This window comes from Phlebotomus papatasi, unplaced genomic scaffold, assembly GCF_024763615.1.
Source record: "Phlebotomus papatasi isolate M1 unplaced genomic scaffold, Ppap_2.1 HiC_scaffold_47, whole genome shotgun sequence".
Classification (NCBI taxonomy): domain Eukaryota; kingdom Metazoa; phylum Arthropoda; class Insecta; order Diptera; family Psychodidae; genus Phlebotomus; species Phlebotomus papatasi.
The window spans coordinates 83,771-155,859 of NW_026604669.1; positions in this window are offsets into that span (position 1 = coordinate 83,771).

Consider the following 72,089-nt stretch of genomic DNA (forward strand, 5'->3'; position numbering starts at 1 on the left):
ATGCCTTTTGCCTTTAAGAAATTTTGCAGAAAATGTAATTTAATTAGAAGTTGGTGGATCTGCTAGATCACAATTTCAAATTCCTTCAGAGAAAAAATATTTAAAATAAATTAAAGTGGTAATATTAAGCAAAAAGGATCAAAGATCGTTGGCGAGAGACTTCAAAGTTCATATTGAATCCATGGCAAAGCCCTTCATGCCTTTTGCCTTTAAGAAATTCTGCAGAAAATGTAATTTAATTAGAAGTTGGTGGATCTGCTAGATCACAATTTCAAATTCCTTCAGAGAAAAAATATTTAAAATAAATTAAAGTGGTAATATTAAGCAAAAAGGATCAAAGATCGTTGGCGAGAGACTTCAAAGTTCATATTGAATCCATGGCAAAGCCCTTCATGCCTTTTGCCTTTAAGAAATTCTGCAGAAAATGTAATTTAATTAGAAGTTGGTGGATCTGCTAGATCACAATTTCAAATTCCTTCAGAGAAAAAATATTTAAAATAAATTAAAGTGGTAATATTAAGCAAAAAGGATCAAAGATCGTTGGCGAGAGACTTCAAAGTTCATATTGAATCCATGGCAAAGCCCTTCATGCCTTTTGCCTTTAAGAAATTTTGCAGAAAATGTAATTTAATTAGAAGTTGGTGGATCTGCTAGATCACAATTTCAATTTCCTGCAGAGAGATCATTTAAAATAAATTAAAGTGGTAATATTAAGCAAAAAGGATCGAAGATCGTTGGCGAGAGACTTCGAAGTCCATATTGAATCCATGGCGAAGCCCTTCATGCCATTTGCCTTTAAGAAATTTTGCAGAAAATGTAATTTAATTAGAAGTTGGTGGATCTGCTAGATCACAATTTCAAATTCCTTCAGAGAAAAAATATTTAAAATAAATTAAAGTGGTAATATTAAGCAAAAAGGATCAAAGATCGTTGGCGAGAGAATTCAAAGTTCATATTGAATCCATGGCAAAGCCCTTCATGCCTTTTGCCTTTAAGAAATTTTGCAGAAAATGTAATTTAATTAGAAGTTGGTGGATCTGCTAGATCACAATTTCAATTTCCTGCAGAAAAATTATTTAAAATAAATTAAACTGGCAATATTAAGCAAAAAGGATCAAAGATCGTTGGCGAGAGAATTCAAAGTTCATATTGAATCCATGGCAAAGCCCTTCATGCCTTTTGCCTTTAAGAAATCTTGCAGAAAATGTAATTTAATTAGAAGTTGGTGGATCTGCTAGATCACAATTTCAATTTCCTGCAGAGAGATCATTTAAAATAAATTAAAGTGGCAATATTAAGCAAAAAGGATCAAAGATCGTTGGCGAGAGAATTCAAAGTTCATATTGAATCCATGGCAAAGCCCTTCATGCCTTTTGCCTTTAAGAAATTCTGCAGAAAATGTAATTTAATTAGAAGTTGGTGGATCTGCTAGATCACAATTTCAAATTCCTTCAGAGAAAAATATTTAAAATAAATTAAACTGGCAATATTAAGCAAAAAGGATCAAAGATCGTTGGCGAGAGAATTCAAAGTTCATATTGAATCCATGGCAAAGCCCTTCATGCCTTTTGCCTTTAAGAAATTCTGCAGAAAATGTAATTTAATTAGAAGTTGGTGGATCTGCTAGATCACAATTTCAAATTCCTGCAGAGAGATCATTTAAAATAAATTAAAGTGGTAATATTAAGCAAAAAGGATCGAAGATCGTTGGCGAGAGACTTCAAAGTCCATATTGAATCCATGGTGAAGCCCTTCATGCCATTTGCCTTTAAGAAATTTTGCAGAAAATGTAATTTAATTAGAAGTTGGTGGATCTGCTAGATCACAATTTCAAATTCCTTCAGAGAAAAAATATTTAAAATAAATTAAAGTGGTAATATTAAGCAAAAAGGATCAAAGATCGTTGGCGAGAGAATTCAAAGTTCATATTGAATCCATGGCAAAGCCCTTCATGCCTTTTGCCTTTAAGAAATTCTGCAGAAAATGTAATTTAATTAGAAGTTGGTGGATCTACTAGATCACAATTTCAATTTCCCGCAGAAAAATTATTTAAAATAAATTAAACTGGCAATATTAAGCAAAAAGGATCAAAGATCGTTGGCGAGAGAATTCAAAGTTCATATTGAATCCATGGCAAAGCCCTTCATGCCTTTTGCCTTTAAGAAATCTTGCAGAAAATGTAATTTAATTAGAAGTTGGTGGATCTGCTAGATCACAATTTCAATTTCCTGCAGAGAGATCATTTAAAATAAATTAAAGTGGCAATATTAAGCAAAAAGGATCAAAGATCGTTGGCGAGAGAATTCAAAGTTCATATTGAATCCATGGCAAAGCCCTTCATGCCTTTTGCCTTTAAGAAATTCTGCAGAAAATGTAATTTAATTAGAAGTTGGTGGATCTGCTAGATCACAATTTCAAATTCCTTCAGAGAAAAAATATTTAAAATAAATTAAACTGGCAATATTAAGCAAAAAGGATCAAAGATCGTTGGCGAGAGAATTCAAAGTTCATATTGAATCCATGGCAAAGCCCTTCATGCCTTTTGCCTTTAAGAAATTCTGCAGAAAATGTAATTTAATTAGAAGTTGGTGGATCTGCTAGATCACTATTTCAATTTCCTTCAGAGAAATTATTTAAAATAAATTAAAGTGGTAATATTAAGCATCAAGGATCAAAGATCGTTGGCGAGAGACTTCAAAGTTCATATTGAATCCATGGCAAAGCCCTTCATGCCTTTTGCCTTTAAGAAATTTTGCAGAAAATGTAATTTAATTAGAAGTTGGTGGATCTGCTAGATCACAATTTCAATTTCCTGCAGAGAGATCATTTAAAATAAATTAAAGTGGTAATATTAAGCAAAAAGGATCGAAGATCGTTGGCGAGAGACTTCAAAGTCCATATTGAATCCATGGCGAAGCCCTTCATGCCATTTGCCTTTAAGAAATTTTGCAGAAAATGTAATTTAATTAGAAGTTGGTGGATCTGCTAGATCACAATTTCAAATTCCTTCAGAGAAATTATTTAAAATAAATTGAAGTGGTAATATTAAGCAAAAAGGATCAAAGGTCGTTGGCGAGAGACTTCAAAGTTCATATTGAATCCATGGCAAAGCCCTTCATGCCTTTTGCCTTTAAGAAATTTTGCAGAAAATGTAATTTAATTAGAAGTTGGTGGATCTGCTAGATCACAATTTCAATTTCCTTCAGAGAAATTATTTAAAATAAATTAAAGTGGTAATATTAGGCAAAAAGGATCAAAGATCGTTGGCGAGAGACTTCAAAGTTCATATTGAATCCATGGCAAAGCCCTTCATGCCTTTTGCCTTTAAGAAATTTTGCAGAAAATGTAATTTAATTAGAAGTTGGTGGATCTGCTAGATCACAATTTCAATTTCCTTCAGAGAAATTATTTAAAATAAATTAAAGTGGTAATATTAAGCAAAAAGGATCAAAGATCGTTGGCGAGGGACTTCAAAGTTCATATTGAATCCATGGCAAAGCCCTTCATGCCTTTTGCATTTAAGAAATTTTGCAGAAAATGTAATTTAATTAGAAGTTGGTTGATCTGCTAGATCACAATTTCAATTTCCTTCAGAGAAATTATTTAAAATAAATTAAAGTGGTAATATTAAGCAAAAAGGATCAAAGATCGTTGGCGAGAGACTTCAAAGTTCATATTGAATCCATGGCAAAGCCCTTCATGCCTTTTGCCTTTAAGAAATTTTGCAGAAAATGTAATTTAATTAGAAGTTGGTGGATCTGCTAGATCAATATTTCAATTTCCTTCAGAGAAATTATTTAAAATAAATTAAAGTGGTAATATTAGGCAAAAAGGATCAAAGATCGTTGGCGAGAGAATTCAAGGTTCTTATTGAATCCATGGCAAAGCCCTTCATGCCTTTTGCCTTTAAGAAATTTTGCAGAAAATGTAATTTAATTAGAAGTTGGTGGATCTACTAGATCACAATTTCAATTTCCTTCAGAGAAATTATTTAAAATAAATTAAAGTGGTAATATTATGCAAAAAGGATCGTTGGCGAGAGACTTCAAAGTTCATATTGAATCCATGGCAAAGCCCTTCATGCCTTTTGCCTTTAAGAAATTTTGCAGAAAATGTAATTTAATTAGAAGTTGGTGGATCTGCTAGATCACAATTTCAATTTCCTTCAGAGAAATTATTTAAAATAAATTAAAGTGGTAATATTAAGCAAAAAGGATCAAAGATCGTTGGCGAGAGACTTCAAAGTTCATATTGAATCCATGGCAAAGCCCTTCATGCCTTTTGCCTTTAAGAAATTTTGCAGAAAATGTAATTTAATTAGAAGTTGGTGGATCTACTAGATCACAATTTCAATTTCCTTCAGAGAAATTATTTAAAATAAATTAAAGTGGTAATATTATGCAAAAAGGATCGTTGGCGAGAGACTTCAAAGTTCATATTGAATCCATGGCAAAGCCCTTCATGCCTTTTGCCTTTAAGAAATTTTGCAGAAAATGTAATTTAATTAGAAGTTGGTGGATCTGCTAGATCAATATTTTAATTTCCTTCAGAGAAATTATTTAAAATAAATTAAAGTGGTAATATTAAGCAAAAAGGATCAAAGATCGTTGGCGAGAGACTTCAAAGTTCATATTGAATCCATGGCAAAGCCCTTCATGCCTTTTGCCTTTAAGAAATTTTGCAGAAAATGTAATTTAATTAGAAGTTGGTGGATCTGCTAGATCAATATTTTAATTTCCTTCAGAGAAATTATTTAAAATAAATTAAAGTGGTAATATTAGGCAAAAAGGATCAAAGATCGTTGGCGAGAGACTTCAAGGTTCTTATTGAATCCATGGCAAAGCCCTTCATGCCTTTTGCCTTTAAGAAATTTTGCAGAAAATGTAATTTAATTAGAAGTTGGTGGATCTACTAGATCACAATTTCAATTTCCTTCAGAGAAATTATTTAAAATAAATTAAAGTGGTAATATTATGCAAAAAGGATCGTTGGCGAGAGACTTCAAAGTTCATATTGAATCCATGGCAAAGTCCTTCATGCCTTTTGCCTTTAAGAAATTTTGCAGAAAATGTAATTTAATTAGAAGTTGGTGGATCTGCTAGATCACTATTTCAATTTGCTCTAGAGAAATTATTTAAAATAAATTAAAGTGGTAATATTAAGCAAAAAGGATCAAAGATCGTTGGCGAGAGACTTCAAAGTTCATATTGAATCCATGGCAAAGCCCTTCATGCCTTTTGCCTTTAAGAAATTTTGCAGAAAATGTAATTTAATTAGAAGTTGGTGGATCTGCTAGATCACAATTTCAATTTCCTGCAGAGAGATCATTTAAAATAAATTAAAGTGGTAATATTAAGCAAAAAGGATCGAAGATCGTTGGCGAGAGACTTCAAAGTCCATATTGAATCCATGGTGAAGCCCTTCATGCCATTTGCCTTTAAGAAATTTTGCAGAAAATGTAATTTAATTAGAAGTTGGTGGATCTGCTAGATCACAATTTCAAATTCCTTCAGAGAAAAAATATTTAAAATAAATTAAAGTGGTAATATTAAGCAAAAAGGATCAAAGATCGTTGGCGAGAGAATTCAAAGTTCATATTGAATCCATGGCAAAGCCCTTCATGCCTTTTGCCTTTAAGAAATTCTGCAGAAAATGTAATTTAATTAGAAGTTGGTGGATCTGCTAGATCACAATTTCAATTTCCTGCAGAGAGATCATTTAAAATAAATTAAAGTGGTAATATTAAGCAAAAAGGATCGAAGATCGTTGGCGAGAGACTTCAAAGTCCATATTGAATCCATGGTGAAGCCCTTCATGCCATTTGCCTTTAAGAAATTTTGCAGAAAATGTAATTTAATTAGAAGTTGGTGGATCTGCTAGATCACAATTTCAAATTCCTTCAGAGAAAAAATATTTAAAATAAATTAAAGTGGTAATATTAAGCAAAAAGGATCAAAGATCGTTGGCGAGAGAATTCAAAGTTCATATTGAATCCATGGCAAAGCCCTTCATGCCTTTTGCCTTTAAGAAATTCTGCAGAAAATGTAATTTAATTAGAAGTTGGTGGATCTGCTAGATCACAATTTCAAATTCCTTCAGAGAAAAATATTTAAAATAAATTAAACTGGCAATATTAAGCAAAAAGGATCAAAGATCGTTGGCGAGAGAATTCAAAGTTCATATTGAATCCATGGCAAAGCCCTTCATGCCTTTTGCCTTTAAGAAATTCTGCAGAAAATGTAATTTAATTAGAAGTTGGTGGATCTGCTAGATCACAATTTCAAATTCCTGCAGAGAGATCATTTAAAATAAATTAAAGTGGTAATATTAAGCAAAAAGGATCGAAGATCGTTGGCGAGAGACTTCAAAGTCCATATTGAATCCATGGTGAAGCCCTTCATGCCATTTGCCTTTAAGAAATTTTGCAGAAAATGTAATTTAATTAGAAGTTGGTGGATCTGCTAGATCACAATTTCAAATTCCTTCAGAGAAAAAATATTTAAAATAAATTAAAGTGGTAATATTAAGCAAAAAGGATCAAAGATCGTTGGCGAGAGAATTCAAAGTTCATATTGAATCCATGGCAAAGCCCTTCATGCCTTTTGCCTTTAAGAAATTCTGCAGAAAATGTAATTTAATTAGAAGTTGGTGGATCTGCTAGATCACAATTTCAATTTCCCGCAGAAAAATTATTTAAAATAAATTAAACTGGCAATATTAAGCAAAAAGGATCAAAGATCGTTGGCGAGAGAATTCAAAGTTCATATTGAATCCATGGCAAAGCCCTTCATGCCTTTTGCCTTTAAGAAATCTTGCAGAAAATGTAATTTAATTAGAAGTTGGTGGATCTGCTAGATCACAATTTCAATTTCCTGCAGAGAGATCATTTAAAATAAATTAAAGTGGCAATATTAAGCAAAAAGGATCAAAGATCGTTGGCGAGAGAATTCAAAGTTCATATTGAATCCATGGCAAAGCCCTTCATGCCTTTTGCCTTTAAGAAATTCTGCAGAAAATGTAATTTAATTAGAAGTTGGTGGATCTGCTAGATCACAATTTCAAATTCCTTCAGAGAAAAAATATTTAAAATAAATTAAACTGGCAATATTAAGCAAAAAGGATCAAAGATCGTTGGCGAGAGAATTCAAAGTTCATATTGAATCCATGGCAAAGCCCTTCATGCCTTTTGCCTTTAAGAAATTCTGCAGAAAATGTAATTTAATTAGAAGTTGGTGGATCTGCTAGATCACTATTTCAATTTCCTTCAGAGAAATTATTTAAAATAAATTAAAGTGGTAATATTAAGCATCAAGGATCAAAGATCGTTGGCGAGAGACTTCAAAGTTCATATTGAATCCATGGCAAAGCCCTTCATGCCTTTTGCCTTTAAGAAATTTTGCAGAAAATGTAATTTAATTAGAAGTTGGTGGATCTGCTAGATCACAATTTCAATTTCCTGCAGAGAGATCATTTAAAATAAATTAAAGTGGTAATATTAAGCAAAAAGGATCGAAGATCGTTGGCGAGAGACTTCAAAGTCCATATTGAATCCATGGCGAAGCCCTTCATGCCATTTGCCTTTAAGAAATTTTGCAGAAAATGTAATTTAATTAGAAGTTGGTGGATCTGCTAGATCACAATTTCAAATTCCTTCAGAGAAATTATTTAAAATAAATTGAAGTGGTAATATTAAGCAAAAAGGATCAAAGGTCGTTGGCGAGAGACTTCAAAGTTCATATTGAATCCATGGCAAAGCCCTTCATGCCTTTTGCCTTTAAGAAATTTTGCAGAAAATGTAATTTAATTAGAAGTTGGTGGATCTGCTAGATCACAATTTCAATTTCCTTCAGAGAAATTATTTAAAATAAATTAAAGTGGTAATATTAGGCAAAAAGGATCAAAGATCGTTGGCGAGAGACTTCAAAGTTCATATTGAATCCATGGCAAAGCCCTTCATGCCTTTTGCCTTTAAGAAATTTTGCAGAAAATGTAATTTAATTAGAAGTTGGTGGATCTGCTAGATCACAATTTCAATTTCCTTCAGAGAAATTATTTAAAATAAATTAAAGTGGTAATATTAAGCAAAAAGGATCAAAGATCGTTGGCGAGGGACTTCAAAGTTCATATTGAATCCATGGCAAAGCCCTTCATGCCTTTTGCATTTAAGAAATTTTGCAGAAAATGTAATTTAATTAGAAGTTGGTTGATCTGCTAGATCACAATTTCAATTTCCTTCAGAGAAATTATTTAAAATAAATTAAAGTGGTAATATTAAGCAAAAAGGATCAAAGATCGTTGGCGAGAGACTTCAAAGTTCATATTGAATCCATGGCAAAGCCCTTCATGCCTTTTGCCTTTAAGAAATTTTGCAGAAAATGTAATTTAATTAGAAGTTGGTGGATCTGCTAGATCAATATTTCAATTTCCTTCAGAGAAATTATTTAAAATAAATTAAAGTGGTAATATTAGGCAAAAAGGATCAAAGATCGTTGGCGAGAGACTTCAAGGTTCTTATTGAATCCATGGCAAAGCCCTTCATGCCTTTTGCCTTTAAGAAATTTTGCAGAAAATGTAATTTAATTAGAAGTTGGTGGATCTACTAGATCACAATTTCAATTTCCTTCAGAGAAATTATTTAAAATAAATTAAAGTGGTAATATTATGCAAAAAGGATCGTTGGCGAGAGACTTCAAAGTTCATATTGAATCCATGGCAAAGCCCTTCATGCCTTTTGCCTTTAAGAAATTTTGCAGAAAATGTAATTTAATTAGAAGTTGGTGGATCTGCTAGATCACAATTTCAATTTCCTTCAGAGAAATTATTTAAAATAAATTAAAGTGGTAATATTAAGCAAAAAGGATCAAAGATCGTTGGCGAGAGACTTCAAAGTTCATATTGAATCCATGGCAAAGCCCTTCATGCCTTTTGCCTTTAAGAAATTTTGCAGAAAATGTAATTTAATTAGAAGTTGGTGGATCTACTAGATCACAATTTCAATTTCCTTCAGAGAAATTATTTAAAATAAATTAAAGTGGTAATATTATGCAAAAAGGATCGTTGGCGAGAGACTTCAAAGTTCATATTGAATCCATGGCAAAGCCCTTCATGCCTTTTGCCTTTAAGAAATTTTGCAGAAAATGTAATTTAATTAGAAGTTGGTGGATCTGCTAGATCAATATTTTAATTTCCTTCAGAGAAATTATTTAAAATAAATTAAAGTGGTAATATTAAGCAAAAAGGATCAAAGATCGTTGGCGAGAGACTTCAAAGTTCATATTGAATCCATGGCAAAGCCCTTCATGCCTTTTGCCTTTAAGAAATTTTGCAGAAAATGTAATTTAATTAGAAGTTGGTGGATCTGCTAGATCAATATTTTAATTTCCTTCAGAGAAATTATTTAAAATAAATTAAAGTGGTAATATTAGGCAAAAAGGATCAAAGATCGTTGGCGAGAGACTTCAAGGTTCTTATTGAATCCATGGCAAAGCCCTTCATGCCTTTTGCCTTTAAGAAATTTTGCAGAAAATGTAATTTAATTAGAAGTTGGTGGATCTACTAGATCACAATTTCAATTTCCTTCAGAGAAATTATTTAAAATAAATTAAAGTGGTAATATTATGCAAAAAGGATCGTTGGCGAGAGACTTCAAAGTTCATATTGAATCCATGGCAAAGCCCTTCATGCCTTTTGCCTTTAAGAAATTTTGCAGAAAATGTAATTTAATTAGAAGTTGGTGGATCTGCTAGATCAATATTTTAATTTCCTTCAGAGAAATTATTTAAAATAAATTAAAGTGGTAATATTAAGCAAAAAGGATCAAAGATCGTTGGCGAGAGACTTCAAAGTTCATATTGAATCCATGGCAAAGCCCTTCATGCCTTTTGCCTTTAAGAAATTTTGCAGAAAATGTAATTTAATTAGAAGTTGGTGGATCTGCTAGATCAATATTTTAATTTCCTTCAGAGAAATTATTTAAAATAAATTAAAGTGGTAATATTAGGCAAAAAGGATCAAAGATCGTTGGCGAGAGACTTCAAGGTTCTTATTGAATCCATGGCAAAGCCCTTCATGCCATTTGCCTTTAAGAAATTTTGCAGAAAATGTAATTTAATTAGAAGTTGGTGGATCTGCTAGATCACAATTTCAAATTCCTTCAGAGAAAAAATATTTAAAATAAATTAAAGTGGTAATATTAAGCAAAAAGGATCAAAGATCGTTGGCGAGAGAATTCAAAGTTCATATTGAATCCATGGCAAAGCCCTTCATGCCTTTTGCCTTTAAGAAATTCTGCAGAAAATGTAATTTAATTAGAAGTTGGTGGATCTGCTAGATCACAATTTCAATTTCCCGCAGAAAAATTATTTAAAATAAATTAAACTGGCAATATTAAGCAAAAAGGATCAAAGATCGTTGGCGAGAGAATTCAAAGTTCATATTGAATCCATGGCAAAGCCCTTCATGCCTTTTGCCTTTAAGAAATCTTGCAGAAAATGTAATTTAATTAGAAGTTGGTGGATCTGCTAGATCACAATTTCAATTTCCTGCAGAGAGATCATTTAAAATAAATTAAAGTGGCAATATTAAGCAAAAAGGATCAAAGATCGTTGGCGAGAGAATTCAAAGTTCATATTGAATCCATGGCAAAGCCCTTCATGCCTTTTGCCTTTAAGAAATTCTGCAGAAAATGTAATTTAATTAGAAGTTGGTGGATCTGCTAGATCACAATTTCAAATTCCTTCAGAGAAAAAATATTTAAAATAAATTAAACTGGCAATATTAAGCAAAAAGGATCAAAGATCGTTGGCGAGAGAATTCAAAGTTCATATTGAATCCATGGCAAAGCCCTTCATGCCTTTTGCCTTTAAGAAATTCTGCAGAAAATGTAATTTAATTAGAAGTTGGTGGATCTGCTAGATCACTATTTCAATTTCCTTCAGAGAAATTATTTAAAATAAATTAAAGTGGTAATATTAAGCATCAAGGATCAAAGATCGTTGGCGAGAGACTTCAAAGTTCATATTGAATCCATGGCAAAGCCCTTCATGCCTTTTGCCTTTAAGAAATTTTGCAGAAAATGTAATTTAATTAGAAGTTGGTGGATCTGCTAGATCACAATTTCAATTTCCTGCAGAGAGATCATTTAAAATAAATTAAAGTGGTAATATTAAGCAAAAAGGATCGAAGATCGTTGGCGAGAGACTTCAAAGTCCATATTGAATCCATGGCGAAGCCCTTCATGCCATTTGCCTTTAAGAAATTTTGCAGAAAATGTAATTTAATTAGAAGTTGGTGGATCTGCTAGATCACAATTTCAAATTCCTTCAGAGAAATTATTTAAAATAAATTGAAGTGGTAATATTAAGCAAAAAGGATCAAAGGTCGTTGGCGAGAGACTTCAAAGTTCATATTGAATCCATGGCAAAGCCCTTCATGCCTTTTGCCTTTAAGAAATTTTGCAGAAAATGTAATTTAATTAGAAGTTGGTGGATCTGCTAGATCACAATTTCAATTTCCTTCAGAGAAATTATTTAAAATAAATTAAAGTGGTAATATTAGGCAAAAAGGATCAAAGATCGTTGGCGAGAGACTTCAAAGTTCATATTGAATCCATGGCAAAGCCCTTCATGCCTTTTGCCTTTAAGAAATTTTGCAGAAAATGTAATTTAATTAGAAGTTGGTGGATCTGCTAGATCACAATTTCAATTTCCTTCAGAGAAATTATTTAAAATAAATTAAAGTGGTAATATTAAGCAAAAAGGATCAAAGATCGTTGGCGAGGGACTTCAAAGTTCATATTGAATCCATGGCAAAGCCCTTCATGCCTTTTGCATTTAAGAAATTTTGCAGAAAATGTAATTTAATTAGAAGTTGGTTGATCTGCTAGATCACAATTTCAATTTCCTTCAGAGAAATTATTTAAAATAAATTAAAGTGGTAATATTAAGCAAAAAGGATCAAAGATCGTTGGCGAGAGACTTCAAAGTTCATATTGAATCCATGGCAAAGCCCTTCATGCCTTTTGCCTTTAAGAAATTTTGCAGAAAATGTAATTTAATTAGAAGTTGGTGGATCTGCTAGATCAATATTTCAATTTCCTTCAGAGAAATTATTTAAAATAAATTAAAGTGGTAATATTAGGCAAAAAGGATCAAAGATCGTTGGCGAGAGACTTCAAGGTTCTTATTGAATCCATGGCAAAGCCCTTCATGCCTTTTGCCTTTAAGAAATTTTGCAGAAAATGTAATTTAATTAGAAGTTGGTGGATCTACTAGATCACAATTTCAATTTCCTTCAGAGAAATTATTTAAAATAAATTAAAGTGGTAATATTATGCAAAAAGGATCGTTGGCGAGAGACTTCAAAGTTCATATTGAATCCATGGCAAAGCCCTTCATGCCTTTTGCCTTTAAGAAATTTTGCAGAAAATGTAATTTAATTAGAAGTTGGTGGATCTGCTAGATCACAATTTCAATTTCCTTCAGAGAAATTATTTAAAATAAATTAAAGTGGTAATATTAAGCAAAAAGGATCAAAGATCGTTGGCGAGAGACTTCAAAGTTCATATTGAATCCATGGCAAAGCCCTTCATGCCTTTTGCCTTTAAGAAATTTTGCAGAAAATGTAATTTAATTAGAAGTTGGTGGATCTACTAGATCACAATTTCAATTTCCTTCAGAGAAATTATTTAAAATAAATTAAAGTGGTAATATTATGCAAAAAGGATCGTTGGCGAGAGACTTCAAAGTTCATATTGAATCCATGGCAAAGCCCTTCATGCCTTTTGCCTTTAAGAAATTTTGCAGAAAATGTAATTTAATTAGAAGTTGGTGGATCTGCTAGATCAATATTTTAATTTCCTTCAGAGAAATTATTTAAAATAAATTAAAGTGGTAATATTAAGCAAAAAGGATCAAAGATCGTTGGCGAGAGACTTCAAAGTTCATATTGAATCCATGGCAAAGCCCTTCATGCCTTTTGCCTTTAAGAAATTTTGCAGAAAATGTAATTTAATTAGAAGTTGGTGGATCTGCTAGATCAATATTTTAATTTCCTTCAGAGAAATTATTTAAAATAAATTAAAGTGGTAATATTAGGCACAAAGGATCAAAGATCGTTGGCGAGAGACTTCAAGGTTCTTATTGAATCCATGGCAAAGCCCTTCATGCCTTTTGCCTTTAAGAAATTTTGCAGAAAATGTAATTTAATTAGAAGTTGGTGGATCTACTAGATCACAATTTCAATTTCCTTCAGAGAAATTATTTAAAATAAATTAAAGTGGTAATATTATGCAAAAAGGATCGTTGGCGAGAGACTTCAAAGTTCATATTGAATCCATGGCAAAGCCCTTCATGCCTTTTGCCTTTAAGAAATTTTGCAGAAAATGTAATTTAATTAGAAGTTGGTGGATCTGCTAGATCACTATTTCAATTTGCTCTAGAGAAATTATTTAAAATAAATTAAAGTGGTAATATTAAGCAAAAAGGATCAAAGATCGTTGGCGAGAGACTTCAAAGTTCATATTGAATCCATGGCAAAGCCCTTCATGCCTTTTGCCTTTAAGAAATTTTGCAGAAAATGTAATTTAATTAGAAGTTGGTGGATCTGCTAGATCACAATTTCAATTTCCTGCAGAGAGATCATTTAAAATAAATTAAAGTGGTAATATTAAACAAAAAGGATCGAAGATCGTTGGCGAGAGACTTCAAAGTCCATATTGAATCCATGGCGAAGCCCTTCATGCCATTTGCCTTTAAGAAATTTTGCAGAAAATGTAATTTAATTAGAAGTTGGTGGATCTGCTAGATCACAATTTCAAATTCCTTCAGAGAAATTATTTAAAATAAATTGAAGTGGTAATATTAAGCAAAAAGGATCAAAGATCGTTGGCGAGAGACTTCAAAGTTCATATTGAATCCATGGCAAAGCCCTTCATGCCTTTTGCCTTTAAGAAATTTTGCAGAAAATGTAATTTAATTAGAAGTTGGTGGATCTGCTAGATCACAATTTCAATTTCCTTCAGAGAAATGCCTTTTGCCTTTATTTAAAATGTAAAATTAAGTTGGTGGATCTGCTAGTAATATTAGGCAAAAAGGATCAAAGATCGTTGGCGAGAGACTTCAAAGTTCATATTGAATCCATGGCAAAGCCCTTCATGCCTTTTGCCTTTAAGAAATTTTGCAGAAAATGTAATTTAATTAGAAGTTGGTGGATCTGCTAGATCACAATTTCAATTTCCTTCAGAGAAATTATTTAAAATAAATTAAAGTGGTAATATTAAGCAAAAAGGATCAAAGATCGTTGGCGAGGGACTTCAAAGTTCATATTGAATCCATGGCAAAGCCCTTCATGCCTTTTGCATTTAAGAAATTTTGCAGAAAATGTAATTTAATTAGAAGTTGGTTGATCTGCTAGATCACAATTTCAATTTCCTTCAGAGAAATTATTTAAAATAAATTAAAGTGGTAATATTAAGCAAAAAGGATCAAAGATCGTTGGCGAGAGACTTCAAAGTTCATATTGAATCCATGGCAAAGCCCTTCATGCCTTTTGCCTTTAAGAAATTTTGCAGAAAATGTAATTTAATTAGAAGTTGGTGGATCTGCTAGATCAATATTTCAATTTCCTTCAGAGAAATTATTTAAAATAAATTAAAGTGGTAATATTAGGCAAAAAGGATCAAAGATCGTTGGCGAGAGACTTCAAGGTTCTTATTGAATCCATGGCAAAGCCCTTCATGCCTTTTGCCTTTAAGAAATTTTGCAGAAAATGTAATTTAATTAGAAGTTGGTGGATCTACTAGATCACAATTTCAATTTCCTTCAGAGAAATTATTTAAAATAAATTAAAGTGGTAATATTATGCAAAAAGGATCGTTGGCGAGAGACTTCAAAGTTCATATTGAATCCATGGCAAAGCCCTTCATGCCTTTTGCCTTTAAGAAATTTTGCAGAAAATGTAATTTAATTAGAAGTTGGTGGATCTGCTAGATCACAATTTCAATTTCCTTCAGAGAAATTATTTAAAATAAATTAAAGTGGTAATATTAAGCAAAAAGGATCAAAGATCGTTGGCGAGAGACTTCAAAGTTCATATTGAATCCATGGCAAAGCCCTTCATGCCTTTTGCCTTTAAGAAATTTTGCAGAAAATGTAATTTAATTAGAAGTTGGTGGATCTACTAGATCACAATTTCAATTTCCTTCAGAGAAATTATTTAAAATAAATTAAAGTGGTAATATTATGCAAAAAGGATCGTTGGCGAGAGACTTCAAAGTTCATATTGAATCCATGGCAAAGCCCTTCATGCCTTTTGCCTTTAAGAAATTTTGCAGAAAATGTAATTTAATTAGAAGTTGGTGGATCTGCTAGATCAATATTTTAATTTCCTTCAGAGAAATTATTTAAAATAAATTAAAGTGGTAATATTAAGCAAAAAGGATCAAAGATCGTTGGCGAGAGACTTCAAAGTTCATATTGAATCCATGGCAAAGCCCTTCATGCCTTTTGCCTTTAAGAAATTTTGCAGAAAATGTAATTTAATTAGAAGTTGGTGGATCTGCTAGATCAATATTTTAATTTCCTTCAGAGAAATTATTTAAAATAAATTAAAGTGGTAATATTAGGCAAAAAGGATCAAAGATCGTTGGCGAGAGACTTCAAGGTTCTTATTGAATCCATGGCAAAGCCCTTCATGCCTTTTGCCTTTAAGAAATTTTGCAGAAAATGTAATTTAATTAGAAGTTGGTGGATCTACTAGATCACAATTTCAATTTCCTTCAGAGAAATTATTTAAAATAAATTAAAGTGGTAATATTATGCAAAAAGGATCGTTGGCGAGAGACTTCAAAGTTCATATTGAATCCATGGCAAAGCCCTTCATGCCTTTTGCCTTTAAGAAATTTTGCAGAAAATGTAATTTAATTAGAAGTTGGTGGATCTGCTAGATCACTATTTCAATTTGCTCTAGAGAAATTATTTAAAATAAATTAAAGTGGTAATATTAAGCAAAAAGGATCAAAGATCGTTGGCGAGAGACTTCAAAGTTCATATTGAATCCATGGCAAAGCCCTTCATGCCTTTTGCCTTTAAGAAATTTTGCAGAAAATGTAATTTAATTAGAAGTTGGTGGATCTGCTAGATCACAATTTCAATTTCCTGCAGAGAGATCATTTAAAATAAATTAAAGTGGTAATATTAAACAAAAAGGATCGAAGATCGTTGGCGAGAGACTTCAAAGTCCATATTGAATCCATGGCGAAGCCCTTCATGCCATTTGCCTTTAAGAAATTTTGCAGAAAATGTAATTTAATTAGAAGTTGGTGGATCTGCTAGATCACAATTTCAAATTCCTTCAGAGAAATTATTTAAAATAAATTGAAGTGGTAATATTAAGCAAAAAGGATCAAAGATCGTTGGCGAGAGACTTCAAAGTTCATATTGAATCCATGGCAAAGCCCTTCATGCCTTTTGCCTTTAAGAAATTTTGCAGAAAATGTAATTTAATTAGAAGTTGGTGGATCTGCTAGATCACAATTTCAATTTCCTTCAGAGAAATTATTTAAAATAAATTAAAGTGGTAATATTAAGCAAAAAGGATCAAAGATCGTTGGCGAGAGACTTCAAAGTTCATATTGAATCCATGGCAAAGCCCTTCATGCCTTTTGCCTTTAAGAAATTTTGCAGAAAATGTAATTTAATTAGAAGTTGGTGGATCTGCTAGATCACAATTTCAATTTCCTTCAGAGAAATTATTTAAAATAAATTAAAGTGGTAATATTAAGCAAAAAGGATCAAAGATCGTTGGCGAGAGACTTCAAAGTTCATATTGAATCCATGGCAAAGCCCTTCATGCCTTTTGCCTTTAAGAAATTCTGCAGAAAATGTAATTTAATTAGAAGTTGGTGGATCTGCTAGATCACAATTTCAATTTCCTTCAGAGAAAAATATTTAAAATAAATTAAAGTGGTAATATTAAGCAAAAAGGATCAAAGATCGTTGGCGAGAGAATTCAAAGTTCATATTGAATCCATGGCAAAGCCCTTCATGCCTTTTGCCTTTAAGAAATTCTGCAGAAAATGTAATTTAATTAGAAGTTGGTGGATCTGCTAGATCACAATTTCAATTTCCTGCAGAGAGATCATTTAAAATAAATTAAAGTGGTAATATTAAGCAAAAAGGATCGAAGATCGTTGGCGAGAGACTTCAAAGTCCATATTGAATCCATGGTGAAGCCCTTCATGCCATTTGCCTTTAAGAAATTTTGCAGAAAATGTAATTTAATTAGAAGTTGGTGGATCTGCTAGATCACAATTTCAAATTCCTTCAGAGAAAAAATATTTAAAATAAATTAAAGTGGTAATATTAAGCAAAAAGGATCAAAGATCGTTGGCGAGAGAATTCAAAGTTCATATTGAATCCATGGCAAAGCCCTTCATGCCTTTTGCCTTTAAGAAATTCTGCAGAAAATGTAATTTAATTAGAAGTTGGTGGATCTGCTAGATCACAATTTCAATTTCCCGCAGAAAAATTATTTAAAATAAATTAAACTGGCAATATTAAGCAAAAAGGATCAAAGATCGTTGGCGAGAGAATTCAAAGTTCATATTGAATCCATGGCAAAGCCCTTCATGCCTTTTGCCTTTAAGAAATCTTGCAGAAAATGTAATTTAATTAGAAGTTGGTGGATCTGCTAGATCACAATTTCAATTTCCTGCAGAGAGATCATTTAAAATAAATTAAAGTGGCAATATTAAGCAAAAAGGATCAAAGATCGTTGGCGAGAGAATTCAAAGTTCATATTGAATCCATGGCAAAGCCCTTCATGCCTTTTGCCTTTAAGAAATTCTGCAGAAAATGTAATTTAATTAGAAGTTGGTGGATCTGCTAGATCACAATTTCAAATTCCTTCAGAGAAAAAATATTTAAAATAAATTAAACTGGCAATATTAAGCAAAAAGGATCAAAGATCGTTGGCGAGAGAATTCAAAGTTCATATTGAATCCATGGCAAAGCCCTTCATGCCTTTTGCCTTTAAGAAATTCTGCAGAAAATGTAATTTAATTAGAAGTTGGTGGATCTGCTAGATCACTATTTCAATTTCCTTCAGAGAAATTATTTAAAATAAATTAAAGTGGTAATATTAAGCATCAAGGATCAAAGATCGTTGGCGAGAGACTTCAAAGTTCATATTGAATCCATGGCAAAGCCCTTCATGCCTTTTGCCTTTAAGAAATTTTGCAGAAAATGTAATTTAATTAGAAGTTGGTGGATCTGCTAGATCACAATTTCAATTTCCTGCAGAGAGATCATTTAAAATAAATTAAAGTGGTAATATTAAGCAAAAAGGATCGAAGATCGTTGGCGAGAGACTTCAAAGTCCATATTGAATCCATGGCGAAGCCCTTCATGCCATTTGCCTTTAAGAAATTTTGCAGAAAATGTAATTTAATTAGAAGTTGGTGGATCTGCTAGATCACAATTTCAAATTCCTTCAGAGAAATTATTTAAAATAAATTGAAGTGGTAATATTAAGCAAAAAGGATCAAAGGTCGTTGGCGAGAGACTTCAAAGTTCATATTGAATCCATGGCAAAGCCCTTCATGCCTTTTGCCTTTAAGAAATTTTGCAGAAAATGTAATTTAATTAGAAGTTGGTGGATCTGCTAGATCACAATTTCAATTTCCTTCAGAGAAATTATTTAAAATAAATTAAAGTGGTAATATTAGGCAAAAAGGATCAAAGATCGTTGGCGAGAGACTTCAAAGTTCATATTGAATCCATGGCAAAGCCCTTCATGCCTTTTGCCTTTAAGAAATTTTGCAGAAAATGTAATTTAATTAGAAGTTGGTGGATCTGCTAGATCACAATTTCAATTTCCTTCAGAGAAATTATTTAAAATAAATTAAAGTGGTAATATTAAGCAAAAAGGATCAAAGATCGTTGGCGAGGGACTTCAAAGTTCATATTGAATCCATGGCAAAGCCCTTCATGCCTTTTGCATTTAAGAAATTTTGCAGAAAATGTAATTTAATTAGAAGTTGGTTGATCTGCTAGATCACAATTTCAATTTCCTTCAGAGAAATTATTTAAAATAAATTAAAGTGGTAATATTAAGCAAAAAGGATCAAAGATCGTTGGCGAGAGACTTCAAAGTTCATATTGAATCCATGGCAAAGCCCTTCATGCCTTTTGCCTTTAAGAAATTTTGCAGAAAATGTAATTTAATTAGAAGTTGGTGGATCTGCTAGATCAATATTTCAATTTCCTTCAGAGAAATTATTTAAAATAAATTAAAGTGGTAATATTAGGCAAAAAGGATCAAAGATCGTTGGCGAGAGACTTCAAGGTTCTTATTGAATCCATGGCAAAGCCCTTCATGCCTTTTGCCTTTAAGAAATTTTGCAGAAAATGTAATTTAATTAGAAGTTGGTGGATCTACTAGATCACAATTTCAATTTCCTTCAGAGAAATTATTTAAAATAAATTAAAGTGGTAATATTATGCAAAAAGGATCGTTGGCGAGAGACTTCAAAGTTCATATTGAATCCATGGCAAAGCCCTTCATGCCTTTTGCCTTTAAGAAATTTTGCAGAAAATGTAATTTAATTAGAAGTTGGTGGATCTGCTAGATCACAATTTCAATTTCCTTCAGAGAAATTATTTAAAATAAATTAAAGTGGTAATATTAAGCAAAAAGGATCAAAGATCGTTGGCGAGAGACTTCAAAGTTCATATTGAATCCATGGCAAAGCCCTTCATGCCTTTTGCCTTTAAGAAATTTTGCAGAAAATGTAATTTAATTAGAAGTTGGTGGATCTACTAGATCACAATTTCAATTTCCTTCAGAGAAATTATTTAAAATAAATTAAAGTGGTAATATTATGCAAAAAGGATCGTTGGCGAGAGACTTCAAAGTTCATATTGAATCCATGGCAAAGCCCTTCATGCCTTTTGCCTTTAAGAAATTTTGCAGAAAATGTAATTTAATTAGAAGTTGGTGGATCTGCTAGATCAATATTTTAATTTCCTTCAGAGAAATTATTTAAAATAAATTAAAGTGGTAATATTAAGCAAAAAGGATCAAAGATCGTTGGCGAGAGACTTCAAAGTTCATATTGAATCCATGGCAAAGCCCTTCATGCCTTTTGCCTTTAAGAAATTTTGCAGAAAATGTAATTTAATTAGAAGTTGGTGGATCTGCTAGATCAATATTTTAATTTCCTTCAGAGAAATTATTTAAAATAAATTAAAGTGGTAATATTAGGCAAAAAGGATCAAAGATCGTTGGCGAGAGACTTCAAGGTTCTTATTGAATCCATGGCAAAGCCCTTCATGCCTTTTGCCTTTAAGAAATTTTGCAGAAAATGTAATTTAATTAGAAGTTGGTGGATCTACTAGATCACAATTTCAATTTCCTTCAGAGAAATTATTTAAAATAAATTAAAGTGGTAATATTATGCAAAAAGGATCGTTGGCGAGAGACTTCAAAGTTCATATTGAATCCATGGCAAAGCCCTTCATGCCTTTTGCCTTTAAGAAATTTTGCAGAAAATGTAATTTAATTAGAAGTTGGTGGATCTGCTAGATCAATATTTTAATTTCCTTCAGAGAAATTATTTAAAATAAATTAAAGTGGTAATATTAAGCAAAAAGGATCAAAGATCGTTGGCGAGAGACTTCAAAGTTCATATTGAATCCATGGCAAAGCCCTTCATGCCTTTTGCCTTTAAGAAATTTTGCAGAAAATGTAATTTAATTAGAAGTTGGTGGATCTGCTAGATCAATATTTTAATTTCCTTCAGAGAAATTATTTAAAATAAATTAAAGTGGTAATATTAGGCAAAAAGGATCAAAGATCGTTGGCGAGAGACTTCAAGGTTCTTATTGAATCCATGGCAAAGCCCTTCATGCCATTTGCCTTTAAGAAATTTTGCAGAAAATGTAATTTAATTAGAAGTTGGTGGATCTGCTAGATCACAATTTCAAATTCCTTCAGAGAAAAAATATTTAAAATAAATTAAAGTGGTAATATTAAGCAAAAAGGATCAAAGATCGTTGGCGAGAGAATTCAAAGTTCATATTGAATCCATGGCAAAGCCCTTCATGCCTTTTGCCTTTAAGAAATTCTGCAGAAAATGTAATTTAATTAGAAGTTGGTGGATCTGCTAGATCACAATTTCAATTTCCCGCAGAAAAATTATTTAAAATAAATTAAACTGGCAATATTAAGCAAAAAGGATCAAAGATCGTTGGCGAGAGAATTCAAAGTTCATATTGAATCCATGGCAAAGCCCTTCATGCCTTTTGCCTTTAAGAAATCTTGCAGAAAATGTAATTTAATTAGAAGTTGGTGGATCTGCTAGATCACAATTTCAATTTCCTGCAGAGAGATCATTTAAAATAAATTAAAGTGGCAATATTAAGCAAAAAGGATCAAAGATCGTTGGCGAGAGAATTCAAAGTTCATATTGAATCCATGGCAAAGCCCTTCATGCCTTTTGCCTTTAAGAAATTCTGCAGAAAATGTAATTTAATTAGAAGTTGGTGGATCTGCTAGATCACAATTTCAAATTCCTTCAGAGAAAAAATATTTAAAATAAATTAAACTGGCAATATTAAGCAAAAAGGATCAAAGATCGTTGGCGAGAGAATTCAAAGTTCATATTGAATCCATGGCAAAGCCCTTCATGCCTTTTGCCTTTAAGAAATTCTGCAGAAAATGTAATTTAATTAGAAGTTGGTGGATCTGCTAGATCACTATTTCAATTTCCTTCAGAGAAATTATTTAAAATAAATTAAAGTGGTAATATTAAGCATCAAGGATCAAAGATCGTTGGCGAGAGACTTCAAAGTTCATATTGAATCCATGGCAAAGCCCTTCATGCCTTTTGCCTTTAAGAAATTTTGCAGAAAATGTAATTTAATTAGAAGTTGGTGGATCTGCTAGATCACAATTTCAATTTCCTGCAGAGAGATCATTTAAAATAAATTAAAGTGGTAATATTAAGCAAAAAGGATCGAAGATCGTTGGCGAGAGACTTCAAAGTCCATATTGAATCCATGGCGAAGCCCTTCATGCCATTTGCCTTTAAGAAATTTTGCAGAAAATGTAATTTAATTAGAAGTTGGTGGATCTGCTAGATCACAATTTCAAATTCCTTCAGAGAAATTATTTAAAATAAATTGAAGTGGTAATATTAAGCAAAAAGGATCAAAGGTCGTTGGCGAGAGACTTCAAAGTTCATATTGAATCCATGGCAAAGCCCTTCATGCCTTTTGCCTTTAAGAAATTTTGCAGAAAATGTAATTTAATTAGAAGTTGGTGGATCTGCTAGATCACAATTTCAATTTCCTTCAGAGAAATTATTTAAAATAAATTAAAGTGGTAATATTAGGCAAAAAGGATCAAAGATCGTTGGCGAGAGACTTCAAAGTTCATATTGAATCCATGGCAAAGCCCTTCATGCCTTTTGCCTTTAAGAAATTTTGCAGAAAATGTAATTTAATTAGAAGTTGGTGGATCTGCTAGATCACAATTTCAATTTCCTTCAGAGAAATTATTTAAAATAAATTAAAGTGGTAATATTAAGCAAAAAGGATCAAAGATCGTTGGCGAGGGACTTCAAAGTTCATATTGAATCCATGGCAAAGCCCTTCATGCCTTTTGCATTTAAGAAATTTTGCAGAAAATGTAATTTAATTAGAAGTTGGTTGATCTGCTAGATCACAATTTCAATTTCCTTCAGAGAAATTATTTAAAATAAATTAAAGTGGTAATATTAAGCAAAAAGGATCAAAGATCGTTGGCGAGAGACTTCAAAGTTCATATTGAATCCATGGCAAAGCCCTTCATGCCTTTTGCCTTTAAGAAATTTTGCAGAAAATGTAATTTAATTAGAAGTTGGTGGATCTGCTAGATCAATATTTCAATTTCCTTCAGAGAAATTATTTAAAATAAATTAAAGTGGTAATATTAGGCAAAAAGGATCAAAGATCGTTGGCGAGAGACTTCAAGGTTCTTATTGAATCCATGGCAAAGCCCTTCATGCCTTTTGCCTTTAAGAAATTTTGCAGAAAATGTAATTTAATTAGAAGTTGGTGGATCTACTAGATCACAATTTCAATTTCCTTCAGAGAAATTATTTAAAATAAATTAAAGTGGTAATATTATGCAAAAAGGATCGTTGGCGAGAGACTTCAAAGTTCATATTGAATCCATGGCAAAGCCCTTCATGCCTTTTGCCTTTAAGAAATTTTGCAGAAAATGTAATTTAATTAGAAGTTGGTGGATCTGCTAGATCACAATTTCAATTTCCTTCAGAGAAATTATTTAAAATAAATTAAAGTGGTAATATTAAGCAAAAAGGATCAAAGATCGTTGGCGAGAGACTTCAAAGTTCATATTGAATCCATGGCAAAGCCCTTCATGCCTTTTGCCTTTAAGAAATTTTGCAGAAAATGTAATTTAATTAGAAGTTGGTGGATCTACTAGATCACAATTTCAATTTCCTTCAGAGAAATTATTTAAAATAAATTAAAGTGGTAATATTATGCAAAAAGGATCGTTGGCGAGAGACTTCAAAGTTCATATTGAATCCATGGCAAAGCCCTTCATGCCTTTTGCCTTTAAGAAATTTTGCAGAAAATGTAATTTAATTAGAAGTTGGTGGATCTGCTAGATCAATATTTTAATTTCCTTCAGAGAAATTATTTAAAATAAATTAAAGTGGTAATATTAAGCAAAAAGGATCAAAGATCGTTGGCGAGAGACTTCAAAGTTCATATTGAATCCATGGCAAAGCCCTTCATGCCTTTTGCCTTTAAGAAATTTTGCAGAAAATGTAATTTAATTAGAAGTTGGTGGATCTGCTAGATCAATATTTTAATTTCCTTCAGAGAAATTATTTAAAATAAATTAAAGTGGTAATATTAGGCACAAAGGATCAAAGATCGTTGGCGAGAGACTTCAAGGTTCTTATTGAATCCATGGCAAAGCCCTTCATGCCTTTTGCCTTTAAGAAATTTTGCAGAAAATGTAATTTAATTAGAAGTTGGTGGATCTACTAGATCACAATTTCAATTTCCTTCAGAGAAATTATTTAAAATAAATTAAAGTGGTAATATTATGCAAAAAGGATCGTTGGCGAGAGACTTCAAAGTTCATATTGAATCCATGGCAAAGCCCTTCATGCCTTTTGCCTTTAAGAAATTTTGCAGAAAATGTAATTTAATTAGAAGTTGGTGGATCTGCTAGATCACTATTTCAATTTGCTCTAGAGAAATTATTTAAAATAAATTAAAGTGGTAATATTAAGCAAAAAGGATCAAAGATCGTTGGCGAGAGACTTCAAAGTTCATATTGAATCCATGGCAAAGCCCTTCATGCCTTTTGCCTTTAAGAAATTTTGCAGAAAATGTAATTTAATTAGAAGTTGGTGGATCTGCTAGATCACAATTTCAATTTCCTGCAGAGAGATCATTTAAAATAAATTAAAGTGGTAATATTAAACAAAAAGGATCGAAGATCGTTGGCGAGAGACTTCAAAGTCCATATTGAATCCATGGCGAAGCCCTTCATGCCATTTGCCTTTAAGAAATTTTGCAGAAAATGTAATTTAATTAGAAGTTGGTGGATCTGCTAGATCACAATTTCAAATTCCTTCAGAGAAATTATTTAAAATAAATTGAAGTGGTAATATTAAGCAAAAAGGATCAAAGATCGTTGGCGAGAGACTTCAAAGTTCATATTGAATCCATGGCAAAGCCCTTCATGCCTTTTGCCTTTAAGAAATTTTGCAGAAAATGTAATTTAATTAGAAGTTGGTGGATCTGCTAGATCACAATTTCAATTTCCTTCAGAGAAATTATTTAAAATAAATTAAAGTGGTAATATTAGGCAAAAAGGATCAAAGATCGTTGGCGAGAGACTTCAAAGTTCATATTGAATCCATGGCAAAGCCCTTCATGCCTTTTGCCTTTAAGAAATTTTGCAGAAAATGTAATTTAATTAGAAGTTGGTGGATCTGCTAGATCACAATTTCAATTTCCTTCAGAGAAATTATTTAAAATAAATTAAAGTGGTAATATTAAGCAAAAAGGATCAAAGATCGTTGGCGAGGGACTTCAAAGTTCATATTGAATCCATGGCAAAGCCCTTCATGCCTTTTGCATTTAAGAAATTTTGCAGAAAATGTAATTTAATTAGAAGTTGGTTGATCTGCTAGATCACAATTTCAATTTCCTTCAGAGAAATTATTTAAAATAAATTAAAGTGGTAATATTAAGCAAAAAGGATCAAAGATCGTTGGCGAGAGACTTCAAAGTTCATATTGAATCCATGGCAAAGCCCTTCATGCCTTTTGCCTTTAAGAAATTTTGCAGAAAATGTAATTTAATTAGAAGTTGGTGGATCTGCTAGATCAATATTTCAATTTCCTTCAGAGAAATTATTTAAAATAAATTAAAGTGGTAATATTAGGCAAAAAGGATCAAAGATCGTTGGCGAGAGACTTCAAGGTTCTTATTGAATCCATGGCAAAGCCCTTCATGCCTTTTGCCTTTAAGAAATTTTGCAGAAAATGTAATTTAATTAGAAGTTGGTGGATCTACTAGATCACAATTTCAATTTCCTTCAGAGAAATTATTTAAAATAAATTAAAGTGGTAATATTATGCAAAAAGGATCGTTGGCGAGAGACTTCAAAGTTCATATTGAATCCATGGCAAAGCCCTTCATGCCTTTTGCCTTTAAGAAATTTTGCAGAAAATGTAATTTAATTAGAAGTTGGTGGATCTGCTAGATCACAATTTCAATTTCCTTCAGAGAAATTATTTAAAATAAATTAAAGTGGTAATATTAAGCAAAAAGGATCAAAGATCGTTGGCGAGAGACTTCAAAGTTCATATTGAATCCATGGCAAAGCCCTTCATGCCTTTTGCCTTTAAGAAATTTTGCAGAAAATGTAATTTAATTAGAAGTTGGTGGATCTACTAGATCACAATTTCAATTTCCTTCAGAGAAATTATTTAAAATAAATTAAAGTGGTAATATTATGCAAAAAGGATCGTTGGCGAGAGACTTCAAAGTTCATATTGAATCCATGGCAAAGCCCTTCATGCCTTTTGCCTTTAAGAAATTTTGCAGAAAATGTAATTTAATTAGAAGTTGGTGGATCTGCTAGATCAATATTTTAATTTCCTTCAGAGAAATTATTTAAAATAAATTAAAGTGGTAATATTAAGCAAAAAGGATCAAAGATCGTTGGCGAGAGACTTCAAAGTTCATATTGAATCCATGGCAAAGCCCTTCATGCCTTTTGCCTTTAAGAAATTTTGCAGAAAATGTAATTTAATTAGAAGTTGGTGGATCTGCTAGATCAATATTTTAATTTCCTTCAGAGAAATTATTTAAAATAAATTAAAGTGGTAATATTAGGCAAAAAGGATCAAAGATCGTTGGCGAGAGACTTCAAGGTTCTTATTGAATCCATGGCAAAGCCCTTCATGCCTTTTGCCTTTAAGAAATTTTGCAGAAAATGTAATTTAATTAGAAGTTGGTGGATCTACTAGATCACAATTTCAATTTCCTTCAGAGAAATTATTTAAAATAAATTAAAGTGGTAATATTATGCAAAAAGGATCGTTGGCGAGAGACTTCAAAGTTCATATTGAATCCATGGCAAAGCCCTTCATGCCTTTTGCCTTTAAGAAATTTTGCAGAAAATGTAATTTAATTAGAAGTTGGTGGATCTGCTAGATCACTATTTCAATTTGCTCTAGAGAAATTATTTAAAATAAATTAAAGTGGTAATATTAAGCAAAAAGGATCAAAGATCGTTGGCGAGAGACTTCAAAGTTCATATTGAATCCATGGCAAAGCCCTTCATGCCTTTTGCCTTTAAGAAATTTTGCAGAAAATGTAATTTAATTAGAAGTTGGTGGATCTGCTAGATCACAATTTCAATTTCCTGCAGAGAGATCATTTAAAATAAATTAAAGTGGTAATATTAAACAAAAAGGATCGAAGATCGTTGGCGAGAGACTTCAAAGTCCATATTGAATCCATGGCGAAGCCCTTCATGCCATTTGCCTTTAAGAAATTTTGCAGAAAATGTAATTTAATTAGAAGTTGGTGGATCTGCTAGATCACAATTTCAAATTCCTTCAGAGAAATTATTTAAAATAAATTGAAGTGGTAATATTAAGCAAAAAGGATCAAAGATCGTTGGCGAGAGACTTCAAAGTTCATATTGAATCCATGGCAAAGCCCTTCATGCCTTTTGCCTTTAAGAAATTTTGCAGAAAATGTAATTTAATTAGAAGTTGGTGGATCTGCTAGATCACAATTTCAATTTCCTTCAGAGAAATTATTTAAAATAAATTAAAGTGGTAATATTAAGCAAAAAGGATCAAAGATCGTTGGCGAGAGACTTCAAAGTTCATATTGAATCCATGGCAAAGCCCTTCATGCCTTTTGCCTTTAAGAAATTTTGCAGAAAATGTAATTTAATTAGAAGTTGGTGGATCTGCTAGATCACAATTTCAATTTCCTTCAGAGAAATTATTTAAAATAAATTAAAGTGGTAATATTAAGCAAAAAGGATCAAAGATCGTTGGCGAGGGACTTCAAAGTTCATATTGAATCCATGGCAAAGCCCTTCATGCCTTTTGCATTTAAGAAATTTTGCAGAAAATGTAATTTAATTAGAAGTTGGTTGATCTGCTAGATCACAATTTCAATTTCCTTCAGAGAAATTATTTAAAATAAATTAAAGTGGTAATATTAAGCAAAAAGGATCAAAGATCGTTGGCGAGAGACTTCAAAGTTCATATTGAATCCATGGCAAAGCCCTTCATGCCTTTTGCCTTTAAGAAATTTTGCAGAAAATGTAATTTAATTAGAAGTTGGTGGATCTGCTAGATCAATATTTTAATTTCCTTCAGAGAAATTATTTAAAATAAATTAAAGTGGTAATATTAAGCAAAAAGGATCAAAGATCGTTGGCGAGAGACTTCAAAGTTCATATTGAATCCATGGCAAAGCCCTTCATGCCTTTTGCCTTTAAGAAATTTTGCAGAAAATGTAATTTAATTAGAAGTTGGTGGATCTGCTAGATCAATATTTTAATTTCCTTCAGAGAAATTATTTAAAATAAATTAAAGTGGTAATATTATGCAAAAAGGATCGTTGGCGAGAGACTTCAAAGTTCATATTGAATCCATGGCAAAGCCCTTCATGCCTTTTGCCTTTAAGAAATTTCGCAGAAAATGTAATTTAATTAGAAGTTGGTGGATCTACTAGATCACAATTTCAATTTCCTTCAGAGAAATTATTTAAAATAAATTAAAGTGGTAATATTATGCAAAAAGGATCGTTGGCGAGAGACTTCAAAGTTCATATTGAATCCATGGCAAAGCCCTTCATGCCTTTTGCCTTTAAGAAATTTTGCAGAAAATGTAATTTAATTAGAAGTTGGTGGATCTGCTAGATCAATATTTTAATTTCCTTCAGAGAAATTATTTAAAATAAATTAAAGTGGTAATATTAAGCAAAAAGGATCAAAGATCGTTGGCGAGAGACTTCAAAGTTCATATTGAATCCATGGCAAAGCCCTTCATGCCTTTTGCCTTTAAGAAATTTTGCAGAAAATGTAATTTAATTAGAAGTTGGTGGATCTGCTAGATCAATATTTTAATTTCCTTCAGAGAAATTATTTAAAATAAATTAAAGTGGTAATATTAGGCAAAAAGGATCAAAGATCGTTGGCGAGAGACTTCAAGGTTCTTATTGAATCCATGGCAAAGCCCTTCATGCCTTTTGCCTTTAAGAAATTTTGCAGAAAATGTAATTTAAATAGAAGTTGGTGGATTTACTAGATCACAATTTCAATTTCCTTCAGAGAAATTATTTAAAATAAATTAAAGTGGTAATATTATGCAAAAAGGATCGTTGGCGAGAGACTTCAAAGTTCATATTGAATCCATGGCAAAGCCCTTCATGCCTTTTGCCTTTAAGAAATTTTGCAGAAAATGTAATTTAATTAGAAGTTGGTGGATCTGCTAGATCACTATTTCAATTTGCTCTAGAGAAATTATTTAAAATAAATTAAAGTGGTAATATTAAGCAAAAAGGATCAAAGATCGTTGGCGAGGGACTTCAAAGTTCATATTGAATCCATGGCAAAGCCCTTCATGCCTTTTGCCTTTAAGAAATTTTGCAGAAAATGTAATTTAATTAGAAGTTGGTGGATCTGCTAGATCACAATTTCAATTTCCTTCAGAGAAATTATTTAAAATAAATTAAAGTGGTAATATTAAGCAAAAAGGATCAAAGATCGTTGGCGAGAGACTTCAAAGTTCATATTGAATCCATGGCAAAGCCCTTCATGCCTTTTGCCTTTAAGAAATTTTGCAGAAAATGTAATTTAATTAGAAGTTGGTGGATCTGCTAGATCAATATTTTAATTTCCTTCAGAGAAATTATTTAAAATAAATTAAAGTGGTAATATTAGGCAAAAAGGATCAAAGATCGTTGGCGAGAGACTTCAAGGTTCTTATTGAATCCATGGCAAAGCCCTTCATGCCTTTTGCCTTTAAGAAATTTTGCAGAAAATGTAATTTAATTAGAAGTTGGTGGATCTACTAGATCACAATTTCAATTTCCTTCAGAGAAATTATTTAAAATAAATTAAAGTGGTAATATTATGCAAAAAGGATCGTTGGCGAGAGACTTCAAAGTTCATATTGAATCCATGGCAAAGCCCTTCATGCCTTTTGCCTTTAAGAAATATTGCAGAAAATGTAATTTAATTAGAAGTTGGTGGATCTGCTAGATCACAATTTCAATTTCCTTCAGAGAAATTATTTAAAATAAATTAAAGTGGTAATATTAAGCAAAAAGGATCAAAGATCGTTGGCGAGAGACTTCAAAGTTCATATTGAATCCATGGCAAAGCCCTTCATGCCTTTTGCCTTTAAGAAATTTTGCAGAAAATGTAATTTAATTAGAAGTTGGTGGATCTGCTAGATCAATATTTTAATTTCCTTCAGAGAAATTATTTAAAATAAATTAAAGTGGTAATATTATGCAAAAAGGATCGTTGGCGAGAGACTTCAAAGTTCATATTGAATCCATGGCAAAGCCCTTCATGCCTTTTGCCTTTAAGAAATTTTGCAGAAAATGTAATTTAATTAGAAGTTGGTGGATCTGCTAGATCACAATTTCAATTTCCTTCAGAGAAATTATTTAAAATAAATTAAAGTGGTAATATTAAGCAAAAAGGATCAAAGATCGTTGGCGAGAGACTTCAAAGTTCATATTGAATCCATGGCAAAGCCCTTCATGCCTTTTGCCTTTAAGAAATTTTGCAGAAAATGTAATTTAATTAGAAGTTGGTGGATCTGCTAGATCACAATTTTAATTTCCTTCAGAGAAATTATTTAAAATAAATTAAAGTGGTAATATTATGCAAAAAGGATCGTTGGCGAGAGACTTCAAAGTTCATATTGAATCCATGGCAAAGCCCATCATGCCTTTTGCCTTTAAGAAATTTCGCAGAAAATGTAATTTAATTAGAAGTTGGTGGATCTACTAGATCACAATTTCAATTTCCTTCAGAGAAATTATTTAAAATAAATTAAAGTGGTAATATTAAGCAAAAAGGATCAAAGATCGTTGGCGAGAGACTTCAAAGTTCATATTGAATCCATGGCAAAGCCCTTCATGCCTTTTGCCTTTAAGAAATTTTGCAGAAAATGTAATTTAATTAGAAGTTGGTGGATCTGCTAGATCAATATTTTAATTTCCTTCAGAGAAATTATTTAAAATAAATTAAAGTGGTAATATTAGGCAAAAAGGATCAAAGATCGTTGGCGAGAGACTTCAAGGTTCTTATTGAATCCATGGCAAAGCCCTTCATGCCTTTTGCCTTTAAGAAATTTTGCAGAAAATGTAATTTAATTAGAAGTTGGTGGATCTACTAGATCACAATTTCAATTTCCTTCAGAGAAATTATTTAAAATAAATTAAAGTGGTAATATTATGCAAAAAGGATCGTTGGCGAGAGACTTCAAAGTTCATATTGAATCCATGGCAAAGCCCTTCATGCCTTTTGCCTTTAAGAAATTTTGCAGAAAATGTAATTTAATTAGAAGTTGGTGGATCTGCTAGATCAATATTTTAATTTCCTTCAGAGAAATTATTTAAAATAAATTAAAGTGGTAATATTAAGCAAAAAGGATCAAAGATCGTTGGCGAGAGACTTCAAAGTTCATATTGAATCCATGGCAAAGCCCTTCATGCCTTTTGCCTTTAAGAAATTTTGCAGAAAATGTAATTTAATTAGAAGTTGGTGGATCTGCTAGATCAATATTTTAATTTCCTTCAGAGAAATTATTTAAAATAAATTAAAGTGGTAATATTAGGCAAAAAGGATCAAAGATCGTTGGCGAGAGACTTCAAGGTTCTTATTGAATCCATGGCAAAGCCCTTCATGCCTTTTGCCTTTAAGAAATTTTGCAGAAAATGTAATTTAAATAGAAGTTGGTGGATCTACTAGATCACAATTTCAATTTCCTTCAGAGAAATTATTTAAAATAAATTAAAGTGGTAATATTATGCAAAAAGGATCGTTGGCGAGAGACTTCAAAGTTCATATTGAATCCATGGCAAAGCCCTTCATGCCTTTTGCCTTTAAGAAATTTTGCAGAAAATGTAATTTAATTAGAAGTTGGTGGATCTGCTAGATCACTATTTCAATTTGCTCTAGAGAAATTATTTAAAATAAATTAAAGTGGTAATATTAAGCAAAAAGGATCAAAGATCGTTGGCGAGGGACTTCAAAGTTCATATTGAATCCATGGCAAAGCCCTTCATGCCTTTTGCCTTTAAGAAATTTTGCAGAAAATGTAATTTAATTAGAAGTTGGTGGATCTGCTAGATCACAATTTCAATTTCCTTCAGAGAAATTATTTAAAATAAATTAAAGTGGTAATATTAAGCAAAAAGGATCAAAGATCGTTGGCGAGAGACTTCAAAGTTCATATTGAATCCATGGCAAAGCCCTTCATGCCTTTTGCCTTTAAGAAATTTTGCAGAAAATGTAATTTAATTAGAAGTTGGTGGATCTACTAGATCACAATTTCAATTTCCTTCAGAGAAATTATTTAAAATAAATTAAAGTGGTAATATTAAGCAAAAAGGATCAAAGATCGTTGGCGAGAGACTTCAAAGTTCATATTGAATCCATGGCAAAGCCCTTCATGCCTTTTGCCTTTAAGAAATTTTGCAGAAAATGTAATTTAATTAGAAGTTGGTTGATCTGCTAGATCAATATTTCAATTTCCTTCAGAGAAATTATTTAAAATAAATTAAAGTGGTAATATTAAGCAAAAAGGATCAAAGGTCGTTGGCGAGAGACTTCAAAGTTCATATTGAATCCATGGCAAAGCCCTTCATGCCTTTTGCCTTTAAGAAATTTTGCAGAAAATGTAATTTAATTAGAAGTTGGTGGATCTGCTAGATCACAATTTCAATTTCCTTCAGAGAAATTATTTAAAATAAATTAAAGTGGTAATATTAAGCAAAAAGGATCAAAGATCGTTGGCGAGAGACTTCAAAGTTCATATTGAATCCATGGCAAAGCCCTTCATGCCTTTTGCCTTTAAGAAATTTTGCAGAAAATGTAATTTAATTAGAAGTTGATGGATCTGCTAGATCACAATTTCAATTTCCTTCAGAGAAATTATTTAAAATAAATTAAAGTCGTAATATTAAGCAAAAAGGATCAAAGATCGTTGGCGAGGGACTTCAAAGTTCATATTGAATCCATGGCAAAGCCCTTCATGCCTTTTGCATTTAAGAAATTTTGCAGAAAATGTAATTTAATTAGAAGTTGGTGGATCTGCTAGATCACAATTTCAAATTCCTTCAGAGAAAAAATATTTAAAATAAATTAAAGTGGTAATATTAAGCAAAAAGGATCAAAGATCGTTGGCGAGAGACTTCAAAGTTCATATTGAATCCATGGCAAAGCCCTTCATGCCTTTTGCCTTTAAGAAATTCTGCAGAAAATGTAATTTAATTAGAAGTTGGTGGATCTGCTAGATCACAATTTCAAATTCCTTCAGAGAAAAAATATTTAAAATAAATTAAAGTGGTAATATTAAGCAAAAAGGATCAAAGATCGTTGGCGAGAGACTTCAAAGTTCATATTGAATCCATGGCAAAGCCCTTCATGCCTTTTGCCTTTAAGAAATTCTGCAGAAAATGTAATTTAATTAGAAGTTGGTGGATCTGCTAGATCACAATTTCAAATTCCTTCAGAGAAAAAATATTTAAAATAAATTAAAGTGCTAATATTAAGCAAAAAGGATCAAAGATCGTTGGCGAGAGACTTCAAAGTTCATATTGAATCCATGGCAAAGCTCTTCATGCCTTTTGCCTTTAAGAAATTTTGCAGAAAATGTAATTTAATTAGAAGTTGGTGGATCTGCTAGATCACAATTTCAATTTCCTGCAGAGAGATCATTTAAAATAAATTAAAGTGGTAATATTAAGCAAAAAGGATCGAAGATCGTTGGCGAGAGACTTCAAAGTCCATATTGAATCCATGGCGAAGCCCTTCATGCCATTTGCCTTTAAGAAATTTTGCAGAAAATGTAATTTAATTAGAAGTTGGTGGATCTGCTAGATCACAATTTCAAATTCCTTCAGAGAAAAAATATTTAAAATAAATTAAAGTGGTAATATTAAGCAAAAAGGATCAAAGATCGTTGGCGAGAGAATTCAAAGTTCATATTGAATCCATGGCAAAGCCCTTCATGCCTTTTGCCTTTAAGAAATTCTGCAGAAAATGTAATTTAATTAGAAGTTGGTGGATCTGCTAGATCACAATTTCAAATTCCTTCAGAGAAAAATATTTAAAATAAATTGAACTGGCAATATTAAGCAAAAAGGATCAAAGATCGTTGGCGAGAGAATTCAAAGTTCATATTGAATCCATGGCAAAGCCCTTCATGCCTTTTGCCTTTAAGAAATTCTGCAGAAAATGTAATTTAATTAGAAGTTGGTGGATCTGCTAGATCACAATTTCAAATTCCTTCAGAGAAAAATATTTAAAATAAATTAAACTGGCAATATTAAGCAAAAAGGATCAAAGATCGTTGGCGAGAGACTTCAAAGTTCATATTGAATCCATGGCAAAGCCCTTCATGCCTTTTGCCTTTAAGAAATTCTGCAGAAAATGTAATTTAATTAGAAGTTGGTGGATCTGCTAGATCACTATTTCAATTTCCTTCAGAGAAATTATTTAAAATAAATTAAAGTGGTAATATTAAGCATCAAGGATCAAAGATCGTTGGCGAGAGACTTCAAAGTTCATATTGAATCCATGGCAAAGCCCTTCATGCCTTTTGCCTTTAAGAAATTTTGCAGAAAATGTAATTTAATTAGAAGTTGGTGGATCTGCTAGATCACAATTTCAATTTCCTGCAGAGAGATCATTTAAAATAAATTAAAGTGGTAATATTAAGCAAAAAGGATCGAAGATCGTTGGCGAGAGACTTCAAAGTCCATATTGAATCCATGGCGAAGCCCTTCATGCCATTTGCCTTTAAGAAATTTTGCAGAAAATGTAATTTAATTAGAAGTTGGTGGATCTGCTAGATCACAATTTCAAATTCCTTCAGAGAAAAAATATTTAAAATAAATTAAAGTGGTAATATTAAGCAAAAAGGATCAAAGATCGTTGGCGAGAGAATTCAAAGTTCATATTGAATCCATGGCAAAGCCCTTCATGCCTTTTGCCTTTAAGAAATTCTGCAGAAAATGTAATTTAATTAGAAGTTGGTGGATCTGCTAGATCACAATTTCAATTTCCTGCAGAAAAATTATTTAAAATAAATTAAACTGGCAATATTAAGCAAAAAGGATCAAAGATCGTTGGCGAGAGAATTCAAAGTTCATATTGAATCCATGGCAAAGCCCTTCATGCCTTTTGCCTTTAAGAAATCTTGCAGAAAATGTAATTTAATTAGAAGTTGGTGGATCTGCTAGATCACAATTTCAATTTCCTGCAGAGAGATCATTTAAAATAAATTAAAGTGGCAATATTAAGCAAAAAGGATCAAAGATCGTTGGCGAGAGAATTCAAAGTTCATATTGAATCCATGGCAAAGCCCTTCATGCCTTTTGCATTTAAGAAATTTTGCAGAAAATGTAATTTAATTAGAAGATGGTGGATCTGCTAGATCACAATTTCAAATTCCTTCAGAGAAAAAATATTTAAAATAAATTAAACTGGCAATATTAAGCAAAAAGGATCAAAGATCGTTGGCGAGAGAATTCAAAGTTCATATTGAATCCATGGCAAAGCCCTTCATGCCTTTTGCCTTTAAGAAATTCTGCAGAAAATGTAATTTAATTAGAAGTTGGTGGATCTGCTAGATCACTATTTCAATTTCCTTCAGAGAAATTATTTAAAATAAATTAAAGTGGTAATATTAAGCATCAAGGATCAAAGATCGTTGGCGAGAGACTTCAAAGTTCATATTGAATCCATGGCAAAGCCCTTCATGCCTTTTGCCTTTAAGAAATTTTGCAGAAAATGTAATTTAATTAGAAGTTGGTGGATCTGCTAGATCACAATTTCAATTTCCTGCAGAGAGATCATTTAAAATAAATTAAAGTGGTAATATTAAGCAAAAAGGATCGAAGATCGTTGGCGAGAGACTTCAAAGTCCATATTGAATCCATGGCGAAGCCCTTCATGCCATTTGCCTTTAAGAAATTTTGCAGAAAATGTAATTTAATTAGAAGTTGGTGGATCTGCTAGATCACAATTTCAAATTCCTTCAGAGAAATTATTTAAAATAAATTGAAGTGGTAATATTAAGCAAAAAGGATCAAAGGTCGTTGGCGAGAGACTTCAAAGTTCATATTGAATCCATGGCAAAGCCCTTCATGCCTTTTGCCTTTAAGAAATTTTGCAGAAAATGTAATTTAATTAGAAGTTGGTGGATCTGCTAGATCACAATTTCAATTTCCTTCAGAGAAATTATTTAAAATAAATTAAAGTGGTAATATTAAGCAAAAAGGATCAAAGATCGTTGGCGAGAGACTTCAAAGTTCATATTGAATCCATGGCAAAGCCCTTCATGCCTTTTGCCTTTAAGAAATTTTGCAGAAAATGTAATTTAATTAGAAGTTGGTGGATCTGCTAGATCACAATTTCAATTTCCTTCAGAGAAATTATTTAAAATAAATTAAAGTCGTAATATTAAGCAAAAAGGATCAAAGATCGTTGGCGAGGGACTTCAAAGTTCATATTGAATCCATGGCAAAGCCCTTCATGCCTTTTGCATTTAAGAAATTTTGCAGAAAATGTAATTTAATTAGAAGTTGGTTGATCTGCTAGATCACAATTTCAATTTCCTTCAGAGAAATTATTTAAAATAAATTAAAGTGGTAATATTAAGCAAAAAGGATCAAAGATCGTTGGCGAGAGACTTCAAAGTTCATATTGAATCCATGGCAAAGCCCTTCATGCCTTTTGCCTTTAAGAAATTTTGCAGAAAATGTAATTTAATTAGAAGTTGGTGGATCTGCTAGATCAATATTTTAATTTCCTTCAGAGAAATTATTTAAAATAAATTAAAGTGGTAATATTAGGCAAAAAGGATCAAAGATCGTTGGCGAGAGATCTCAAGGTTCTTATTGAATCCATGGCAAAGCCCTTCATGCCTTTTGCCTTTAAGAAATTTTGCAGAAAATGTAATTTAATTAGAAGTTGGTGGATCTACTAGATCACAATTTCAATTTCCTTCAGAGAAATTATTTAAAATAAATTAAAGTGGTAATATTATGCAAAAAGGATCGTTGGCGAGAGACTTCAAAGTTCATATTGAATCCATGGCAAAGCCCTTCATGCCTTTTGCCTTTAAGAAATTTTGCAGAAAATGTAATTTAATTAGAAGTTGGTGGATCTGCTAGATCACAATTTCAATTTCCTTCAGAGAAATTATTTAAAATAAATTAAAGTGGTAATATTAAGCAAAAAGGATCAAAGATCGTTGGCGAGAGACTTCAAAGTTCATATTGAATCCATGGCAAAGCCCTTCATGCCTTTTGCCTTTAAGAAATTTTGCAGAAAATGTAATTTAATTAGAAGTTGGTGGATCTACTAGATCACAATTTCAATTTCCTTCAGAGAAATTATTTAAAAAAAAATTAAAGTGGTAATATTATGCAAAAAGGATCGTTGGCGAGAGACTTCAAAGTTCATATTGAATCCATGGCAAAGCCCTTCATGCCTTTTGCCTTTAAGAAATTTTGCAGAAAATGTAATTTAATTAGAAGTTGGTGGATCTGCTAGATCAATATTTTAATTTCCTTCAGAGAAATTATTTAAAATAAATTAAAGTGGTAATATTAAGCAAAAAGGATCAAAGATCGTTGGCGAGAGACTTCAAAGTTCATATTGAATCCATGGCAAAGCCCTTCATGCCTTTTGCCTTTAAGAAATTTTGCAGAAAATGTAATTTAATTAGAAGTTGGTGGATCTGCTAGATCAATATTTTAATTTCCTTCAGAGAAATTATTTAAAATAAATTAAAGTGGTAATATTAGGCAAAAAGGATCAAAGATCGTTGGCGAGAGACTTCAAGGTTCTTATTGAATCCATGGCAAAGCCCTTCATGCCTTTTGCCTTTAAGAAATTTTGCAGAAAATGTAATTTAATTAGAAGTTGGTGGATCTACTAGATCACAATTTCAATTTCCTTCAGAGAAATTATTTAAAATAAATTAAAGTGGTAATATTATGCAAAAAGGATCGTTGGCGAGAGACTTCAAAGTTCATATTGAATCCATGGCAAAGCCCTTCATGCCTTTTGCCTTTAAGAAATTTTGCAGAAAATGTAATTTAATTAGAAGTTGGTGGATCTGCTAGATCACTATTTCAATTTGCTCTAGAGAAATTATTTAAAATAAATTAAAGTGGTAATATTAAGCAAAAAGGATCAAAGATCGTTGGCGAGGGACTTCAAAGTTCATATTGAATCCATGGCAAAGCCCTTCATGCCTTTTGCCTTTAAGAAATTTTGCAGAAAATGTAATTTAATTAGAAGTTGGTGGATCTGCTAGATCACAATTTCAATTTCCTTCAGAGAAATTATTTAAAATAAATTAAAGTGGTAATATTAAGCAGAAAGGATCAAAGATCGTTGGCGAGAGACTTCAAAGTTCATATTGAATCCATGGCAAAGCCCTTCATGCCGTTTCCCTAGCAAATTTAAGAAATTTTGCAGAAAATGTAATTTAATTAGAAGTTGGTGGATCTGCTAGATCACTATTTCAATTTGCTCTAGAGAAATTATTTAAAATAAATTAAAGTGGTAATATTAAGCAAAAAGGATCAAAGATCGTTGGCGAGAGACGTCAAAGTTCATATTGAATCCATGGCAAAGCCCTTCATGCCGTTTCCCTAGCAAATTTAAGAAATTTTGCAGAAAATGTAATTTAATTAGAAGTTGGTGGATCTGCTAGATCAATATTTCAATTTCCTTCAGAGAAATTATTTAAAATAAATTAAAGTGGTAATATTAAGCAAAAAGGATCAAAGATCGTTGGCGAGAGACTTCAAAGTTCATATTGAATCCATGGCAAAGCCCTTCATGCCTTTTGCCTTTAAGAAATTTTGCAGAAAATGTAATTTAATTAGAAGTTGGTGGATCTGCTAGATCACAATTTCAATTTCCTTCAGAGAAATTATTTAAAATAAATTAAAGTGGTAATATTAAGCAGAAAGGATCAAAGATCGTTGGCGAGAGACGTCAAAGTTCATATTGAATCCATGGCAAAGCCCTTCATGCCGTTTCCCTAGCAAATTTAAGAAATTTTGCAGAAAATGTAATTTAATTAGAAGTTGGTGGATCTGCTAGATCAATATTTCAATTTCCTTCAGAGAAATTATTTAAAATAAATTAAAGTGGTAATATTAAGCAAAAAGGATCAAAGATCGTTGGCGAGAGACTTCAAAGTTCATATTGAATCCATGGCAAAGCCCTTCATGCCTTTTGCCTTTAAGAAATTTTGCAGAAAATGTAATTTAATTAGAAGTTGGTTGATCTGCTAGATCAATATTTCAATTTCCTTCAGAGAAATTATTTAAAATAAATTAAAGTGGTAATATTAAGCAAAAAGGATCAAAGATCGTTGGCGAGAGACTTCAAAGTTCATATTGAATCCATGGCAAAGCCCTTCATGCCTTTTGCCTTTAAGAAATTTTGCAGAAAATGTAATTTAATTAGAAGTTGGTGGATCTGCTAGATCAATATTTTAATTTCCTTCAGAGAAATTATTTAAAATAAATTAAAGTGGTAATATTAGGCAAAAAGGATCAAAGATCGTTGGCGAGAGACTTCAAGGTTCTTATTGAATCCATGGCAAAGCCCTTCATGCCTTTTGCCTTTAAGAAATTTTGCAGAAAATGTAATTTAATTAGAAGTTGGTGGATCTACTAGATCACAATTTCAATTTCCTTCAGAGAAATTATTTAAAATAAATTAAAGTGGTAATATTATGCAAAAAGGATCGTTGGCGAGAGACTTCAAAGTTCATATTGAATCCATGGCAAAGCCCTTCATGCCTTTTGCCTTTAAGAAATTTTGCAGAAAATGTAATTTAATTAGAAGTTGGTGGATCTGCTAGATCACAATTTCAATTTCCTTCAGAGAAATTATTTAAAATAAATTAAAGTGGTAATATTAAGCAAAAAGGATCAAAGATCGTTGGCGAGAGACTTCAAAGTTCATATTGAATCCATGGCAAAGCCCTTCATGCCTTTTGCCTTTAAGAAATTTTGCAGAAAATGTAATTTAATTAGAAGTTGGTTGATCTGCTAGATCAATATTTCAATTTCCTTCAGAGAAATTATTTAAAATAAATTAAAGTGGTAATATTAAGCAAAAAGGATCAAAGATCGTTGGCGAGAGACTTCAAAGTTCATATTGAATCCATGGCAAAGCCCTTCATGCCTTTTGCCTTTAAGAAATTTTGCAGAAAATGTAATTTAATTAGAAGTTGGTTGATCTGCTAGATCAATATTTCAATTTCCTTCAGAGAAATTATTTAAAATAAATTAAAGTGGTAATATTAAGCAAAAAGGATCAAAGGTCGTTGGCGAGAGACTTCAAAGTTCATATTGAATCCATGGCAAAGCCCTTCATGCCTTTTGCCTTTAAGAAATTTTGCAGAAAATGTAATTTAATTAGAAGTTGGTGGATCTGCTAGATCACAATTTCAATTTCCTTCAGAGAAATTATTTAAAATAAATTAAAGTGGTAATATTAAGCAAAAAGGATCAAAGATCGTTGGCGAGAGACTTCAAAGTTCATATTGAATCCATGGCAAAGCCCTTCATGCCTTTTGCCTTTAAGAAATTTTGCAGAAAATGTAATTTAATTAGAAGTTGATGGATCTGCTAGATCACAATTTCAATTTCCTTCAGAGAAATTATTTAAAATAAATTAAAGTCGTAATATTAAGCAAAAAGGATCAAAGATCGTTGGCGAGGGACTTCAAAGTTCATATTGAATCCATGGCAAAGCCCTTCATGCCTTTTGCATTTAAGAAATTTTGCAGAAAATGTAATTTAATTAGAAGTTGGTGGATCTGCTAGATCACAATTTCAATTTCCTTCAGAGAAATTATTTAAAATAAATTAAAGTGGTAATATTAAGCAAAAAGGATCAAAGATCGTTGGCGAGAGACTTCAAAGTTCATATTGAATCCATGGCAAAGCCCTTCATGCCTTTTGCCTTTAAGAAATTTTGCAGAAAATGTAATTTAATTAGAAGTTGGTGGATCTGCTAGATCACAATTTCAATTTCCTTCAGAGAAATTATTTAAAATAAATTAAAGTCGTAATATTAAGCAAAAAGGATCAAAGATCGTTGGCGAGGGACTTCAAAGTTCATATTGAATCCATGGCAAAGCCCTTCATGCCTTTTGCATTTAAGAAATTTTGCAGAAAATGTAATTTAATTAGAAGTTGGTGGATCTGCTAGATCACAATTTCAATTTCCTTCAGAGAAATTATTTAAAATAAATTAAAGTGGTAATATTAAGCATAAAGGATCAAAGGTCGTTGGCGAGAGACTTCAAAGTTCATATTGAATCCATGGCAAAGCCCTTCATGCCTTTTGCCTTTAAGAAATTTTGCAGAAAATGTAATTTAATTAGAAGTTGGTTGATCTGCTAGATCAATATTTCAATTTCCTTCAGAGAAATTATTTAAAATAAATTAAAGTGGTAATATTAAGCAAAAAGGATCAAAGATCGTTGGCGAGAGACTTCAAAGTTCATATTGAATCCATGGCAAAGCCCTTCATGCCTTTTGCCTTTAAGAAATTTTGCAGAAAATGTAATTTAATTAGAAGTTGATGGATCTGCTAGATCACAATTTCAATTTCCTTCAGAGAAATTATTTAAAATAAATTAAAGTCGTAATATTAAGCAAAAAGGATCAAAGATCGTTGGCGAGGGACTTCAAAGTTCATATTGAATCCATGGCAAAGCCCTTCATGCCTTTTGCCTTTAAGAAATTTTGCAGAAAATGTAATTTAATTAGAAGTTGGTGGATCTGCTAGATCACAATTTCAATTTCCTTCAGAGAAATTATTTAAAATAAATTAAAGTCGTAATATTAAGCAAAAAGGATCAAAGATCGTTGGCGAGAGACTTCAAAGTTCATATTGAATCCATGGCAAAGCCCTTCATGCCTTTTGCCTTTAAGAAATTTTGCAGAAAATGTAATTTAATTAGAAGTTAGTGGATCTGCTAGTTCAATATTTCAATTTCCTTCAGAGAAATTATTTAAAATAAATTAAAGTGGTAATATTAAGCAAAAAGGATCAAAGATCGTTGGCGAGGGACTTCAAAGTTCATATTGAATCCATGGCAAAGCCCTTCATGCCTTTTGCCTTTAAGAAATTTTGCAGAAAATGTAATTTAATTAGAAGTTGGTGGATCTGCTAGTTCAATATTTCAATTTCCTTCAGAGAAATTATTTAAAATAAATTAAAGTGGTAATATTATGCAAAAAGGATCAAAGATCGTTGGCGAGAGACTTCAAAGTTCATATTGAATCCATGGCAAAGCCCATCATGCCTTTTGCCTTTAAGAAATTTTGCAGAAAATGTAATTTAATTAGAAGTTGGTGGATCTGCTAGATCACAATTTCAATTTCCTTCAGAGAAATTATTTAAAATAAATTAAAGTCGTAATATTAAGCAAAAAGGATCAAAGATCGTTGGCGAGGGACTTCAAAGTTCATATTGAATCCATGGCAAAGCCCTTCATGCCTTTTGCATTTAAGAAATTTTGCAGAAAATGTAATTTAATTAGAAGTTGGTTGATCTGCTAGATCACAATTTCAATTTCCTTCAGAGAAATTATTTAAAATAAATTAAAGTGGTAATATTAAGCAAAAAGGATCAAAGATCGTTGGCGAGAGACTTCAAAGTTCATATTGAATCCATGGCAAAGCCCTTCATGCCTTTTGCCTTTAAGAAATTTTGAAGAAAATGTAATTTAATTAGAAGTTGCTGGATCTGCTAGATCACAATTTCAATTTCCTTCAGAGAAATTATTTAAAATAAATTAAAGTCGTAATATTAAGCAAAAAGGATCAAAGATCGTTGGCGAGGGACTTCAAAGTTCATATTGAATCCATGGCAAAGCCCTTCATGCCTTTTGCATTTAAGAAATTTTGCAGAAAATGTAATTTAATTAGAAGTTGGTTGATCTGCTAGATCACAATTTCAATTTCCTTCAGAGAAATTATTTAAAATAAATTAAAGTGGTAATATTAAGCAAAAAGGATCAAAGATCGTTGGCGAGAGACTTCAAAGTTCATATTGAATCCATGGCAAAGCCCTTCATGCCTTTTGCCTTTAAGAAATTTTGAAGAAAATGTAATTTAATTAGAAGTTGCTGGATCTGCTAGATCAATATTTTAATTTCTTTCAGAGAAACTATTTAAAATAAGTTAAACTGGTAATATTAAGCAAAAAGGATCAAAGATCGTTGGCGAGAAACTTCAAAGTTCTTATTGAATCAATGGCAAAGCCCTTCATGCCTTTTGCCTTTAAGAAATTTTGCAGAAAATGTAATTTAATTAGAAGTTGGTGGATCTGCTAGATCAATATTTCAATTTCCTTCACAGAAATTATTTAAAATAAATTAAAGTCGTAATATTAAGCAAAAAGGATCAAAGATCGTTGGCAAGAGACTTCAAAGTTCATATTGAATCCATGGCAAAGCCCATCATGCCTTTTGCCTTTAAGAAATTTTGCAGAAAATGTAATTTAATTAGAAGTTGGTGGATCTGCTAGATCACAATTTCAATTTCCTTGAGAGAAATTATTTAAAATAAATTAAAGTGGTAATATTAAGCAAAAAGGATCAAAGATCGTTGGCGAGAGACTTCAAAGTTCATATTGAATCCATGGCAAAGCCCTTCATGCCTTTTGCCTTTAAGAAATTTTGCAGAAAATGTAATTTAATTAGAAGTTGCTGGATCTGCTAGAGCACAATTTTAATTTCCTTCAGAGAAATTATTTAAAATAAATTAAAGTGGTAATATCAAGCAAAAAGGATCAAAGATCGTTGGTGAGAGACTTCAAAGTTCATATTGAATCCATGGCAAAGCCCTTCATGTCTTTTGCCTTTAAGAAATTTTGCAGAAAATTTAATTTAATTCGAAGTTGGTGGATCTGCTAGATCACTATTTCAATTTCCTCCAGAGAAATTATTTAAAATAAATTAAAGTGGTAATATTAAGCAAAAAGGATCAAACGTCGTTGGCGAGAGACTTCAAAGTTCATATTGAATCCATGGCAAAGCCCTTCATTCCTTTGCCTTTAAGAAATTTTGCAGAAAATGTAATTTAATTAGAAGTTGGTGGATCTGCTAGATCACAATTTCAATTTCCTTCAGAGAAATTATTTAAAATATATTAAAGTGGTAATATTAAGCAAAAAGGATCAAAGATCGTTGGCGAGAGACTTCAAAGTTCATATTGAATCCATGGCAAAGCCCTTCATGCCGTTTCCCTAGCAAATTTAAGAAATTTTGCAGAAAATGTAATTTAATTAGAAGTTGGTGGATCTGCTAGTCCACTATTTCAATTTCCTTCAGAGAAATTATTTAAAATAAATTAAAGTGGTAATATTAAGCAAAAAGGATCAAAGATCGTTGGCGAGAGACTTCAAAGTTCATATTGAATCCATGGCAAAGCCCTTCATGCCGTTTCCCTAGCAAATTTAAGAAATTTTGCAGAAAATGTAATTTAATTAGAAGTTGGTGGATCTGCTAGATCACTATTTCAATTTGCTCTAGAGAAATTATTTAAAATAAATTAAAGTGGTAATATTAAGCAAAAAGGATCAAAGATCGTTGGCGAGAGACGTCAAAGTTCATATTGAATCCATGGCAAAGCCCTTCATGCCGTTTCCCTAGCAAATTTAAGAAATTTTGCAGAAAATGTAATTTAATTAGAAGTTGGTGGATCTGCTAGATCAATATTTCAATTTCCTTCAGAGAAATTATTTAAAATAAATTAAAGTGGTAATATTAAGCAAAAAGGATCAAAGATCGTTGGCGAGAGACTTCAAAGTTCATATTGAATCCATGGCAAAGCCCTTCATGCCTTTTGCCTTTAAGAAATTTTGCAGAAAATTTAATTTAATTAGAAGTTGGTGGATCTGCTAGATCACAATTTCAATTTCCTTCAGAGAAATTATTTAAAATAAATTAAAGTGGTAATATTAAGCAAAAAGGATCAAAGATCGTTGGCGAGAGACTTCAAAGTTCATATTGAATCCATGGCAAAGCCCTTCATGCATTTTGCCTTTAAGAAATTTTGCAGAAAATGTAATTTAATTAGAAGTTGGTGGATCTGCTAGTCCACTATTTCAATTTCCTTCAGAGAAATTATTTAAAATAAATTAAAGTGGTAATATTAAGCAAAAAGGATCAAAGATCGTTGGCGAGGGACTTCAAAGTTCATATTGAATCCATGGCAAAGCCCTTCATGCCTTTTGCCTTTAAGAAATTTTGCAGAAAATGTAATTTAATTAGAAGTTGGTGGATCTGCTAGATCACAATTTCAATTTCCTTCAGAGAAATAATTTAAAATAAATTAAAGTGGTAATATTAAGCAAAAAGGATCAAAGATCGTTGGCGAGAAACTTCAAAGTTCATATTGAATCCATGGCAAAGCCCTTCATGCCTTTTGCCTTTAAGAAATTTTGCAGAAAATGTAATTTAATTAGAAGTTGGTGGATCTGCTAGATCACAATTTCAATTTCCTTCACAGAAATTATTTAAAATAAATTAAAGTGGTAATATTAAGCAAAAAGGATCAAAGATCGTTGGCGAGAGACTTCAAAGTTCATATTGAATCCATGGCAAAGCCCTTCATGCCGTTTCCCTAGCAAATTTAAGAAATTTTGCAGAAAATGTAATTTAATTAGAAGTTGGTGGATCTGCTAGATCACTATTTCAATTTGCTCTAGAGAAATTATTTAAAATAAATTAAAGTGGTAATATTAAGCAAAAAGGATCAAAGATCGTTGGCGAGAGACTTCAAAGTTCATATTGAATCCATGGCAAAGCCCTTCATGCCTTTTGCCTTTAAGAAATTTTGCAAAAAATGTAATTTAATTAGAAGTTGGTGGATCTGCTAGATCAATATTTCAATTTCCTTCAGAGAAATTATTTAAAATAAATTAAAGTGGTAATATTAAGCAAAAAGGATCAAAGATCGTTGGCGAGAGACTTCAAAGTTCATATTGAATCCATGGCAAAGCCCTTCATGCCTTTTGCCTTTAAGAAATTTTGCAGAAAATGTAATTTAATTAGAAGTTGGTGGATCTGATAGATCACAATTTCAATTTCCTTCAGAGAAATTATTTAAAATAAATTAAAGTGGTAATATTAAGCAAAAAGGATCAAAGATCGTTGGCGAGAGACTTCAAAGTTCATATTGAATCCATGGCAAAGCCCTTCATGCCTTTTGCCTTTAAGAAATTTTGCAGAAAATGTAATTTAATTAGAAGTTGGTGGATCTGCTAGATCACAATTTCAATTTCCTGCAGAGAGATCATTTAAAATAAATTAAAGTGGTAATATTAAGCAAAAAGGATCAAAGATCGTTGGCGAGAGACTTCAAAGTTCATATTGAATCCATGGCAAAGCCCTTCATGCCTTTTGCCTTTAAGAAATTTTGCAGAAAATGTAATTTAATTAGAAGTTGGTGGATCTGCTAGATCACAATTTCAATTTCCTTCAGAGAAATTATTTAAAATAAATTAAAGTGGTAATATTAAGCAAAAAGGATCAAAGATCGTTGGCGAGAGACTTCAAAGTTCATATTGAATCCATGGCAAAGCCCTTCATGCCGTTTCCCTAGCAAATTTAAGAAATTTTGCAGAAAATGTAATTTAATTAGAAGTTGGTGGATCTGCTAGATCAATATTTCAATTTCCTTCACAGAAATTATTTAAAATAAATTAAAGTGGTAATATTAAGCAAAAAGGATCAAAGATCGTTGGCGAGAGACTTCAAAGTTCATATTGAATCCATGGCAAAGCCCTTCATGCCTTTTGCCTTTAAGAAATTTTGCAGAAAATGTAATTTAATTAGAAGTTGGTGGATCTGCTAGATCAATATTTCAATTTCCTTCACAGAAATTATTTAAAATAAATTAAAGTGGTAATATTAAGCAAAAAGGATCAAAGATCGTTGGCGAGAGACTTCAAAGTTCATATTGAATCCATGGCAAAGCCCTTCATGCCGTTTCCCTAGCAAATTTAAGAAATTTTGCAGAAAATGTAATTTAATTAGAAGTTGGTGGATCTGCTAGATCAATATTTCAATTTCCTTCACAGAAATTATTTAAAATAAATTAAAGTGGTAATATTAAGCAAAAAGGATCAAAGATCGTTGGCGAGAGACTTCAAAGTTCATATTGAATCCATGGCAAAGCCCTTCATGCCTTTTGCCTTTAAGAAATTTTGCAGAAAATGTAATTTAATTAGAAGTTGGTGGATCTGCTAGATCAATATTTCAATTTCCTTCACAGAAATTATTTAAAATAAATTAAAGTGGTAATATTAAGCAAAAAGGATCAAAGATCGTTGGCGAGAGACTTCAAAGTTCATATTGAATCCATGGCAAAGCCCTTCATGCCTTTTGCCTTTAAGAAATTTTGCAGAAAATGTAATTTAATTAGAAGTTGGTGGATCTGCTAGATCAATATTTCAATTTCCTTCAGAGAAATTATTTAAAATAAATTAAAGTGGTAATATTAAGCAAAAAGGATCAAAGATCGTTGGCCAGAGACTTCAAAGTTCATATTGAATCCATGGCAAAGCCCTTCATGCCTTTTGCCTTTAAGAAATTTTGCAGAAAATGTAATTTAATTAGAAGTTGGTTGATCTGCTAGATCAATATTTCAATTTCCTTCAGAGAAATTATTTAAAATAAATTAAAGTGGTAATATTAAGCAAAAAGGATCAAAGGTCGTTGGCGAGAGACTTCAAAGTTCATATTGAATCCATGGCAAAGCCCTTCATGCCTTTTGCCTTTAAGAAATTTTGCAGAAAATGTAATTTAATTAGAAGTTGGTGGATCTGCTAGATCACAATTTCAATTTCCTTCAGAGAAATTATTTAAAATAAATTAAAGTGGTAATATTAAGCAAAAAGGATCAAAGATCGTTGGCGAGAGACTTCAAAGTTCATATTGAATCCATGGCAAAGCCCTTCATGCCTTTTGCCTTTAAGAAATTTTGCAGAAAATGTAATTTAATTAGAAGTTGATGGATCTGCTAGATCACAATTTCAATTTCCTTCAGAGAAATTATTTAAAATAAATTAAAGTCGTAATATTAAGCAAAAAGGATCAAAGATCGTTGGCGAGGGACTTCAAAGTTCATATTGAATCCATGGCAAAGCCCTTCATGCCTTTTGCATTTAAGAAATTTTGCAGAAAATGTAATTTAATTAGAAGTTGGTGGATCTGCTAGATCACAATTTCAATTTCCTTCAGAGAAATTATTTAAAATAAATTAAAGTGGTAATATTAAGCAAAAAGGATCAAAGATCGTTGGCGAGAGACTTCAAAGTTCATATTGAATCCATGGCAAAGCCCTTCATGCCTTTTGCCTTTAAGAAATTTTGCAGAAAATGTAATTTAATTAGAAGTTGGTGGATCTGCTAGATCACAATTTCAATTTCCTTCAGAGAAATTATTTAAAATAAATTAAAGTGGTAATATTAAGCATAAAGGATCAAAGGTCGTTGGCGAGAGACTTCAAAGTCATATTGAATCCATGGCAAAGCCCTTCATGCCTTTTGCCTTTAAGAAATTTTGCAGAAAATGTAATTTAATTAGAAGTTGGTTGATCTGCTAGATCAATATTTCAATTTCCTTCAGAGAAATTATTTAAAATAAATTAAAGTGGTAATATTAAGCAAAAAGGATCAAAGATCGTTGGCGAGAGACTTCAAAGTTCATATTGAATCCATGGCAAAGCCCTTCATGCCTTTTGCCTTTAAGAAATTTTGCAGAAAATGTAATTTAATTAGAAGTTGATGGATCTGCTAGATCACAATTTCAATTTCCTTCAGAGAAATTATTTAAAATAAATTAAAGTCGTAATATTAAGCAAAAAGGATCAAAGATCGTTGGCGAGGGACTTCAAAGTTCATATTGAATCCATGGCAAAGCCCTTCATGCCTTTTGCATTTAAGAAATTTTGCAGAAAATGTAATTTAATTAGAAGTTGGTGGATCTGCTAGATCACAATTTCAATTTCCTTCAGAGAAATTATTTAAAATAAATTAAAGTCGTAATATTATGCAAAAATGATCAAAGATCGTTGGCGAGAGACTTCAAAGTTCATATTGAATCCATGGCAAAGCCCTTCATGCCTTTTGCCTTTAAGAAATTTTGCAGAAAATGTAATTTAATTAGAAGTTGATGGATCTGCTAGATCACAATTTCAATTTCCTTCAGAGAAATTATTTAAAATAAATTAAAGTCGTAATATTAAGCAAAAAGGATCAAAGATCGTTGGCGAGGGACTTCAAAGTTCATATTGAATCCATGGCAAAGCCCTTCATGCCTTTTGCATTTAAGAAATTTTGCAGAAAATGTAATTTAATTAGAAGTTGGTGGATCTGCTAGATCACAATTTCAATTTCCTTCAGAGAAATTATTTAAAATAAATTAAAGTCGTAATATTAAGCAAAAAGGATCAAAGATCGTTGGCGAGAGACTTCAAAGTTCATATTGAATCCATGGCAAAGCCCTTCATGCCTTTTGCCTTTAAGAAATTTTGCAGAAAATGTAATTTAATTAGAAGTTGGTGGATCTGCTAGTTCAATATTTCAATTTCCTTCAGAGAAATTATTTAAAATAAATTAAAGTGGTAATATTATGCAAAAAGGATCAAAGATCGTTGGCGAGAGACTTCAAAGTTCATATTGAATCCATGGCAAAGCCCATCATGCCTTTTGCCTTTAAGAAATTTTGCAGAAAATGTAATTTAATTAGAAGTTGGTGGATCTGCTAGATCACAATTTCAATTTCCTTCAGAGAAATTATTTAAAATAAATTAAAGTCGTAATATTAAGCAAAAAGGATCAAAGATCGTTGGCGAGGGACTTCAAAGTTCATATTGAATCCATGGCAAAGCCCTTCATGCCTTTTGCATTTAAGAAATTTTGCAGAAAATGTAATTTAATTAGAAGTTGGTTGATCTGCTAGATCACAATTTCAATTTCCTTCAGAGAAATTATTTAAAATAAATTAAAGTGGTAATATTAAGCAAAAAGGATCAAAGATCGTTGGCGAGAGACTTCAAAGTTCATATTGAATCCATGGCAAAGCCCTTCATGCCTTTTGCCTTTAAGAAATTTTGAAGAAAATGTAATTTAATTAGAAGTTGGTGGATCTGCTAGATCAATATTTTAATTTCTTTCAGAGAAATTATTTAAAATAAATTAAAGTGGTAATATTAAGCAAAAAGGATCAAAGATCGTTGGCGAGAAACTTCAAAGTTCTTATTGAATCCATGGCAAAGCCCTTCATGCCTTTTGCCTTTAAGAAATTTTGCAGAAAATGTAATTTAATTAGAAGTTGGTGGATCTGCTAGATCAATATTTCAATTTCCTTCAGAGAAATTATTTAAAATAAATTAAAGTCGTAATATTAAGCAAAAAGGATCAAAGATCGTTGGCGAGAGACTTCAAAGTTCATATTGAATCCATGGCAAAGCCCTTCATGCCTTTTGCCTTTAAGAAATTTTGCAGAAAATGTAATTTAATTAGAAGTTGCTGGATCTGCTAGATCACAATTTCAATTTCCTTCAGAGAAATTATTTAAAATAAATTAAAGTCGTAATATTATGCAAAAATGATCAAAGATCGTTGGCGAGAGACTTCAAAGTTCATATTGAATCCATGGCAAAGCCCTTCATGCCTTTTGCCTTTAAGAAATTTTGCAGAAAATGTAATTTAATTAGAAGTTGATGGATCTGCTAGATCACAATTTCAATTTCCTTCAGAGAAATTATTTAAAATAAATTAAAGTCGTAATATTAAGCAAAAAGGATCAAAGATCGTTGGCGAGGGACTTCAAAGTTCATATTGAATCCATGGCAAAGCCCTTCATGCCTTTTGCATTTAAGAAATTTTGCAGAAAATGTAATTTAATTAGAAGTTGGTGGATCTGCTAGATCACAATTTCAATTTCCTTCAGAGAAATTATTTAAAATAAATTAAAGTCGTAATATTAAGCAAAAAGGATCAAAGATCGTTGGCGAGAGACTTCAAAGTTCATATTGAATCCATGGCAAAGCCCTTCATGCCTTTTGCCTTTAAGAAATTTTGCAGAAAATGTAATTTAATTAGAAGTTGGTGGATCTGCTAGTTCAATATTTCAATTTCCTTCAGAGAAATTATTTAAAATAAATTAAAGTGGTAATATTATGCAAAAAGGATCAAAGATCGTTGGCGAGAGACTTCAAAGTTCATATTGAATCCATGGCAAAGCCCATCATGCCTTTTGCCTTTAAGAAATTTTGCAGAAAATGTAATTTAATTAGAAGTTGGTGGATCTGCTAGATCACAATTTCAATTTCCTTCAGAGAAATTATTTAAAATAAATTAAAGTCGTAATATTAAGCAAAAAGGATCAAAGATCGTTGGCGAGGGACTTCAAAGTTCATATTGAATCCATGGCAAAGCCCTTCATGCCTTTTGCATTTAAGAAATTTTGCAGAAAATGTAATTTAATTAGAAGTTGGTTGATCTGCTAGATCACAATTTCAATTTCCTTCAGAGAAATTATTTAAAATAAATTAAAGTGGTAATATTAAGCAAAAAGGATCAAAGATCGTTGGCGAGAGACTTCAAAGTTCATATTGAATCCATGGCAAAGCCCTTCATGCCTTTTGCCTTTAAGAAATTTTGAAGAAAATGTAATTTAATTAGAAGTTGCTGGATCTGCTAGATCAATATTTTAATTTCCTTCAGAGAAATTATTTAAAATAAATTAAAGTGGTAATATTAAGCAAAAAGGATCAAAGATCGTTGGCGAGAGACTTCAAAGTTCATATTGAATCCATGGCAAAGCCCTTCATGCCTTTTGCCTTTAAGAAATTTTGCAGAAAATGTAATTTAATTAGAAGTTGGTGGATCTGCTAGAGCACAATTTTAATTTCCTTCAGAGAAATTATTTAAAATAAATTAAAGTGGTAATATCAAGCAAAAAGGATCAAAGATCGTTGGTGAGAGACTTCAAAGTCATATTGAATCCATGGCAAAGCCCTTCATGTCTTTTGCCTTTAAGAAATTTTGCAGAAAATTTAATTTAATTCGAAGTTGGTGGATCTGCTAGATCACTATTTCAATTTCCTCCAGAGAAATTATTTAAAATAAATTAAAGTGGTAATATTAAGCAAAAAGGATCAAAGATCGTTGGCGAGAAACTTCAAAGTTCATATTGAATCCATGGCAAAGCCCTTCATGCCTTTTGCCTTTAAGAAATTTTGCAGAAAATGTAATTTAATTAGAAGTTGGTGGATCTGCTAGATCACAATTTCAATTTCCTTCAGAGAAATTATTTAAAATAAATTAAAGTGGTAATATTAAGCAAAAAGGATCAAAGATCGTTGGCGAGAGACTTCAAAGTTCATATTGAATCCATGGCAAAGCCCTTCATGCCGTTTCCCTAGCAAATTTAAGAAATTTTGCAGAAAATGTAATTTAATTAGAAGTTGGTGGATCTGCTAGATCACTATTTCAATTTGCTCTAGAGAAATTATTTAAAATAAATTAAAGTGGTAATATTAAGCAAAAAGGATCAAAGATCGTTGGCGAGAAACTTCAAAGTTCATATTGAATCCATGGCAAAGCCCTTCATGCCTTTTGCCTTTAAGAAATTTTGCAGAAAATGTAATTTAATTAGAAGTTGGTGGATCTGCTAGATCACAATTTCAATTTCCTTCAGAGAAATTATTTAAAATAAATTAAAGTGGTAATATTAAGCAGAAAGGATCAAAGATCGTTGGCGAGAGACTTCAAAGTTCATATTGAATCCATGGCAAAGCCCTTCATGCCGTTTCCCTAGCAAATTTAAGAAATTTTGCAGAAAATGTAATTTAATTAGAAGTTGGTGGATCTGCTAGATCACTATTTCAATTTGCTCTAGAGAAATTATTTAAAATAAATTAAAGTGGTAATATTAAGCAAAAAGGATCAAAGATCGTTGGCGAGAGACTTCAAAGTTCATATTGAATCCATGGCAAAGCCCTTCATGCCGTTTCCCTAGCAAATTTAAGAAATTTTGCAGAAAATGTAATTTAATTAGAAGTTGGTGGATCTGCTAGATCACAATTTCAATTTCCTTCAGAGAAATTATTTAAAATAAATTAAAGTGGTAATATTAAGCAAAAAGGATCAAAGATCGTTGGCGAGAGACTTCAAAGTTCATATTGAATCCATGGCAAAGCCCTTCATGCCTTTTGCCTTTAAGAAATTTTGCAGAAAATGTAATTTAATTAGAAGTTGGTGGATCTGCTAGATCACAATTTCAATTTCCTTCAGAGAAATTATTTAAAATAAATTAAAGTGGTAATATTAAGCAAAAAGGATCAAAGATCGTTGGCGAGAGACGTCAAAGTTCATATTGAATCCATGGCAAAGCCCTTCACGCCGTTTCCCTAGCAAATTTAAGAAATTTTGCAGAAAATGTAATTTAATTAGAAGTTGGTGGATCTGCTAGTCCACTATTTCAATTTCCTTCAGAGAAATTATTTAAAATAAATTAAAGTGGTAATATTAAGCAAAAAGGATCAAAGATCGTTGGCGAGAGACTTCAAAGTTCATATTGAATCCATGGCAAAGCCCTTCATGCCGTTTCCCTAGCAAATTTAAGAAATTTTGCAGAAAATGTAATTTAATTAGAAGTTGGTGGATCTGCTAGATCACTATTTCAATTTGCTCTAGAGAAATTATTTAAAATAAATTAAAGTGGTAATATTAAGCAAAAAGGATCAAAGATCGTTGGCGAGAGACGTCAAAGTTCATATTGAATCCATGGCAAAGCCCTTCATGCCGTTTCCCTAGCAAATTTAAGAAATTTTGCAGAAAATGTAATTTAATTAGAAGTTGGTGGATCTGCTAGTCCACTATTTCAATTTCCTTCAGAGAAATTATTTAAAATAAATTAAAGTGGTAATATTAAGCAAAAAGGATCAAAGATCGTTGGCGAGAGACTTCAAAGTTCATATTGAATCCATGGCAAAGCCCTTCATGCCGTTTCCCTAGCAAATTTAAGAAATTTTGCAGAAAATGTAATTTAATTAGAAGTTGGTGGATCTGCTAGTCCACTATTTCAATTTCCTTCAGAGAAATTATTTAAAATAAATTAAAGTGGTAATATTAAGCAAAAAGGATCAAAGATCGTTGGCGAGAGACGTCAAAGTTCATATTGAATCCATGGCAAAGCCCTTCATGCCGTTTCCCTAGCAAATTTAAGAAATTTTGCAGAAAATGTAATTTAATTAGAAGTTGGTGGATCTGCTAGATCAATATTTCAATTTCCTTCAGAGAAATTATTTAAAATAAATTAAAGTGGTAATATTAAGCAAAAAGGATCAAAGATCGTTGGCGAGAGACTTCAAAGTTCATATTGAATCCATGGCAAAGCCCTTCATGCCTTTTGCCTTTAAGAAATTTTGCAGAAAATTTAATTTAATTAGAAGTTGCTGGATCTGCTAGATCACAATTTCAATTTCCTTTAGAGAAATTATTTAAAATAAATTAAAGTGGTAATATTAAGCAAAAAGGATCAAAGATCGTTGGCGAGAGACTTCAAAGTTCATATTGAATCCATGGCAAAGCCCTTCATGCATTTTGCCTTTAAGAAATTTTGCAGAAAATGTAATTTAATTAGAAGTTGGTGGATCTGCTAGTCCACTATTTCAATTTCCTTCAGAGAAATTATTTAAAATAAATTAAAGTGGTAATATTAAGCAAAAAGGATCAAAGATCGTTGGCGAGGGACTTCAAAGTTCATATTGAATCCATGGCAAAGCCCTTCATGCCTTTTGCCTTTAAGAAATTTTGCAGAAAATGTAATTTAATTAGAAGTTGGTGGATCTGCTAGATCACAATTTCAATTTCCTTCAGAGAAATAATTTAAAATAAATTAAAGTGGTAATATTAAGCAAAAAGGATCAAAGATCGTTGGCGAGAGACTTCAAAGTTCATATTGAATCCATGGCAAAGCCCTTCATGCCTTTTGCCTTTAAGAAATTTTGCAGAAAATTTAATTTAATTAGAAGTTGGTGGATCTGCTAGATCACAATTTCAATTTCCTTCAGAGAAATTATTTAAAATAAATTAAAGTGGTAATATTAAGCAAAAAGGATCAAAGATCGTTGGCGAGAGACTTCAAAGTTCATATTGAATCCATGGCAAAGCCCTTCATGCCGTTTCCCTAGCAAATTTAAGAAATTTTGCAGAAAATGTAATTTAATTAGAAGTTGGTGGATCTGCTAGATCACTATTTCAATTTGCTCTAGAGAAATTATTTAAAATAAATTAAAGTGGTAATATTAAGCAAAAAGGATCAAAGATCGTTGGCGAGAGACTTCAAAGTTCATATTGAATCCATGGCAAAGCCTTTCATGCCTTTTGCCTTTAAGAAATTTTGCAGAAAATGTAATTTAATTAGAAGTTGGTGGATCTGCTAGATCACAATTTCAATTTCCTTCACAGAAATTATTTAAAATAAATTAAAGTGGTAATATCAAGCAAAAAGGATCAAAGATCGTTGGTGAGAGACTTCAAAGTTCATATTGAATCCATGGCAAAGCCCTTCATGCCTTTTGCCTTTAAGAAATTTTGCAGAAAATGTAATTTAATTAGAAGTTGGTGGATCTGCTAGTCCACTATTTCAATTTCCTTCAGAGAAATTATTTAAAATAAATTAAAGTGGTAATATTAAGCAAAAAGGATCAAAGATCGTTGGCGAGAGACTTCAAAGTTCATATTGAATCCATGGCAAAGCCCTTCATGCCTTTTGCCTTTAAGAAATTTTGCAGAAAATTTAATTTAATTAGAAGTTGATGGATCTGCTAGTCCACTATTTCAATTTCCTTCAGAGAAATTATTTAAAATAAATTAAAGTGGTAATATTAAGCAAAAAGGATCAAAGATCGTTGGCGAGAGACTTCAAAGTTCATATTGAATCCATGGCAAAGCCCTTCACGCCGTTTCCCTAGCAAATTTAAGAAATTTTGCAGAAAATGTAATTTAATTAGAAGTTGGTGGATCTGCTAGTCCACTATTTCAATTTCCTTCAGAGAAATTATTTAAAATAAATTAAAGTGGTAATATTAAGCAAAAAGGATCAAAGATCGTTGGCGAGAGACTTCAAAGTTCATATTGAATCCATGGCAAAGCCCTTCATGCCGTTTCCCTAGCAAATTTAAGAAATTTTGCAGAAAATGTAATTTAATTAGAAGTTGGTGGATCTGCTAGATCACTATTTCAATTTGCTCTAGAGAAATTATTTAAAATAAATTAAAGTGGTAATATTAAGCAAAAAGGATCAAAGATCGTTGGCGAGAGACGTCAAAGTTCATATTGAATCCATGGCAAAGCCCTTCATGCCGTTTCCCTAGCAAATTTAAGAAATTTTGCAGAAAATGTAATTTAATTAGAAGTTGGTGGATCTGCTAGATCAATATTTCAATTTCCTTCAGAGAAATTATTTAAAATAAATTAAAGTGGTAATATTAAGCAAAAAGGATCAAAGATCGTTGGCGAGAGACTTCAAAGTTCATATTGAATCCATGGCAAAGCCCTTCATGCCTTTTGCCTTTAAGAAATTTTGCAGAAAATTTAATTTAATTAGAAGTTGGTGGATCTGCTAGATCACAATTTCAATTTCCTTCAGAGAAATTATTTAAAATAAATTAAAGTGGTAATATTAAGCAAAAAGGATCAAAGATCGTTGGCGAGAGACTTCAAAGTTCATATTGAATCCATGGCAAAGCCCTTCATGCCGTTTCCCTAGCAAATTTAAGAAATTTTGCAGAAAATGTAATTTAATTAGAAGTTGGTGGATCTGCTAGATCACTATTTCAATTTGCTCTAGAGAAATTATTTAAAATAAATTAAAGTGGTAATATTAAGCAAAAAGGATCAAAGATCGTTGGCGAGAGACTTCAAAGTTCTTATTGAATCCATGGCAAAGCCCTTCATGCCTTTTGCCTTTAAGAAATTTTGCAGAAAATGTAATTTAATTAGAAGTTGGTGGATCTGCTAGATCACAATTTCAATTTCCTTCAGAGAAATTATTTAAAATAAATTAAAGTGGTAATATTAAGCAAAAAGGATCAAAGATCGTTGGCGAGAGACTTCAAAGTTCATATTGAATCCATGGCAAAGCCCTTCATGCATTTTGCCTTTAAGAAATTTTGCAGAAAATGTAATTTAATTAGAAGTTGGTGGATCTGCTAGTCCACTATTTCAATTTCCTTCAGAGAAATTATATAAAATAAATTAAAGTGGTAATATTAAGCAAAAAGGATCAAAGATCGTTGGCGAGGGACTTCAAAGTTCATATTGAATCCATGGCAAAGCCCTTCATGCCTTTTGCCTTTAAGAAATTTTGCAGAAAATGTAATTTAATTAGAAGTTGGTGGATCTGCTAGATCACAATTTCAATTTCCTTCAGAGAAATAATTTAAAATAAATTAAAGTGGTAATATTAAGCAAAAAGGATCAAAGATCGTTGGCGAGAAACTTCAAAGTTCATATTGAATCCATGGCAAAGCCCTTCATGCCTTTTGCCTTTAAGAAATTTTGCAGAAAATGTAATTTAATTAGAAGTTGGTGGATCTGCTAGATCACAATTTCAATTTCCTTCACAGAAATTATTTAAAATAAATTAAAGTGGTAATATTAAGCAAAAAGGATCAAAGATCGTTGGCGAGAGACTTCAAAGTTCATATTGAATCCATGGCAAAGCCCTTCATGCCGTTTCCCTAGCAAATTTAAGAAATTTTGCAGAAAATGTAATTTAATTAGAAGTTGGTGGATCTGCTAGATCACTATTTCAATTTGCTCTAGAGAAATTATTTAAAATAAATTAAAGTGGTAATATTAAGCAAAAAGGATCAAAGATCGTTGGCGAGAGACTTCAAAGTTCATATTGAATCCATGGCAAAGCCCTTCATGCCTTTTGCCTTTAAGAAATTTTGCAAAAAATGTAATTTAATTAGAAGTTGGTGGATCTGCTAGATCAATATTTCAATTTCCTTCAGAGAAATTATTTAAAATAAATTAAAGTGGTAATATTAAGCAAAAAGGATCAAAGATCGTTGGCGAGAGACTTCAAAGTTCATATTGAATCCATGGCAAAGCCCTTCATGCCTTTTGCCTTTAAGAAATTTTGCAGAAAATGTAATTTAATTAGAAGTTGGTGGATCTGCTAGATCACAATTTCAATTTCCTTCAGAGAAATTATTTAAAATAAATTAAAGTCGTAATATTAAGCAAAAAGGATCAAAGATCGTTGGCGAGGGACTTCAAAGTTCATATTGAATCCATGGCAAAGCCCTTCATGCCTTTTGCCTTTAAGAAATTTTGCAGAAAATGTAATTTAATTAGAAGTTGGTGGATCTGCTAGTTCAATATTTCAATTTCCTTCAGAGAAATTATTTAAAATAAATTAAAGTGGTAATATTAAGCAAAAAGGATCAAAGATCGTTGGCGAGAGACTTCAAAGTTCATATTGAATCCATGGCAAAGCCCTTCATGCCTTTTGCCTTTAAGAAATTTTGCAGAAAATGTAATTTAATTAGAAGTTGGTGGATCTGCTAGATCAATATTTCAATTTCCTTCACAGAAATTATTTAAAATAAATTAAAGTGGTAATATTAAGCAAAAAGGATCAAAGATCGTTGGCGAGAGACTTCAAAGTTCATATTGAATCCATGGCAAAGCCCTTCATGCCTTTTGCCTTTAAGAAATTTTGCAGAAAATGTAATTTAATTAGAAGTTGGTGGATCTGCTAGATCACAATTTCAATTTCCTTCAGAGAAATTATTTAAAATAAATTAAAGTGGTAATATTAAGCAAAAAGGATCAAAGATCGTTGGCGAGAGACTTCAAAGTTCATATTGAATCCATGGCAAAGCCCTTCATGCCGTTTCCCTAGCAAATTTAAGAAATTTTGCAGAAAATGTAATTTAATTAGAAGTTGGTGGATCTGCTAGATCAATATTTCAATTTCCTTCACAGAAATTATTTAAAATAAATTAAAGTGGTAATATTAAGCAAAAAGGATCAAAGATCGTTGGTGAGAGACTTCAAAGTTCATATTGAATCCATGGCAAAGCCCTTCATGCCTTTTGCCTTTAAGAAATTTTGCAGAAAATGTAATTTAATTAGAAGTTGGTGGATCTGCTAGATCAATATTTCAATTTCCTTCACAGAAATTATTTAAAATAAATTAAAGTGGTAATATTAAGCAAAAAGGATCAAAGATCGTTGGCGAGAGACTTCAAAGTTCATATTGAATCCATGGCAAAGCCCTTCATGCCGTTTCCCTAGCAAATTTAAGAAATTTTGCAGAAAATGTAATTTAATTAGAAGTTGGTGGATCTGCTAGATCAATATTTCAATTTCCTTCACAGAAATTATTTAAAATAAATTAAAGTGGTAATATTAAGCAAAAAGGATCAAAGATCGTTGGCGAGAGACTTCAAAGTTCATATTGAATCCATGGCAAAGCCCTTCATGCCTTTTGCCTTTAAGAAATTTTGCAGAAAATGTAATTTAATTAGAAGTTGGTGGATCTGCTAGATCAATATTTCAATTTCCTTCAGAGAAATTATTTAAAATAAATTAAAGTGGTAATATTAAGCAAAAAGGATCAAAGATCGTTGGCGAGAGACTTCAAAGTTCATATTGAATCCATGGCAAAGCCCTTCATGCCGTTTCCCTAGCAAATTTAAGAAATTTTGCAGAAAATGTAATTTAATTAGAAGTTGGTGGATCTGCTAGATCACTATTTCAATTTGCTCTAGAGAAATTATTTAAAATAAATTAAAGTGGTAATATTAAGCAAAAAGGATCAAAGATCGTTGGCGAGAGACTTCAAAGTTCTTATTGAATCCATGGCAAAGCCCTTCATGCCTTTTGCCTTTAAGAAATTTTGCAGAAAATGTAATTTAATTAGAAGTTGGTGGATCTGCTAGATCACAATTTCAATTTCCTTCAGAGAAATTATTTAAAATAAATTAAAGTGGTAATATTAAGCAAAAAGGATCAAAGATCGTTGGCGAGAGACTTCAAAGTTCATATTGAATCCATGGCAAAGCCCTTCATGCATTTTGCCTTTAAGAAATTTTGCAGAAAATGTAATTTAATTAGAAGTTGGTGGATCTGCTAGTCCACTATTTCAATTTCCTTCAGAGAAATTATTTAAAATAAATTAAAGTGGTAATATTAAGCAAAAAGGATCAAAGATCGTTGGCGAGGGACTTCAAAGTTCATATTGAATCCATGGCAAAGCCCTTCATGCCTTTTGCCTTTAAGAAATTTTGCAGAAAATGTAATTTAATTAGAAGTTGGTGGATCTGCTAGATCACAATTTCAATTTCCTTCAGAGAAATAATTTAAAATAAATTAAAGTGGTAATATTAAGCAAAAAAGATCAAAGATCGTTGGCGAGAAACTTCAAAGTTCATATTGAATCCATGGCAAAGCCCTTCATGCCTTTTGCCTTTAAGAAATTTTGCAGAAAATGTAATTTAATTAGAAGTTGGTGGATCTGCTAGATCACAATTTCAATTTCCTTCACAGAAATTATTTAAAATAAATTAAAGTGGTAATATTAAGCAAAAAGGATCAAAGATCGTTGGCGAGAGACTTCAAAGTTCATATTGAATCCATGGCAAAGCCCTTCATGCCGTTTCCCTAGCAAATTTAAGAAATTTTGCAGAAAATGTAATTTAATTAGAAGTTGGTGGATCTGCTAGATCACTATTTCAATTTGCTCTAGAGAAATTATTTAAAATAAATTAAAGTGGTAATATTAAGCAAAAAGGATCAAAGATCGTTGGCGAGAGACTTCAAAGTTCATATTGAATCCATGGCAAAGCCCTTCATGCATTTTGCCTTTAAGAAATTTTGCAGAAAATGTAATTTAATTAGAAGTTGGTGGATCTGCTAGTCCACTATTTCAATTTCCTTCACAGAAATTATTTAAAATAAATTAAAGTGGTAATATTAAGCAAAAAGGATCAAAGATCGTTGGCGAGAGACTTCAAAGTTCATATTGAATCCATGGCAAAGCCCTTCATGCCTTTTGCCTTTAAGAAATTTTGCAGAAAATGTAATTTAATTAGAAGTTGGTGGATCTGCTAGATCACAATTTCAATTTCCTTCAGAGAAATTATTTAAAATATTTAATTAGAAGTTGGTGGATCTGCTAGATCACAATTTCAATTTCCTTCAGAGAAATTATTTAAAATAAATTAAAGTGGTAATATTAAGCAAAAAGGATCAAAGATCGTTGGCGAGAGACTTCAAAGTTCATATTGAATCCATGGCAAAGCCCTTCATGCCTTTTGCCTTTAAGAAATTTTGCAGAAAATGTAATTTAATTAGAAGTTGGTGGATCTGCTAGATCAATATTTCAATTTCCTTCACAGAAATTATTTAAAATAAATTAAAGTGGTAATATTAAGCAAAAAGGATCAAAGATCGTTGGCGAGAGACTTCAAAGTTCATATTGAATCCATGGCAAAGCCCTTCATGCCTTTTGCCTTTAAGAAATTTTGCAGAAAATGTAATTTAATTAGAAGTTGGTGGATCTGCTAGATCACAATTTCAATTTCCTTCAGAGAAATTATTTAAAATAAATTAAAGTGGTAATATTAAGCAAAAAGGATCAAAGATCGTTGGCGAGAGACTTCAAAGTTCATATTGAATCCATGGCAAAGCCCTTCATGCCGTTTCCCTAGCAAATTTAAGAAATTTTGCAGAAAATGTAATTTAATTAGAAGTTGGTGGATCTGCTAGATCACTATTTCAATTTGCTCTAGAGAAATTATTTAAAATAAATTAAAGTGGTAATATTAAGCAAAAAGGATCAAAGATCGTTGGCGAGAGACTTCAAAGTTCATATTGAATCCATGGCAAAGCCTTTCATGCCTTTTGCCTTTAAGAAATTTTGCAGAAAATGTAATTTAATTAGAAGTTGGTGGATCTGCTAGATCACAATTTCAATTTCCTTCACAGAAATTATTTAAAATAAATTAAAGTGGTAATATTAAGCAAAAAGGATCAAAGATCGTTGGCGAGAGACTTCAAAGTTCATATTGAATCCATGGCAAAGCCCTTCATGCCTTTTGCCTTTAAGAAATTTTGCAGAAAATTTAATTTAATTAGAAGTTGGTGGATCTGCTAGATCAATATTTCAATTTCCTTCAGAGAAATTATTTAAAATAAATTAAAGTGGTAATATTAAGCAAAAAGGATCAAAGATCGTTGGCGAGAGACTTCAAAGTTCATATTGAATCCATGGCAAAGCCCTTCATGCCTTTTGCCTTTAAGAAATTTTGCAGAAAATTTAATTTAATTAGAAGTTGATGGATCTGCTAGTCCACTATTTCAATTTCCTTCAGAGAAATTATTTAAAATAAATTAAAGTGGTAATATTAAGCAAAAAGGATCAAAGATCGTTGGCGAGAGACTTCAAAGTTCATATTGAATCCATGGCAAAGCCCTTCATGCCTTTTGCCTTTAAGAAATTCTGCAGAAAATGTAATTTAATTAGAAGTTGGTGGATCTGCTAGATCACAATTTCAAATTCCTTCAGAGAAAAAATATTTAAAATAAATTAAAGTGGTAATATTAAGCAAAAAGGATCAAAGATCGTTGGCGAGAGAATTCAAAGTTCATATTGAATCCATGGCAAAGCCCTTCATGCCTTTTGCCTTTAAGAAATTCTGCAGAAAATGTAATTTAATTAGAAGTTGGTGGATCTGCTAGATCACAATTTCAATTTCCTGCAGAGAGATCATTTAAAATAAATTAAAGTGGCAATATTAAGCAAAAAGGATCAAAGATCGTTGGCGAGAGACTTCAAAGTTAATATTGAATCCATGGCAAAGCCCTTCATGCCTTTTGCCTTTAAGAAATTCTGCAGAAAATGTAATTTAATTAGAAGTTGGTGGATCTGCTAGATCACAATTTCAAATTCCTTCAGAGAAAAAATATTTAAAATAAATTAAAGTGGTAATATTAAGCAAAAAGGATCAAAGATCGTTGGCGAGAGAATTCAAAGTTCATATTGAATCCATGGCAAAGCCCTTCATGCCTTTTGCCTTTAAGAAATTCTGCAGAAAATGTAATTTAATTAGAAGTTGGTGGATCTGCTAGATCACAATTTCAATTTCCTGCAGAGAGATCATTTAAAATAAATTAAAGTGGCAATATTAAGCAAAAAGGATCAAAGATCGTTGGCGAGAGACTTCAAAGTTAATATTGAATCCATGGCAAAGCCCTTCATGCCTTTTGCCTTTAAGAAATTCTGCAGAAAATGTAATTTAATTAGAAGTTGGTGGATCTGCTAGATCACTATTTCAATTTCCTTCAGAGAAAAAATATTTAAAATAAATTAAAGTGGTAATATTAAGCAAAAAGGATCAAAGATCGTTGGCGAGAGACTTCAAAGTTCATATTGAATCCATGGCAAAGCCCTTCATGCCTTTTGCCTTTAAGAAATTTTGCAGAAAATGTAATTTAATTAGAAGTTGGTGGATCTGCTAGATCACAATTTCAATTTCCTGCAGAGAGATCATTTAAAATAAATTAAAGTGGTAATATTAAGCAAAAAGGATCGAAGATCGTTGGCGAGAGACTTCAAAGTCCATATTGAATCCATGGCGAAGCCCTTCATGCCATTTGCCTTTAAGAAATTTTGCAGAAAATGTAATTTAATTAGAAGTTGGTGGATCTGCTAGATCAATATTTCAATTTCCTTCAGAGAAAAAATATTTAAAATAAATTAAAGTGGTAATATTAAGCAAAAAGGATCAAAGATCGTTGGCGAGAGAATTCAAAGTTCATATTGAATCCATGGCAAAGCCCTTCATGCCTTTTGCCTTTAAGAAATTCTGCAGAAAATGTAATTTAATTAGAAGTTGGTGGATCTGCTAGATCACAATTTCAATTTCCTGCAGAGAGATCATTTAAAATAAATTAAAGTGGCAATATTAAGCAAAAAGGATCAAAGATCGTTGGCGAGAGACTTCAAAGTTAATATTGAATCCATGGCAAAGCCCTTCATGCCTTTTGCCTTTAAGAAATTCTGCAGAAAATGTAATTTAATTAGAAGTTGGTGGATCTGCTAGATCACTATTTCAATTTCCTTCAGAGAAAAAATATTTAAAATAAATTAAAGTGGTAATATTAAGCAAAAAGGATCAAAGATCGTTGGCGAGAGACTTCAAAGTTCATATTGAATCCATGGCAAAGCCCTTCATGCCTTTTGCCTTTAAGAAATTTTGCAGAAAATGTAATTTAATTAGAAGTTGGTGGATCTGCTAGATCACAATTTCAATTTCCTTCACAGAAATTATTTAAAATAAATTAAAGTGGTAATATTAAGCAAAAAGGATCAAAGATCGTTGGCGAGAGACTTCAAAGTTCATATTGAATCCATGGCAAAGCCCTTCATGCCTTTTGCCTTTAAGAAATTCTGCAGAAAATGTAATTTAATTAGAAGTTGGTGGATCTGCTAGATCAATATTTCAATTTCCTTCAGAGAAAAAATATTTAAAATAAATTAAAGTGGTAATATTAAGCAAAAAGGATCAAAGATCGTTGGCGAGAGAATTCAAAGTTCATATTGAATCCATGGCAAAGCCCTTCATGCCTTTTGCCTTTAAGAAATTCTGCAGAAAATGTAATTTAATTAGAAGTTGGTGGATCTGCTAGATCACAATTTCAATTTCCTGCAGAGAGATCATTTAAAATAAATTAAAGTGGCAATATTAAGCAAAAAGGATCAAAGATCGTTGGCGAGAGACTTCAAAGTTAATATTGAATCCATGGCAAAGCCCTTCATGCCTTTTGCCTTTAAGAAATTCTGCAGAAAATGTAATTTAATTAGAAGTTGGTGGATCTGCTAGATCACTATTTCAATTTCCTTCAGAGAAAAAATATTTAAAATAAATTAAAGTGGTAATATTAAGCAAAAAGGATCAAAGATCGTTGGCGAGAGACTTCAAAGTTCATATTGAATCCATGGCAAAGCCCTTCATGCCTTTTGCCTTTAAGAAATTTTGCAGAAAATGTAATTTAATTAGAAGTTGGTGGATCTGCTAGATCACTATTTCAATTTCCTTCAGAGAAAAAATATTTAAAATAAATTAAAGTGGTAATATTAAGCAAAAAGGATCAAAGATCGTTGGCGAGAGACTTCAAAGTTCATATTGAATCCATGGCAAAGCCCTTCATGCCTTTTGCCTTTAAGAAATTTTGCAGAAAATGTAATTTAATTAGAAGTTGGTGGATCTGCTAGATCACAATTTCAATTTCCTTCACAGAAATTATTTAAAATAAATTAAAGTGGTAATATTAAGCAAAAAGGATCAAAGATCGTTGGCGAGAGACTTCAAAGTTCATATTGAATCCATGGCAAAGCCCTTCATGCCTTTTGCCTTTAAGAAATTCTGCAGAAAATGTAATTTAATTAGAAGTTGGTGGATCTGCTAGATCACAATTTCAATTTCCTGCAGAGAGATCATTTAAAATAAATTAAAGTGGCAATATTAAGCAAAAAGGATCAAAGATCGTTGGCGAGAGACTTCAAAGTTAATATTGAATCCATGGCAAAGCCCTTCATGCCTTTTGCCTTTAAGAAATTCTGCAGAAAATGTAATTTAATTAGAAGTTGGTGGATCTGCTAGATCACTATTTCAATTTCCTTCAGAGAAAAAATATTTAAAATAAATTAAAGTGGTAATATTAAGCAAAAAGGATCAAAGATCGTTGGCGAGAGAATTCAAAGTTCATATTGAATCCATGGCAAAGCCCTTCATGCCTTTTGCCTTTAAGAAATTCTGCAGAAAATGTAATTTAATTAGAAGTTGGTGGATCTGCTAGATCACAATTTCAATTTCCTGCAGAGAGATCATTTAAAATAAATTAAAGTGGCAATATTAAGCAAAAAGGATCAAAGATCGTTGGCGAGAGACTTCAAAGTTAATATTGAATCCATGGCAAAGCCCTTCATGCCTTTTGCCTTTAAGAAATTCTGCAGAAAATGTAATTTAATTAGAAGTTGGTGGATCTGCTAGATCACTATTTCAATTTCCTTCAGAGAAAAAATATTTAAAATAAATTAAAGTGGTAATATTAAGCAAAAAGGATCAAAGATCGTTGGCGAGAGACTTCAAAGTTCATATTGAATCCATGGCAAAGCCCTTCATGCCTTTTGCCTTTAAGAAATTTTGCAGAAAATGTAATTTAATTAGAAGTTGGTGGATCTGCTAGATCACAATTTCAATTTCCTGCAGAGAGATCATTTAAAATAAATTAAAGTGGTAATATTAAGCAAAAAGGATCGAAGATCGTTGGCGAGAGACTTCAAAGTCCATATTGAATCCATGGCGAAGCCCTTCATGCCATTTGCCTTTAAGAAATTTTGCAGAAAATGTAATTTAATTAGAAGTTGGTGGATCTGCTAGATCACAATTTCAATTTCCTTCACAGAAATTATTTAAAATAAATTAAAGTGGTAATATTAAGCAAAAAGGATCAAAGATCGTTGGCGAGAGACTTCAAAGTTCATATTGAATCCATGGCAAAGCCCTTCATGCCGTTTCCCTAGCAAATTTAAGAAATTTTGCAGAAAATGTAATTTAATTAGAAGTTGGTGGATCTGCTAGATCACTATTTCAATTTGCTCTAGAGAAATTATTTAAAATAAATTAAAGTGGTAATATTAAGCAAAAAGGATCAAAGATCGTTGGCGAGAGACTTCAAAGTTCATATTGAATCCATGGCAAAGCCCTTCATGCATTTTGCCTTTAAGAAATTTTGCAGAAAATGTAATTTAATTAGAAGTTGGTGGATCTGCTAGTCCACTATTTCAATTTCCTTCACAGAAATTATTTAAAATAAATTAAAGTGGTAATATTAAGCAAAAAGGATCAAAGATCGTTGGCGAGAGACTTCAAAGTTCATATTGAATCCATGGCAAAGCCCTTCATGCCTTTTGCCTTTAAGAAATTTTGCAGAAAATGTAATTTAATTAGAAGTTGGTGGATCTGCTAGATCACAATTTCAATTTCCTTCAGAGAAATTATTTAAAATAAATTAAAGTGGTAATATTAAGCAAAAAGGATCAAAGATCGTTGGCGAGAGACTTCAAAGTTCATATTGAATCCATGGCAAAGCCCTTCATGCCTTTTGCCTTTAAGAAATTTTGCAGAAAATGTAATTTAATTAGAAGTTGGTGGATCTGCTAGATCAATATTTCAATTTCCTTCACAGAAATTATTTAAAATAAATTAAAGTGGTAATATTAAGCAAAAAGGATCAAAGATCGTTGGCGAGAGACTTCAAAGTTCATATTGAATCCATGGCAAAGCCCTTCATGCCTTTTGCCTTTAAGAAATTTTGCAGAAAATGTAATTTAATTAGAAGTTGGTGGATCTGCTAGATCACAATTTCAATTTCCTTCAGAGAAATTATTTAAAATAAATTAAAGTGGTAATATTAAGCAAAAAGGATCAAAGATCGTTGGCGAGAGACTTCAAAGTTCATATTGAATCCATGGCAAAGCCCTTCATGCCGTTTCCCTAGCAAATTTAAGAAATTTTGCAGAAAATGTAATTTAATTAGAAGTTGGTGGATCTGCTAGATCACTATTTCAATTTGCTCTAGAGAAATTATTTAAAATAAATTAAAGTGGTAATATTAAGCAAAAAGGATCAAAGATCGTTGGCGAGAGACTTCAAAGTTCATATTGAATCCATGGCAAAGCCCTTCATGCCTTTTGCCTTTAAGAAATTTTGCAGAAAATGTAATTTAATTAGAAGTTGGTGGATCTGCTAGATCACAATTTCAATTTCCTTCACAGAAATTATTTAAAATAAATTAAAGTGGTAATATTAAGCAAAAAGGATCAAAGATCGTTGGCGAGAGACTTCAAAGTTCATATTGAATCCATGGCAAAGCCCTTCATGCCTTTTGCCTTTAAGAAATTTTGCAGAAAATTTAATTTAATTAGAAGTTGGTGGATCTGCTAGATCACAATTTCAATTTCCTTCACAGAAATTATTTAAAATAAATTAAAGTGGTAATATTAAGCAAAAAGGATCAAAGATCGTTGGCGAGAGACTTCAAAGTTCATATTGAATCCATGGCAAAGCCCTTCATGCCTTTTGCCTTTAAGAAATTTTGCAGAAAATGTAATTTAATTAGAAGTTGGTGGATCTGCTAGATCACAATTTCAATTTCCTTCACAGAAATTATTTAAAATAAATTAAAGTGGTAATATTAAGCAAAAAGGATCAAAGATCGTTGGCGAGAGACTTCAAAGTTCATATTGAATCCATGGCAAAGCCCTTCATGCCTTTTGCCTTTAAGAAATTTTGCAGAAAATTTAATTTAATTAGAAGTTGGTGGATCTGCTAGATCAATATTTCAATTTCCTTCAGAGAAATTATTTAAAATAAATTAAAGTGGTAATATTAAGCAAAAAGGATCAAAGATCGTTGGCGAGAGACTTCAAAGTTCATATTGAATCCATGGCAAAGCCCTTCATGCCTTTTGCCTTTAAGAAATTCTGCAGAAAATGTAATTTAATTAGAAGTTGGTGGATCTGCTAGATCACAATTTCAAATTCCTTCAGAGAAAAAATATTTAAAATAAATTAAAGTGGTAATATTAAGCAAAAAGGATCAAAGATCGTTGGCGAGAGAATTCAAAGTTCATATTGAATCCATGGCAAAGCCCTTCATGCCTTTTGCCTTTAAGAAATTCTGCAGAAAATGTAATTTAATTAGAAGTTGGTGGATCTGCTAGATCACAATTTCAATTTCCTGCAGAGAGATCATTTAAAATAAATTAAAGTGGCAATATTAAGCAAAAAGGATCAAAGATCGTTGGCGAGAGACTTCAAAGTTAATATTGAATCCATGGCAAAGCCCTTCATGCCTTTTGCCTTTAAGAAATTCTGCAGAAAATGTAATTTAATTAGAAGTTGGTGGATCTGCTAGATCACAATTTCAAATTCCTTCAGAGAAAAAATATTTAAAATAAATTAAAGTGGTAATATTAAGCAAAAAGGATCAAAGATCGTTGGCGAGAGAATTCAAAGTTCATATTGAATCCATGGCAAAGCCCTTCATGCCTTTTGCCTTTAAGAAATTCTGCAGAAAATGTAATTTAATTAGAAGTTGGTGGATCTGCTAGATCACAATTTCAATTTCCTGCAGAGAGATCATTTAAAATAAATTAAAGTGGCAATATTAAGCAAAAAGGATCAAAGATCGTTGGCGAGAGACTTCAAAGTTAATATTGAATCCATGGCAAAGCCCTTCATGCCTTTTGCCTTTAAGAAATTCTGCAGAAAATGTAATTTAATTAGAAGTTGGTGGATCTGCTAGATCACTATTTCAATTTCCTTCAGAGAAAAAATATTTAAAATAAATTAAAGTGGTAATATTAAGCAAAAAGGATCAAAGATCGTTGGCGAGAGACTTCAAAGTTCATATTGAATCCATGGCAAAGCCCTTCATGCCTTTTGCCTTTAAGAAATTTTGCAGAAAATGTAATTTAATTAGAAGTTGGTGGATCTGCTAGATCACAATTTCAATTTCCTGCAGAGAGATCATTTAAAATAAATTAAAGTGGTAATATTAAGCAAAAAGGATCGAAGATCGTTGGCGAGAGACTTCAAAGTCCATATTGAATCCATGGCGAAGCCCTTCATGCCATTTGCCTTTAAGAAATTTTGCAGAAAATGTAATTTAATTAGAAGTTGGTGGATCTGCTAGATCACAATTTCAAATTCCTTCAGAGAAAAAATATTTAAAATAAATTAAAGTGGTAATATTAAGCAAAAAGGATCAAAGATCGTTGGCGAGAGAATTCAAAGTTCATATTGAATCCATGGCAAAGCCCTTCATGCCTTTTGCCTTTAAGAAATTCTGCAGAAAATGTAATTTAATTAGAAGTTGGTGGATCTGCTAGATCACAATTTCAATTTCCTGCAGAAAAATTATTTAAAATAAATTAAACTGGCAATATTAAGCAAAAAGGATCAAAGATCGTTGGCGAGAGAATTCAAAGTTCATATTGAATCCATGGCAAAGCCCTTCATGCCTTTTGCCTTTAAGAAATCTTGCAGAAAATGTAATTTAATTAGAAGTTGGTGGATCTGCTAGATCACAATTTCAATTTCCTGCAGAGAGATCATTTAAAATAAATTAAAGTGGCAATATTAAGCAAAAAGGATCAAAGATCGTTGGCGAGAGAATTCAAAGTTCATATTGAATCCATGGCAAAGCCCTTCATGCCTTTTGCCTTTAAGAAATTCTGCAGAAAATGTAATTTAATTAGAAGTTGGTGGATCTGCTAGATCACTATTTCAAATTCCTTCAGAGAAAAATATTTAAAATAAATTAAACTGGCAATATTAAGCAAAAAGGATCAAAGATCGTTGGCGAGAGAATTCAAAGTTCATATTGAATCCATGGCAAAGCCCTTCATGCCTTTTGCCTTTAAGAAATTCTGCAGAAAATGTAATTTAATTAGAAGTTGGTGGATCTGCTAGATCACTATTTCAATTTCCTTCAGAGAAATTATTTAAAATAAATTAAAGTGGTAATATTAAGCATGGGCACTCAATGGGTCAAGTGGTAGAGCACTCGCTCTATGATGCAAGTGTCCCGGGTTCGAATCCCCTTTAGGTCACCAGGAATTTTTCTGGCGTTAAAGGTGTTCGGATTGCATCCAGTGAGCTTCACTGCACTTGATTCCACGGGCATGGGACTGACAACCTCATCCCGTACAAGAAAAAATAATAATGCATGTCTAGAAATCCCCTTGCGGGAAGGCCTTGTTCCTTCATGGAATGTCGTGCCAGCATTATTATTATTATTATTATTATTAATATTAAGCATCAAGGATCAAAGATCGTTGGCGAGAGACTTCAAAGTTCATATTGAATCCATGGCAAAGCCCTTCATGCCTTTTGCCTTTAAGAAATTTTGCAGAAAATGTAATTTAATTAGAAGTTGGTGGATCTGCTAGATCACAATTTCAATTTCCTGCAGAGAGATCATTTAAAATAAATTAAATTGGTAATATTAAGCAAAAAGGATCGAAGATGGTTGGCGAGAGACTTCAAAGTCCATATTGAATCCATGGCGAAGCCCTTCATGCCATTTGCCTTTAAGAAATTTTGCAGAAAATGTAATTTAATTAGAAGTTGGTGGATCTGCTAGATCACAATTTCAAATTCCTTCAGAGAAAAAATATTTAAAATAAATTAAAGTGGTAATATTAAGCAAAAAGGATCAAAGATCGTTGGCGAGAGAATTCAAAGTTCATATTGAATCCATGGCAAAGCCCTTCATGCCTTTTGCCTTTAAGAAATTCTGCAGAAAATGTAATTTAATTAGAAGTTGGTGGATCTGCTAGATCACAATTTCAATTTCCTGCAGAAAAATTATTTAAAATAAATTAAACTGGCAATATTAAGCAAAAAGGATCAAAGATCGTTGGCGAGAGAATTCAAAGTTCATATTGAATCCATGGCAAAGCCCTTCATGCCTTTTGCCTTTAAGAAATCTTGCAGAAAATGTAATTTAATTAGAAGTTGGTGGATCTGCTAGATCACAATTTCAATTTCCTGCAGAGAGATCATTTAAAATAAATTAAAGTGGCAATATTAAGCAAAAAGGATCAAAGATCGTTGGCGAGAGAATTCAAAGTTCATATTGAATCCATGGCAAAGCCCTTCATGCCTTTTGCCTTTAAGAAATTCTGCAGAAAATGTAATTTAATTAGAAGTTGGTGGATCTGCTAGATCACAATTTCAAATTCCTTCAGAGAAATTATTTAAAATAAATTAAACTGGCAATATTAAGCAAAAAGGATCAAAGATCGTTGGCGAGAGAATTCAAAGTTCATATTGAATCCATGGCAAAGCCCTTCATGCCTTTTGCCTTTAAGAAATTCTGCAGAAAATGTAATTTAATTAGAAGTTGGTGGATCTGCTAGATCACTATTTCAATTTCCTTCAGAGAAATTATTTAAAATAAATTAAAGTGGTAATATTAAGCATCAAGGATCAAAGATCGTTGGCGAGAGACTTCAAAGTTCATATTGAATCCATGGCAAAGCCCTTCATGCCTTTTGCCTTTAAGAAATTTTGCAGAAAATGTAATTTAATTAGAAGTTGGTGGATCTGCTAG